The sequence below is a fragment of the Gossypium raimondii genome, chromosome 9 (assembly GCF_025698545.1).
Source record: "Gossypium raimondii isolate GPD5lz chromosome 9, ASM2569854v1, whole genome shotgun sequence".
NCBI classification, from domain to species: Eukaryota; Viridiplantae; Streptophyta; class Magnoliopsida; order Malvales; family Malvaceae; genus Gossypium; species Gossypium raimondii.
Window position 1 is genome coordinate 45,616,978 of NC_068573.1, and position 68,760 is coordinate 45,685,737.

At 32.4% G+C, this 68,760-nt stretch overlaps 10 protein-coding genes across 13 annotated transcripts; 5 read left to right on the forward strand and 5 right to left on the reverse strand.

Moving 5' to 3' along the window:
* The first annotated feature begins 1,198 nt into the window (after positions 1-1,198).
* LOC105800274 (uncharacterized) lies at positions 1,199-11,905 on the forward strand. 4 transcript variants are annotated; one of them, XR_008188486.1, is made up of 19 exons: positions 1,199-1,365; positions 1,457-1,640; positions 1,800-1,851; positions 1,945-1,984; positions 2,199-2,252; positions 2,414-2,526; positions 2,630-2,695; positions 2,794-2,936; positions 3,125-3,185; positions 3,289-3,344; positions 3,808-3,912; positions 4,036-4,111; positions 4,205-4,317; positions 4,408-4,467; positions 4,548-4,665; positions 5,385-5,452; positions 10,990-11,020; positions 11,167-11,224; positions 11,352-11,905. XR_008188486.1 is itself a non-coding variant. In XM_012631296.2 (15 exons), exons 1-15 carry the CDS (start codon positions 1,278-1,280, stop codon positions 4,651-4,653), a joined length of 1,317 nt encoding a protein of 438 aa, XP_012486750.1. In that variant the 5' UTR covers positions 1,199-1,277; the 3' UTR covers positions 4,654-4,829. The 4 variants fall into 4 exon arrangements, 1 of the variants encoding a protein (XP_012486750.1); XR_008188487.1 differs by having other exon boundaries at positions 11,167-11,209; XR_008188488.1 differs by lacking the exons at positions 10,990-11,020; positions 11,167-11,224; positions 11,352-11,905 and adding an exon at positions 5,543-6,033.
* A 1,450-nt stretch (positions 11,906-13,355) lies between these two features.
* On the forward strand, positions 13,356-14,762 carry LOC105800276 (uncharacterized). Its single transcript, XM_052620404.1, has 3 exons — positions 13,356-13,922; positions 14,021-14,246; positions 14,337-14,762. Exons 1-3 carry the CDS (start codon positions 13,395-13,397, stop codon positions 14,402-14,404), a joined length of 822 nt encoding a protein of 273 aa, XP_052476364.1. The 5' UTR covers positions 13,356-13,394; the 3' UTR covers positions 14,405-14,762.
* A 2,897-nt stretch (positions 14,763-17,659) lies between these two features.
* Positions 17,660-20,317, reverse strand: LOC105800279 (vesicle-associated protein 1-2). Its single transcript, XM_012631305.2, has 8 exons — positions 20,048-20,317; positions 19,863-19,933; positions 19,629-19,710; positions 19,418-19,533; positions 19,073-19,216; positions 18,915-18,965; positions 18,462-18,539; positions 17,660-18,107 (listed from the first exon to the last, which is right to left on the reverse strand). Exons 1-8 carry the CDS (start codon positions 20,097-20,099, stop codon positions 17,997-17,999), a joined length of 705 nt encoding a protein of 234 aa, XP_012486759.1. The 5' UTR covers positions 20,100-20,317; the 3' UTR covers positions 17,660-17,996.
* Positions 20,318-20,660: 343 nt separating this feature from the next.
* LOC105800278 (asparagine--tRNA ligase, chloroplastic/mitochondrial) lies at positions 20,661-25,752 on the forward strand. Its single transcript, XM_012631303.2, has 15 exons — positions 20,661-21,134; positions 21,219-21,287; positions 21,481-21,591; positions 22,047-22,151; positions 22,407-22,544; positions 22,930-23,010; positions 23,341-23,418; positions 23,500-23,568; positions 23,704-23,778; positions 23,919-24,002; positions 24,171-24,257; positions 24,438-24,533; positions 24,628-24,702; positions 24,909-25,035; positions 25,333-25,752. The coding sequence occupies exons 1-15, from the start codon at positions 20,730-20,732 to the stop codon at positions 25,446-25,448; spliced, it is 1,716 nt and encodes a 571-aa protein (XP_012486757.1). The 5' UTR covers positions 20,661-20,729; the 3' UTR covers positions 25,449-25,752.
* A 586-nt stretch (positions 25,753-26,338) lies between these two features.
* Positions 26,339-26,991, reverse strand: LOC105800280 (uncharacterized). The gene has a single exon (XM_012631306.2). The coding sequence runs from the start codon at positions 26,865-26,867 to the stop codon at positions 26,547-26,549; it is 321 nt and encodes a 106-aa protein (XP_012486760.1). The 5' UTR covers positions 26,868-26,991; the 3' UTR covers positions 26,339-26,546.
* A 1,175-nt stretch (positions 26,992-28,166) lies between these two features.
* Positions 28,167-36,784, reverse strand: LOC105800281 (WAT1-related protein At5g47470). Its single transcript, XM_012631307.2, has 7 exons — positions 36,480-36,784; positions 36,293-36,358; positions 36,025-36,141; positions 28,995-29,235; positions 28,755-28,916; positions 28,526-28,677; positions 28,167-28,440 (listed from the first exon to the last, which is right to left on the reverse strand). The coding sequence occupies exons 1-7, from the start codon at positions 36,665-36,667 to the stop codon at positions 28,323-28,325; spliced, it is 1,044 nt and encodes a 347-aa protein (XP_012486761.1). The 5' UTR covers positions 36,668-36,784; the 3' UTR covers positions 28,167-28,322.
* Positions 36,785-40,213: 3,429 nt separating this feature from the next.
* LOC105800282 (peroxisomal acyl-coenzyme A oxidase 1) lies at positions 40,214-46,904 on the reverse strand. Its single transcript, XM_052621384.1, has 15 exons — positions 46,865-46,904; positions 46,596-46,742; positions 45,574-45,682; positions 45,431-45,492; positions 44,986-45,195; positions 44,621-44,708; positions 44,385-44,547; positions 43,761-43,959; positions 43,302-43,499; positions 42,935-43,066; positions 42,283-42,403; positions 41,886-41,996; positions 41,137-41,206; positions 40,780-40,963; positions 40,214-40,688 (listed from the first exon to the last, which is right to left on the reverse strand). Exons 2-15 carry the CDS (start codon positions 46,731-46,733, stop codon positions 40,479-40,481), a joined length of 1,995 nt encoding a protein of 664 aa, XP_052477344.1. The 5' UTR covers positions 46,734-46,742; positions 46,865-46,904; the 3' UTR covers positions 40,214-40,478.
* A 2,250-nt stretch (positions 46,905-49,154) lies between these two features.
* LOC105800283 (O-fucosyltransferase 30) lies at positions 49,155-51,919 on the reverse strand. Its single transcript, XM_012631309.2, has 2 exons — positions 51,359-51,919; positions 49,155-50,992 (listed from the first exon to the last, which is right to left on the reverse strand). The coding sequence occupies exons 1-2, from the start codon at positions 51,823-51,825 to the stop codon at positions 49,909-49,911; spliced, it is 1,551 nt and encodes a 516-aa protein (XP_012486763.1). The 5' UTR covers positions 51,826-51,919; the 3' UTR covers positions 49,155-49,908.
* A 9,196-nt stretch (positions 51,920-61,115) lies between these two features.
* Positions 61,116-62,249, forward strand: LOC105800285 (ethylene-responsive transcription factor 2). Its single transcript, XM_012631311.2, has one exon. It carries the CDS (start codon positions 61,233-61,235, stop codon positions 62,043-62,045), a length of 813 nt encoding a protein of 270 aa, XP_012486765.1. The 5' UTR covers positions 61,116-61,232; the 3' UTR covers positions 62,046-62,249.
* Positions 62,250-64,604: 2,355 nt separating this feature from the next.
* LOC105800284 (RGG repeats nuclear RNA binding protein A) lies at positions 64,605-68,200 on the forward strand. Its single transcript, XM_012631310.2, has 7 exons — positions 64,605-65,021; positions 65,597-65,900; positions 65,987-66,052; positions 66,180-66,312; positions 66,785-66,940; positions 67,030-67,083; positions 67,663-68,200. The coding sequence occupies exons 1-7, from the start codon at positions 64,838-64,840 to the stop codon at positions 67,837-67,839; spliced, it is 1,074 nt and encodes a 357-aa protein (XP_012486764.1). The 5' UTR covers positions 64,605-64,837; the 3' UTR covers positions 67,840-68,200.
* The last annotated feature ends 560 nt before the right edge of the window (positions 68,201-68,760 follow it).

The window sequence follows — 68,760 nt, forward strand, 5'->3', positions numbered from 1 at the left end:
GGATTTTTTTTACAGAATTGTTGTATTATTTTTTCTGATTTGACACGTGTATGCAATATGTTCGATAAATCGTTAGAACGTAAGTAATATAATTAAGATAATAACAATATTTCTTTAATATGACAATTAATTAGTTTAGCTTAGTTGGTTAAGATGCTTGCTCTTTTCCCTTAGTACCTTGGTTCAAATTTTGTTGGTAACAATTTTGAATCTTTTTTGTACTTGTTGCTATTGATGTAATATTGAAGAGTTAATTGATTAAAAAAATAAATACAAGTACAAAAAGATTCAAAATTTATTTTTTTAAAATACCAAAAAAGGCCTATATTTTTAAAATTTATCGAAATAGGCCCGGTATTTTATTTTTTTGACCGTTGGGTACTGTTCACGCGCGGGCTGAAATCGCGTCCACGTCAGAAGGAAATTGCGCTCTCAAGGACGCGATTTCCTTCCATGTCAGCATCTCGCGCTGACGTGGATGCGATTTCCTGACGCGTACCCTGACATCGCGCTGACGTGGACGCGATTTCCCGGAAAAAAGACCATTCCGGTAAATAATTAAAAAATGAGCCCATTTCGATAATTTAAAAAAAAAAGAGCTTTTATTGGTAAATTGCCCTTAATTGGGTGCAAATTTAGTAGAGGAACTTAATTGATTTTTTATTTTTTCTTAAGGGTTTTTTCTTGACATATTAGCCTTTTTCAAAATACCTCACAATTTTGTTTGATTTAGAAAAACTTAAAACTTCAAAATCATTTTGATTTAATTATAATATATATTTTAAAATTTATATTATTAAAACTATTTATAATGTGTTACAAATATAACGTTATTCATATTGGATTTTTTATATTATTTATTTTAAATATAATTATTATTCTTTTATAATTCTTTTATAATTTATAAATTTTCAATAACCTATTATTAAATCAATTATTTATCCAAACGAAACAATTACAAATTTTAGTATTTGAATGGATAAATTTTAAAATACTAACACTTTAAAAAATTAAAATAAAATTCCTCTTACAAACACAATTTTAAAAGTTAAAATTGAAGTGTGCATTAAGCAAATTGGACCCCGCCGTTAATAACAAGGTCCATAGTCTTGGGCATTGATCTCGTTCTGTAAATAGTCAAAACGCGGGAAATCCAGCCGTTTTTGTGATAATCAAACGACTTCGTTTGGTATCTCTGTGCTGGGCTGCCGCCATCCCTATTGTTTAAGCTCTATCTCTCTCTAAGAATCGAAAACCTTGGCGGAAAAAAGAGGAAAATGGGAACGAGATCGAATTTCTACAAGAATCCTTCCCTCTCTTACAAGAAAGATTTAAGTCTCTCATCTGCTCTCCAAAACCTAAAAGGTTAATTTTTCATTTCTTCTTTTTTTCTCCATTTTCTTACTTACCAAACACGTTTTTAAAATTTAAATCTTTCCCTTCCTCCAATTCACAGCTTATAATATCGCCACCGGCAATGCTCCTCCTCTGGTCGAAGAAAAATCTCAAGTCGACGATAAAAGCGCGTGCAGGAAACGCTCGAGAGAGCGTGAGCCATTGTCACAGCTGCCTCATCGTAGCCGTGAAATTGAAGACAATGATGGACCTATGTCTCATCATGATTACATTCTAAAAAGAAGGCGAGTTTTCTGTTCTTTTAATGTGTTTATTACATTCTAAAAAGAAGGCGAGTTTTCTGTTCTTTTAATGTGTTTTCACACTTTTAAAGTGTAATCATTTTCATATATTGCGAAACTGCTTTACAATTTTTGTTCAATATCCGGTTTTTGATTGAGCAGGAGAGAAGTTAGTTCATCTCAGGGTTACGACGAACTGAGTGCCGATATTTTGGTAATTTGGCCATTGCTTTTGGGTTTTTTTTTTACATGAATTTTAATTGTCTCCTTTTAGTTCTTAATTTTTCTTTTTCTGTTTTTGTTGCAGCAAGCTTCGAATTCGAGTGTAAATTTGGTAGACTATGAAAGTAAGTTAAATTCATGTTAAGTTAAATTCATGTTTCTTTTGATAGCAAAAGTCAATATTAATGGATTCCATTATAATTAACATTGAACAAATTGTCGGTTCGGTCAATAAAGAATTGATTTTCATCATTCAGTTTATAAACTTTGATGACTTGCAACTCTATTTTCCATTGAATGTGTGTGCAATTACTGAATATTATGTTCCTAAAAATTCAGGTGATGGAAGTGCTTCTTCCAACGATAAAGAAACTCAGGATCCTCCAGATTCTGGTTTGTTTTAGTATCTTCTTCAACTATCATCAATCTTTTGCTTAGTTAAAGACCACTCGGATCATTTTTCTGTTATTGATTGCTTATGATCGGCAAAGCTTTAAATTATATTTGTTGCAGATGTGGCCTTTACACTAGTTTTTTTACTATGTTTATTGTAGGCGATGCAAATGAAGTAGATCGGGTTAAGAGCAGAAGTGAGCAACGATTTCCTCTTCCAGGTGAACCTGTATGTGTAGTTTGTGGTAGATATGGAGAATATATATGTGATAAGGTGGGATAAATGAACACTGTAATTCAAGATTCACCACATCATTTCCTTAGTTGTTTCTATTAATCTCTCTAACTTTGTATATGATGCTTGCCTGTGGTTGTAGACTGATGATGACATTTGCAGCATGGAGTGCAAATCTGCTCTTCTGCAAAGCCTTCAAATAACTGAGGTTCTCATTCTCGCTGACTTTGTTCACAGTAAAAAAAGAATGTCTCTGGTCTTACTGTTTTCATTATATTAAGCCAGTATTATTTGTTGCATGTCCAGAAATCTATGAGCAATCGGAATCCATCTCACTCGTCATCTGATCTTACATCTATTTCTCATTTGCCTGAGCTTGCGGAGGACACTTGGGATTACAACAACCATCGCTGGTCCCAAAGGGGATCTAGTCTTTGTAGTTACAAATGGTAAAGTTTCTTCCAAAGCATTGTATTCCCAAATAACATTTGTAAATTGAGATAGCATAGCACCATAGGTTCCATGTGTTTTGAAAATAGTTTCCAGCACTTCGTCAAAATAAAGAAAGAAGAGAAAATAGTTTCCAGTATTTAGTTATGATTACCTTTGAGTCTAATATGAATGATTCTGGTTTTAGTTGGAAATGCAAGAGGCCTGGACACCTTGCTGATGATTGCTTGGTCACCACACCCGAGCAGGTTTTATCATTACTTATTTTCTGCTAAAGGAAGCACTTTGGTCCTTTACAATTATGGACTGTGAAAACACATTTTTCCTTGACAAACATTTCTCTATTTGTAGGCGGTGTCGAAGCAGAGCAAGCCTGTAGCGAGAGATCTTCTTGAACTGTACAGAAGGTTTATATAACTCAATTTCATGTATTTATCCTAAATTATTTTCGAAAAAGAAAAACCTTTAAAAGTTAATTACTATGCATGTGATTATTCCATATTGTTTTCTTATTTTCTTGAAATTAAGGCAAACTTGGGTATAACAGCTAGACTCCTGCATGGAGGATTTGGCAAAGACTTCCTTTTTCCCTTTATTTATTTGTTTAGTTTTTGCGGTATTGTTCATGCTCATCCTTTGTTTTCACAAGTAGCCTTGTAGATTTTAAGCCTGTATGTTAATCTGGGATTGTTGAGTTTACTAAATGAGTTGCACCATTTCTTAGTTTCTTTGATTAGATTGCGATTGATTTCTTGCTATATGTTACTGCATGACACACACACACACAAAAAGACCCTTGCTTTGTTAGAGGTCACAATAACTCGTATCTTGGGGAGCTTAGTTATTCTCTTTGCTTCTTTCTTTCTGCAGATGCCATCGCATAGGTGAAAACTTATCTCATGCAAGCTGTAATGCATGCCGTGGCTCAATTGGCCTAGCAACATGCCTTGATTGCAGCACTGTTGTCTGTGACAAGTAAGCTGTATAACCTGTATCTTTTTGTTTTCACATTCAATTATGACATGTTTGTCTTCGGCATGTATTGTAAAACAAAAAGGGCAACTTATGATCTTTCCTCTTGGATATTTTGATATACAGTGAAGGTCATTTGAATGAACATATCCATACCCATCCATCCCATAAACAGTACTACTCACATAAACTCAAGCGACTGGTGAGAATTTTCTTTTCCATTCTCTGTACTTTAGATACTGTATCACTTAGACCTCATGGCATGAAACTAACGTCTAAACATTTATCAAAATAGGTGAAATGCTGTAAGTCAACATGCGAGGTGACTGACATTAATGATCTTTTGATTTGCCACTACTGCTTCGATAAAGCATTTGACAAATTCTACGATATGTATACGGCAACTTGGTATATTATCATTACAACTTCAATAATTTTTTTAACTTTTAATTTGACTCTGTAACGATTAAATATGCTGTACGTTGTTGCTGACTGCAGGAAAGGGGCTGGACTTTCAATGATTGGGGGTTCCATTTGTTGTGAAGATCACTTTGCTTGGTATGTGTTGTAACATCATTGACATCATTTTGTGTCTCCCAATGTGTAAAGAACTTACTGACTTGTCGGTGATGCCGCAGGCATAGGATGAACTGCTTAAATGCTGATATCGAGGACCGAGCATATATAATTGGCAGAAATACAGGGAAAGGGAAACATGTACAGCTCAGTGACTTCATTTTCTAACAGTGTTGAGAGGTAAATAGCCTCTTATTGGCATATTCCTCCAAAATATTTATGGCAAAAGAGCTTTGGTTTTAAATTTATGGTTAGCTTGCCTGCAAAAATGTACATAAATTTTGTATGATTCAGCCTTTTAAAGCAGTTGATGATTTTGTCATCTGATTTATTTATTTATTTTATTTTTTGGGATCTTGATTGCGATTTGTTTGAAGCCCAATTTAGGCTGGCCTGGGCTCGGGCCAGTCCAGATAGAAGCAATTTAGTTCTTTTTAAGGGCAATTTACAGAAAAAAGTCTTTTTTTTTTAAATTACCGAAATGGGCCCATTATTTAATTATTTACCGGAATGATCTATTTTCCGGAAAATCGCGTCCACGTCAGCGCGATGTCAGGGAACGCGCCAGGAAATGGACGCGATTTGCTGCCACGTCAGCAAAGCGCGCTGACGTGGCCGCGATTTGCCCCGCGCGTGAACAGTGCTCCAACGGTCAAAAATTTGACCGTTGCCCCCCCCAACGGTAAAAAAAAAACTATAAATACCCCCACCCATTATTTTTTTTTTCACAAACTAATTCTCTCTCAAATTTCCTCTCAATTTCCTTCAAAAATTCTTTTAAATCTATATTTAATTTCAATTTTCTCTCAAGTTCCTTTTAAGTTTCTCTTAACTCTTTTTTTAAAAATAATTTTAAAAATATATTTTTAAATTTTTTTAAACTGTAAAAATTTTTACAGTTTCAGTAATGGCCGGAGAATTGACTCGTCTTGATAAACATCACATATCAGTGGAACAAATGAAAATGGTAAGTATTAAATTTAATTTTTAAATATTATTTAAGAATTTTTATTTATGCATTTTTAGATAATTATTAATTTTTTATTTGTTATAAAAGTCTGTAGATCGGGTATTGGAATGCAATATCCGGAATATGCATGCTTCTCCATCACCATTGGTAGAAAACTATCTGCGGAAAGCGGGTTTTTGACATGTGGCGACGGTAGGCTGGGGATGCCTAATTAAATTAAAAACCCTAACCCTTAACTTAAAAACCCTAACCTAATTAAATTAAAAACTCTAACCTAATTAAATTTAAAAACCCTAATCTAATTAAATTAAAAGCCCTCACCTAATTAAATTAAAAACCCTAACCCTTAACTTAAAAACCCTAACCTAATTAAATTAAAAACACTAACCTAATTAAATTTAAAAACCCTAATCTAATTAAATTAAAAGCCCTCACCTAATTAAATTAAAAACCCTAACCCTTAACTTAAAAACCCTAACTTAATTAAATTAAAAACCCTAACCTAATTAAATTAAAAACCCTAACCCTTAACTTAAAAACCCTAACCTAATTAAATTTAAAAACCCTAATCTAATTAACTTAAAAACCCTAACTTAAATTAAATTAAAAATACTAACCAATCATTTGGCTCCAACCTGCCAGTTTCGGGTCCACCTTGCATCCTCGGCTTACCGTCGCCACATGTCAAAAGGTGGACCCGAAACTGGCGGGTTGGAGCCAAATGATTGGTTAGTATTTTTAATTTAATTAGGTTAGGGTTTTAAGTTAATTAGGTTAGGGTTTTTAAATTTAATTAGGTTAGGGTTTTTAAGTTAAGGGTTAGGGTTTTTAATTTAATTAGGTTAGGTTTTAAGTTAATTAGGTTAGGGTTTTAAATTTAATTAGGTTAGGTTTTTAAGATTAAGGTTAGGGTTTTAATTTAATTAGGTTAGGTTTTTAAGTTAAGGGTTAGGTTTTTATTTAATTAGGTGAGGTTTTAATTTAATTAGATTAGGGTTTTAAATTTAATTAGGTTAGGTTTTAAGATTAAGGGTTAAGGTTTTAATTTAATTAGGTTAGGTTTTAATTTAATTAGGTTAGGTTTTAATTAAATTAGGTTAGGGTTTTTAAGTTAAGTGTTAGGATTTTTAATTTAATTAGGTTAGGGTTTTTAATTTAATTAGGTTGGGGTTTTTAAGTTAAGGGTTGGGGTTTTAATTTAATTAGGTTGGGGTTTTAATTTAATTGGTTACGGTTTTAAATTTAATTAAGTTAGGGTTTTTAAGTTAATTAGGTTAGAGTTTTTAATTTAATTAGGTTAGAGTTTTTAAGTTAATTAGGTTAGGGTTTTGATTTAATTAGGTTAGGATTTTTAAATTTAATTAGGTTAGGGTGTTTAAGTTAAGGGTTAGGGTTTTAATTTAATTAGGTTAGGGTTTTAAATTTAATTAGGTTAGGGTTTTTAAGTTAAGGATTAGAGTTTTTAATTTAATTAGGTTAGGGTTTTTAAGTTAAGGGTTAGGGTTGTTACTTTAATTAGGTTAGGGTTTTTAATTTAATTAGGTTAGAGTTTTTAAATTAATTAGGTTAGGGTTTTAATTTAATTAGGTTAGGGTTTTAAATTTAATTAGGTTAGAGTTTTTAAGTTAAGGTTAGGATTTTTAATTTAATTAGGTTAGAGTTTTAATTTAATTAGGTTAGAGTTTTTAAATTTAATAATGTTAGGGTTTTTAAGTTAATGGTTGGGGTTTTAATTTAATTAAGTTAAATTAAAACCCTAACCCAATTAAATTAAATTAAAATCCTAACCTAATTAAATTAAAACCCTAACCTAATTAACTTAAAAATCCTAACCTAATTAAATTTAAAAACCTAACCTAATTAACTTAAAAGCCCTAACTTAATTAAATTAAAACCCTAACCTAATTAAATTAAAACCCTAACCTAATTAAATTTTAAAACCCTAACCTAACCTAATTAAATTTAAAAATCCTAACCTAATTAAATTAAAACCCTAACCTAATTAAATTAAAACCCTAACCCTTAACTTAAAAACCCTAACCTAATTAAATTAAAACCCTAATCTAATTAAATTAAAACCCTAACCTAATTAAATTAAAAACCCTAACACTTAACTTAAAAATCCTAACCTAATTAAATTAAAACCCTAACCCTTAACTTAAAAACCCTAACCTAATTAAATTTAAAACCCTAACCTAATTAAATTAAAACTCTAACCCAATTAAATTAAAACCCTAACCCTTAACTTAAAAACTCTAACCTAATTAAATTAAAAACCTAACCTAATTAACTTAAAACCCTAACCTAATTAAGCTAAAACCCTAACCTAATTAAATTAAAACCCTAACCCTTAACTTAAAAACCCTAACCTAATTTTACATTCACATAATGTTAGATTTGGAAAATGTTTTGATTGGTACTAACAATTAATAATTTTATGTAATTTGAAATTTTTACTAACCATTAATACAATTTATCAATTAATAATTTTACATTCACATAATGTTAGATTTGGAAAAATGTTTTGACTGGTACTAACAATTAATAATTTTATATAGTTTGAAATTTTTACTAACAATTAATACAATTTATCAATTAATAATTTCACAAACTTAATTTTTTTACAATTATATTCAACTATTGCGATTACGGCATGATCGACTTGTATGGCCTGGATTCCTATACTATTCGCACAACTTCGTTTGACTGACTGTATACCCTGCCAATATAAGATCATAGCGAATAATTTATACAATTTCTACCAATAAAACTAATTCAAATTGACAAACAAAATAACACAGATATAGACTAAATACCCATGTTGGTCACTTGTCGTCGTTCGCTCTTAGATGGATATTGCCTGTAGTAGTTCGAAGCAACGTGTCTTAGGCAAAATCTATGGTGTGTGCGCTGCCATAAGTTTCCCTATCGATCAAATGCAGTTAGTATACCAGCGTCTCGATCTAAAATAACACAGATATCAGGTTTGGGGCACACATGCCTCCTTAAACTAGAGAGAAAGAAATTTCAGTCATCAGACGACTCCCCCGGTGTTATTGCAAATGCAATTGGAAGAATTCTCCCATCGCCATCCTGTGCCACTGCAAGCAATAGTCGATGAGTATACCTACCGAACATAAATGTACCGTCAATTTGTACCAACGGCTTGCAGTATGGAAATGCATCTCGACATTACTTAGTCCAAAACAGGCGTTTGAACACTTGGCATTCACGTAGCAATCAGTCGTTGTAGTACGCATGTTTCGTTTCAAGGTCTGTGATGGCACCTGGGACGTATCTCTCTAGCACCTGACACCACTGCCATATTTCATTATATGAGGCATCTCACTCACTATGCATCTTCTTCAACGCATTTTGCTTAGCTATCCAAGTCTTGCGGTAAGAGGGCGTGTACCCCATTTGGCTACGAATATTGGCAATTAACACTGGCACTGAAGTCCTGGGATCTGTTTTTACCGTGGGCAGTATCAAGTTAACTAACATAGCTGAATCCATCTTAGGATGATCTTGTGAAACACCTATAAACTGAGTACATTAAATAATGCAATATTGCATAATAAAAAGTATTATTCAGAAACCGTCAATATTATACCTGCAGCACATGTATGTGGACCTTTATACTTTTTAATCTCTCACAACCCTGTTCTTTTCCTTAACGAGGTTTAGATTTTCCATGAACATGTGCCGTCTTGGACCGCTCACTTCGCCTCAAACTTATCAGATTTGGATTTAACGACGTGGTAGTTAACGCCGTTTTTGATGCTATGTTGTTTTAAAGCACAAATAAAACTATCCTTATTGGTAAACTGATTACCAACTTCAAATTCACCGGAATCTACCCCCGAACTTGTACGATCACACAACCGGTGTGGTAGATCTAGAAACTCTAACGCATCATCTGTAAACAGATCGACATTATGCATGTGGGTTGGAGGTGAGTATGCTCTGAATCGTGGATTTTCTTATTCATCTGAACTCCTTTCAGCATCTTCAGGTTCTATTAGAATAGGCTCCGGTTTAGAAAATAAGTCAACTTCTGCACCATCCGGCCCGGGCTCTCGAGGTGGATCCACATCGGAGTCATCTTCTAACCCACAATCATTTGCAGAGTACGAGGTCCCCTCACCGGTTAGCAGGTTACAAAATACGGAACAACCCATGTTCAGTAGCGGTGTCGAATGCATATCCCCTGCAAGACACTCTGTCGGTGGATGGGACATGTACGTCGGTGGCTCGACGTTTGATGCTGGAAATACGTACTGGGGAACGACATCAAGTTCTAGTGGGTGGCCCAAACATGCTACTGTAGCAAAAGCTCGTCCACGAGGGCGCGATTTTCACAAATTCTTCTCAAATAGCATCCTGCTAGAAGCGATTTTATACTATTTGCTCAGAAACGTCAAAAAAATTATTTCTTCCATGACCTACTGTAGCAAAAACGCGTCCACGAGGGCGCGATTTCACAAATTCTTCTCAAATAGCATCTTGCTAGAAGCGGTTTTATAGTATTTGATTAGAAACGTCAACTCGAAATTATTTCTTCCAGGACCTAAAAACCCTAAAAAGCCTGAATTCTAAGCTCTAAAAGCCGAAAAAATCTAACGTGGGAAAAACGGCAAAATCGCGTCCCCCGGACCGCACCATGTGGCATGAACTCGTGTCCACGTCAGCACGATTTGCTGATGTGGCTGCGATTTCTTGGCGCGTCTCCTGACATCGCGCTGACGTGGGCTCAATTTTCCGAAAAATGGACTATTCCGATAAATAATTAAAGAATTGGCCCATTTCGGTAATTTTTAAAAAAAATGGTTTTTTTATAAAATGCCATCTTTTTAAAATAAACGGAGCAATTTAGTTTATTTATTATTCAAAAGTAAAGATACTTGATTAAATTATTTTCATGCAATTCTCAAAATTAAGTAAACAACGATAATGAAAAGCAATGTTAATAGTCGTGAAAATCAATGTTAATAGTCATGAAAAGCATGGATACAAGTAAACTCAAGAAATAAATATAAAAATTTATATAATATTCAAAAGATTTTAAAAAATCATATTTTTCAAAATTTCAAAAAGTATAATATTCATGAAATTTTAAAAATATATGAACATTCAAAATTAATAGAAAAAGTTAAAAAATCCAAAACTTTATTAAATTTTGATTAAAAAAGTGCCAATTTAAATTTAAATTTTAATATATTTTAAAAAAAATATTTTCATTTTTTCACTAAAAATGTTTTTTCACTAAAAATGCATTATAAATTTGATAATAATGAAAATAAGGGTTTTTAACTTTAATAGCGCGTTTGGTTGGGGGGAATGCATGCGTATTCCACCTATGCAGCAAGCCCACTGCTAAACGGCCGTTTGGTTCGCTGTAATCCCAATCCGCGTGTAATCGGTTACCCCCTATGCAGTTATTGCGCGTAATAACTATTACGCTCCCTCATCCCCGATTTCCTAATCCGTGTTTTCCCCTTCTCTGCTTTTCCGTTTTTTGCCCTCGTCCTCAGCCTTCAGATTCTCCGACGCCTCCTTGCACAGGTAATTTCTTTTCCCTTCCACTCAATCCGTCATTGATTTGAGTTTGTTTCTTTGATTTTCTTCATTTTATCAAGAAGGAGGAACTGATTTGCTGTTTTATTTTAACTGTTCACTAACCCAAATTGATTTCCCTTTTCTTATTTCAGACACCTTCTTCATCGCAATCTTGCCCGATTTTGCATTCACCCAGTTAGTTTTCCAGAGGTTTTTCCAAAGTTTGTTTTGCATGTTCGATTGAAAGACATAATTTTAGGGCTAAATAGTTTGTTTTGGTTCTTGCCTGTATTGCATTATTTGTTTGAGTTAATCGATTTCCCTTTTCTCATTACAGGTTGTTGTTCATCGAACTTTTCCCCGATTTCCCTGGTTACAGGTTAGTTTTCCTCCCCAAGTAAAACTCCTCTGCGATTTGTGAAGAGAAACTTGAGGGGACGAATCTGCTCTCCCTTGCTATTCCTACTTAACTGCTTTCGATCTGTTGTTTTTGTTCTTTGGCATGCTAATGAGCTTTATGATTGTTTAGTTGTTGTTTGGCATACTTAATCTGCTCAAATTCCAAACAATGGAGAATTTGCGTAATTTTAGTTGTTGTTGCGTCTTGGTCTGTTTATATTTTGTTGTTAGTAATGCTCTGCTCTTTTGGCTAGATTTTGTTCCAGTTTGCTTAGCTTAGGTGGAATGGTGTTGGGTTTGATAGATATCTTACATCTGATACATGGAAGATTGTTGTCTTTTTCCCTTTGTTATGTAATCCAAAGACTTTTAAGGCATGCAAGTATGTTAATTGAAGTTGTTTAAGCTATGTTTATTATTTCATAGGTAGTAGTACAGAACCATTAGGTTCATTTTGGTTGCAATCAAAGTTAATAAGCTTAACTGCAGACTTGAGGCGTTGAGCAATTATGGCTTCATTTTCTAAGTTAGCTTAATGGTGATCCGGACTTGTGAATTGCCATTTAAATTCGACGCTTTTGTGATACTCTGTTGTTGTTTGAAAGAGTTTACGAGTGGAAAATGTTGTTAGTCTGTTTTTCAATTCGAAATTGTTTAGTTGTTGTTAGTGACTAGAAGATGAAACCGGAAATTGTTGCGTCTGCTTTTGATATTATTTTATAGGTTCGGTTCCGCTTGTTTTGGGGATTATTAATTGCAAGTTTGGTATGATATAGTTTCATTATTCTTTAGATTTTGAAATGAAATCTTGTAAAAGAGTTACTTGAGGTAGAGGTAGATATTCGATTAAGGGTTAATTATGTTGTTATTATTAAAGAGTCAAATAATTATTGAATTAATTTACAAGGCTTTCTTTTATATAATAAGCTCTCTATTTTTAATTATTGAATTAATTATTAAAGACTCAAACAATCAATCAAGTTCCAATTTCGATTCTTATATAATGTCCAAATTTAAGATTAAATCTTCATATTTTAATTAAAATATAATTCGTACATCAACCGATTAAAATGCTAACGCAAGTTTTTATACTTGATAATAATATTCAAATTTCTTATTTAATTGAATTGATTATAATATTATTTTCAAATAAATTATCAAATTATAAAATGACACTCAATTGACATAATTATTCATAAAGAGTTCATTCCTTTTCAAATGCGTATAATGTTAATTAGTCATGTTTTTGTTACAAAGAACGAACAAAATGTTCTCAAATTTAAAATTGATAAAATCTTCTGAAGATTAACAATATCTCAACAAAATTGAATGAATTAGCTATTTTATTAATTGAAAAAGATATTTTATACGATATTTATTTTAATAATTTTGCATCTCTAAAGTCTAAAATAAATTTTAAATAAACATTTATAATGTTGATTTAATAGTTAGTTAACTAATTTGAAGGTCTATTTTACAGTTTCTCTTTTAAGTTTTTAGAAATGTTGAGACACATTAGCTAAATATATTAACAATTTAATTACCTTAGGTGCAATTTACCTTAAATTTAATAATTAGTAATAAATTTGATAAAAAATTTGATTAATAATTATTAAGCCTTGTATAGTATTACTTCTTAAATTGCTTCTCAAAAGTGTTAGCGCAGTATGTAATACCAAACAAACAACTTTCTAAATCGAATTATTTTTGAAAATTATTTTTGAACTCAAAAGCAAAAGCTACAAATTTGAACATGCTTTATGATTTATTAAATCATAATGAGTTTAGTTATAATCTAACAAATACCAACAATTAATTTTAGTTCAATTATACATATACCTACAAATTTTAATTCCGAAGACGAAAAATTTATGCAAATTGCTATAGACGAAAAATTTTTATAATTTATAAATATATTGATAATGTGTAATTGCAACTTCAGGGGATTGATACTGAGTTCTAATTTTAATATGTTGCAGTAATGGCTCGTCTGCCTTTAATTGCACAAAATGTGAGGCGTAAAAGAATTGGTGCTGCATTGACAATATGGTTGGAAATCTGTAGAATTGCGATTTGGTTCTTATTTAGAATGGGTGCCAGCCTTAGCCTACATACTTATAGACCAATGATTAGGTCCTACACCTTAGATTTTTATGCAAAACGGGATTATGTGAAAAGGCTTGTATATGCTAGTGACGAGACCAGTATTGAACAAGTTAGGATGAATATAACTGCCTTTTTTAAACTATGTGAGATGTTAGAATCGTTAGGGGGATTGAAGCCGTCCAGAAACATGCTTGTTGATGAGCAAGTGGCAATGTTTTTACATATAATCTCCCATCACCTGAAAAATCGAGTTATCAAGCATCACTTTAGAAGGTCCGGGGAAACTGTTAGCAGAGCATTTCATAGTGTTTTAAATGCTGTCATACGCTTACAAGATGTGTTATTTAAAAAGGCGGAGCCAATTACAGCTGATTCTTCTGACACAAGGTGGAAATGGTTTAAGGTATTGAACTGTGAGTTTTATATATAGTTTGTACAACATTTGGTTGATTTAGATTTAAATTAGTATTCTAACTCAAGGTTTTATATCATCTGATATAGAATTGCTTAGGTGCTCTTGATGGAACCCACATCAAGATTAGGGTTCCAACAGTTGATAAACCTAGATATCGAACGCGAAAAGGTGACATAGCAACAAATATGATAGGTGTTTGTACACATGATATGCAATTTGTTTACGTTCTTCCTGGTTTGGAAGGTTCAGTTGCTGATGGACGGGTTCTTCGAGATGCCATTAGTAGGACACATGGACTAAAAGTTCCTCATGGTAAAGTAGATAGTTAGAGGACTTTGAATTATTCATTAAGATCAAATTTTTTTGTGCTGAATTAATCATTTAAAAAAAATTATTTTTTAGGTTGTTATTATCTAGTTGATGCTGGATACACAAATTGTGAGGGATTTCTTGCACCTTTTAGAGGATAATGATATCATTTGAACAAGTGGCGTCAGGGTTATCAGCCAAGTTCTCCGCAAGAGTTTTTTAATATGAAACATGCCTCAGCACGTAATGTTATTGAAAGATGCTTTGGGTTATTAAAAGTTAGATGGGGAATACTTAAGAGTCCATCATTCTATCCTGTAAGGGTGCACAATAGAATTATTATTGCATGTTGTTTGCTCCATAATTTTATTCGAACCCATATGAGTATTGATCCTATTGAAGCGGATGTGGAAGACGGATTACCTAGTAATGTGGTGGATGACGATGAACCGAATATCGTAAATATTCATCCATCGGATGCTTGGGCTACTTGGAGGATGGAACTTGTCAACTAAATGTTCAATGAATGGCAAGCATCTAGAAATTAGTTAGGTTTAGAGCTAAAATGAGTTTGACTTAATTTGTTGATGTTATTTTATGTATTAAATAATTGTGAAACTTTGGTGGTGTTTGAATTGATTTCTGTATTGTACTAAACTTGTTGATATTGAACTAATGATATAATTTTATAAAGTATTCACCTTTTGATTCATGATATTAAAAATAGTAATTAATATAATTTGTTTTTTTTCCTTAAGATTAAAATGTCAGGTGTTCCACAATCAAATGCTTCTTCTCAAGCTTCTCGAGGAACCAAAAGAAAATGGGTTCCAGAAGAAGATGTAGCATTAGTTTCTTGCATGATGGACTTGCACAACGTTGGAACATTTAATGCTGATACCGGGTTCAAAGCCGATTATTTAAACGAGTTGGAGAAAAGCTAGAAAAGGCTTTACCAAATGCAATGTTGAAGGCGAAACCAAATATTGAATCGAGGATTAGGTTACTGAAAAGGGAATGGTCAATCGTCTATGACATGCTTAATGGCCAAAAAAATAGCGGTTTTGGTTGGGACGAGTATAGGCAGCTCGTTGTTGCTGAAGATGCAGTTTGGGACTCCTATTTAAAGGTAAAATGTATTTCAAGTCTTTATTTGTTTTTTTTTTACCAAACTTATAACTAATATGATTTCTTCATTTTTTTTAGAGTCATAGAGAAGCCGCTCAATTCAGACATCGTACTTTCCATTACTACGACCAGCTTACTGCCATATACGCAAGAGATCGAGCGACTGGGAAAGATGCTCAAACAGCTGCTGATGTTCTTGAAGAAATATATGCTGAGGATGTACCTACTACAGATATGAATGAAGAGAGAAACACATTCTATGACTGCGAAGCTAACGTCTCTTTAGACGACATGGATGTTTCTGGTCCGGAGCCGCGAGGAGATAGAGACCAAGGGGGTTCCTCATCTTCAAACAAGAGAAAGAAGAAATCTGATGCTCGTGCTAATATGTATTCTTCATTTGATGAGGCTGCCACTTTATTGGCCGAAAACCTCAAGGCCGTTGGCGATCAAATCAGTAGGAGTATTGCCTCCGAGGTGGTAGTTTAGCAGAAGTCAGAAGAATATCAAAAGATGGAAGAGAAAGCTTCAATTTTATATTCAACCTTATGGGAAATTGAAGGTTTAACCGACGATCAGCGGTATGAAGCTTTGAGTAAAATTCCAGATCATCCAACTCAAATGATCGTTTTCTTTAGTTTACCTTCTGTTGCGCGATTGGAATGAGTCAGAATATTTCTTTCTCACCATTAAAAATCAATGTTCAAACTTTTTGATGTTGTAAAACTATATAACATATGGATTATGATGTAGAATTTCATTTTCATCTAATCTTTTCTTAATATAAGTTAATTATGTTTGTGCAGAATATAATTATCAAGTTATATTTTGATTTTAGTAAATTCATATAAGAACATTTTATTATTAAGAATTTTATGAAATTATATATCATTATTAAATTATATTTAATATTAATTATTTTAAATTGTATAAATTCATATAAGAAAATTTATTATCAAGAATTTTATGAAATTATATATTATTATTAAATTATATGTAATAATAATTATTTTAAATTATACAAATTCATATAAGAAAATTTATTAGTTATAATTATTTTAAATTTTATTAAATAATATATTTTAATTAAAATATATTTAATATTAATTATTTCAAATTATCTTTTATAGTATCAAATATTATGATTTGAGTAAATTCATATAAGAATATTAATTATTAAGAATTTTATTAAATTATATATTTTAATTAAAATATATTTAATATTAATTATTTCAAATTATCTTTTATAGTATCATATATTATGATTTGAGTAAATTCATATAAGAATATTAATTATTAAGAATTTTGTTAAATTATATATTTTAATTAAAATATATTTAATAATAATTATGTTAAATTATCTTTTATAGTATCATATATTATGATTTGAGTAAATTCATATAAGAATATTAATTATTAAGAAATTTATTAAATTATATATTTTAATTATAATATATTTAATAATAATTATGTTAATTTATATTTTATAGTATCATATATTATGATTTGAGTAAATTCATATAAGAATATTAATTATTAAGAAATTTATTAAATTATATATTTCAATTATATTATATTTAATAATAATTATGTTTAAATATGATTAAATTATTTATTATTGATATTAATAATCTTATTAAAATTTAAATAACAATAACAATAATCATTTACCCAAACAAATTTATGCTAAGGGTATTCTAGTCATTTTAGTTTTTTCCATTATGCTATTACACCTCTATTCCATTCAACCAAACACAAGATTATTATTACGCCTCTATTCCATTATATTCAACCAAACAATTGATTTGCTATTACGCCTTTATTCCATTACGCCTCTATTCCAATACAGCGAACCAAACGTGCTGTAAATGAATTGGCATTGGCAAGGATCTATAAACACAAAAGTAATTTTTTTAATATTAAATTTGGTAATGTATAAATTTTTAGTTTATTTATAATATTTCACTTACAAAAAATTAGATAACAAACAAGTATTTATTTTTATTTATCATATGTGTTTTTCAATTTTCAAAAATGAGAATTTTTTTTCAAAAATGAGAATTTTTTTATTTTTAAAAATCTTTTTGAATATTGAATAATTCTTATTTTTAATTTTTTAAATTTTCGAAGCTGTAGTTTGTTCACTTTTAAATAGTTACCCTGATATATGTGAAACGCGCCAAAACAAATCTGAAGAAGGTTTTCCTGTGCAAAAGCTGAGCCAAAAAACACAATATTTGCTGCAGCCACATCTGTAACTCCAAATATCTACTTTGAAAAAGACCAAATTGTTCTTAACTTAATATTTTATTAACAGAAATAGTTAATACCATCTTTTATCTTTATTTATTCACTTTAGAATAATACAGAGATTAAATTGCCCCGTTTCCGTTTATTTTTAACGGGACTAAATTGCTCATGACCCTATAGTACGTATTTATTCCTAAATTAACTCTTTCCAAGTTACAGAAAGATTGCAACAAAGTTAATGGCAATGCAATGCAGGCCAGCCACCAACTGCAGTGCAGAGCCATATGACCTTAACCCTTTTCCTGCAGTTTACTTCTCCATTGAAGGAAAGTAGAGAAAAATTATGCATATAAGCTTGACTAGATCGGTAGCGGTTTACGACCTCTTCATGATATATCCCATAATTAACCCAATCAAGCCGATCAAGGCGACAAACATGAAAGACAGATTGCCCCCACTTTTGCTGCTTTCGCGCTTCAACAGTTCCTAAACATTCAAATTTTTTATATGTGAGAAGTTTCCATGGCTCAATAGATCAAGAGAACATAATAAACCAATAAGAGACAAGTAAGAAGGCACAATTCTATCGGGGATGGAAACTTTTAACTGCAGGTCGTAAGCAACTATCGACAAGATGCAGCGGTTTTAAAGGAAAGATGACTAGGGATCATGTGCAAGTCTGAGAAGAAGAAGGAAAACATATTCATACAAGATTATGACCAAAATATGGATTCATTGTAAAAAGAGAGATTGATGTCAACTCGAAATTTGCAGTAACTATGAGTAATTATCAGAGACGATAAGTGCAGGGGAACACAGAAAAGACCAAATTCCGCTCACCAGCTCTTGGCGAAGCTTGTTATTTTGTTGAATTGCTTTATTTTTTTCATCAGTCAGCTTCGTTATAAGAGCTTTTGCCTGCAATTATAGAAAGTATTATTGAGGATTATTAGACCTTCGATATATCGACATCATATAGAATGAAAGAGTTTCAGGCCCCAACCCAGAAGCATTGAAAGGAATGCAAATATCTGACTGGAAACATATGGACCTTACTATATCCAGAACTATGTTACTCTAACTCAGGCATAAGTTCCGGATACGGGTATGTTCTCAATGCAAATATGTTCAATTTTTTGAAGTTCTTTATTGTATTTGGGGGCTGGTAGAGGATTATATTTTCATACCAGTGTTCTGTCATGCATTGGGTATTGGTGTTGGACATGACTACTTCATAAGAAAAATGAAGAGTCGAAGCAACATAGATCTGGAATGCCAGAATTCAAATTTTACCTCAGGAGATTTGTCTTGCGTGTCAAGCTGATCCATAAATGTTCTTGCAGCCTGCATTCACCAACGAAATGCGAACTATTAGCATTCTAGAAAACAGAGTGCAAACAACACACAAAAGCGATAATGTAAATACATGCAGCAGGATCTCAGCCTCGTACCATAACAAACTCAGAATTGTCTGAAATAGAGCCTCTAGGCACTAATTCAGACCCTTCTTGAGAAGGTGAAGTTTGTTGATGCGAAAAAACATAAACCACTCTCAACTTGCATTCCTCAACCACATTCCCAGCTTCTCTGTTGAACTAGAAAAATGAAGATTTCCAATAATCAATCAACACTATACATCCCAGTCCACAAAAGTATTAAATAACTACATTACTCAGATTCAAGTCTAAAGTTGGAAATAGGTATGTATCTGATATGAATATGCCCACACTTATATCCAAATATGTGTCGAAAACGAATATTTTAAAGCAAAATGAAGAGCCGGAATTATACTATACCATTTCTGCAGTTATATCCTTTGCGGTAACACCATCAGGGGCTTTTACACTTTGAAGGAGGAATTTGTCCTTGCATTGCATATCAGCAGGGGCCTCCTTTTGTGCTTGCATGGTAACTAAATCCACAAAAACCATTGATTCTTTTGAAGTTTGATCGAATATAATAATGATAAAATTTGGAAAAATGTAATTGATTCATTGTATTTTGTACCTATAACTTCGCATGTAGATCGAGGCAAGACGATCCCCGTATTGGGACGAACACAGTACTTTTTTGGATTTGTTGTTTTCACCTGAAAACAAAATCCAAAATGAAGTATTGATTTCTTTTTCAGGTTTCAAACTCGTTGTTATTTTTCCATTCCTGATCTTTTTTTTTTCTCGGCTACCAAACAGATCATTAAAACATTGAATGCGGGAAATTCGACATTGATGAAGGATATACCTTGAAAGCTACATGATTATCAGTTTTATTCGACAATTGAAGAGAACATGAGATCTGTTTCCTCAGCTCAACTAATCAAATGCCGAAACAACAACAATGAAATCAAAATTAAAAACCCAGAAAAACAGAAATTGAAGGTCGGCGAAAAAAGGGAAAGGGAACCCAAAAAAGGAATATCAACTTACAAGGAAACTTGAGCTCTAAAGGATCGATGTTAAGAAGGTCGCCCGTGCTCATTTCGGAGCAATGGGATTTAATCGAGGAATCGCTTAATCTCTAAAAGGAAGGGAAATGATTATGAAAACGAAGAAGGAATCAAATCTCTCTCTTTATTATTGGAATCGGGAACTGCTCCTACTCGATTCCCCATTTTTGGTTTTTACTAATTAAAATTGCTTAATTTTTTTTCTTCTTCTTCTTCTTATTATTAGTTAATATCACTTGAATCGACCAAATTATTGGATTGGTCGGTTTTATATCTCCATCGTTAATTTGGGTCAATTTTATATTTAGATTAACGAAAAAAAATGGATAAATTCATGAGGTCAAGCTGTTAAAACTAAACTTCAACTTGGAGTGATACTCGAAACTGGAGGCTTTATTTGATAATAATATCAATGGCTTCCACGTTTGATCCAAAGATCAGAACAGTGTAAGTAATAAAAGAGTGGCCACTTGAAAACCCAATACTGAAGTGTTTTGGACCATAATATGGCAATGGGTTGGGTTGGGTTTGTTTCACTAACAACATCATCTGTTTAATGATACGAAAAGATAATATAAAAATTGGAAATTTATGCACCAGAGGTCGAAATCACAGCTGTAAACCAAAAAAAGAGCCCAATCCAAGCAAAGAGTGGCGCAAAAATGGCGGCTACCGCTGCTGCTGCTTTAACACCCGCCACTCCTCTCCGATTCAAACCCTACTCTACTCTTCGTTTCCTTTCGTTCTATTCCAAAAACCCAATAAGCCCTCGGCTTTTCCCGCCGCTTCCTCGCCGGCCGGTCTCGTTCCACTCAACCATTCCTCGGAAACGATGCTTCTGCTCCGTTATTTCCGCCGCGCTGCAGTCTGGAGAGATGAAAAAAACGGAATTCCCAGAAAAGAAAGTTGGCGAAATGGGGAATACAGTTGGCGAGTTCAGGAAAAAGTTGAAAATTGCTGACATAAAAGGAGGGCCTGATGAAGGTTTGAATCGGGTCGGACAGACTGTGGTGGTTATGGGGTGGGTTCGGACTCTCCGGGTTCAAAGCAGCGTTACATTCCTAGAGGTAAATAATAAACCTTTTCCCTTTCCTTTTTTTTTTATTTTTTTAAACTTCAGTTAATGTATTTTGTTGATGTTATATTTTTAGGTAAATGATGGTTCTTCGCTTTCAAACATGCAATGTGTTATGAATTCGGATGCTGAAGGTTATGATCAGGTATCCCCTGGCCTAAAAAAGATATATGTTTAACCTTTCTTAACCATGAAATTGAATATATGAAAACTCTTGTTTCATTTGTTTTGTGAAAGTGGAACATTAGCAAATTTCAATTTATATTTGTTCCTGGAATTTCCTTATTTTAATTTTTTTTATTGTAGTTGCAAATCATTTATATGTTTCAAGCTTGTAGGTGGAATCTGGCTTGATTGCTACTAGTGCATCTATATGGGTGCAAGGGACTTTGGTGGCTAGCCAAGGATCAAAGCAGAAAGTGGAACTGAAGGTTGAAAAAGTTGTCGTGGTATGTTAGATTCCCCCCCACCCCCCTGTCTTGTTGACGTTTATTATTGTCAAATGTAGGAGTTTATTCATCCATTTTGCCTTGAGAATTGACTCAAGTGGTCTGCATCTGTTAACAGTCGAAGTTGATTATGGAATAGGAAATTCATTTTTCCTTTTGGACTTAAATTAGGAATAGATAAGACGGTTGCTAAGTTTATAATTTTAAAACCTATCATACTGCTTTATGCATTGCTATGTTGTGATCCTAAATCGGTTTACAACTTTTTGTTGCTGTTCTTTTTTCATGACAATACTTTGGAAAATGGACAATCACTGTATTATAATACATGAATGTTACTGCATGTTCCTCTGTTGGGCAATGAAAGGAAAGTTCTTCACTAAATTAAAGGACAAAATTTAAACTTCGAGTTGAATGTTTATACTAATTATATGGACTCTTTTTCTTTTTGGCAGGTTGGAAAGAGTGATCCTTCCTATCCCATTCAAAAGAAAAGGGTCAGCCGAGAATTTTTGAGAACCAAAGCTCATCTTCGTCCTCGAACAAACACATTTGGTGCAGTATGGTTCTGTTGCTTGTTCACTATCACCACTAGTTGCTATTATATTTATTTATTTTTACTGTTACCATAATTTGTGCAAGACATTATCTATTATATTAGTTGTAACTTTTACTTGCTATTTGCCCAGCATGGTTCTTTTTCAGTCTTTTTTTTTTTTTAATGTTTTGCCTTTCAAATCAGACCATCGTGATTTTATTTGCTTGTTTGTTTATCTGTGTAAGTGTTCTCTTTTAATGGTACAACTTCTCTTTAGGTTGCACGAGTGAGGAATGCTTTGGCCTATGCAACTCATAAATTTTTTCAAGAAAATGGTTTTGTATGGATCTCAAGTCCTATCATCACAGCTTCAGATTGTGAAGGAGCTGGTGAACAGTTCTGCGTTACTACTTTGGTATGAACAATATCTATCAAGAATTTTTTTTTTAAATTTTTTCTAATAGCTATACTGTATTTTAGGTTTTTAGTTAAAAGTTAATCTAAGATTATATTTTAAACAACTTTGTGTAAAGGTAAGCTATTATTGTCCACCCGCAAACATGAAGCCTCTAGACTTAAGGGAATTATTATGTTTTCAATCAATTTCTAGCATCCTTATTCCATTGTTAAATTTGTTTCTCCTTGGGATGGTTTGGACAATATATGTGCTTGTTGATTTAAATGTATGATCCCACTGCGCATGAAATGGTTTCAGTAAGAACTGATAAGCAACTATGATACAATTATGTTACAACACTTCATTTAGCATTTTGACTTATAAAGCTTTTTGTAATTAATAGATTCCAAGCTCCAGAGAAGCTGCTGATTCGCCTGTGGATGCCATTCCAAATACAAAGAATGGGTTAATTGATTGGTCACAGGTGAGTTAGTCTAACTCGCCCACTTCCAGTACTACTATGAGTTGCATCCCTATTTAAATGTTTGAATTTTTATAAAATAAAAGCGTTCTCTTTGCATTTCAAGGTCTTCAACTGCAGAGAGGCAGCCAACTGTATGTGGTTTTATAACTTTGCTCCATGCATCATCTGTGCAATTATCTGGAAACTACTTCTAAACTTTTCTGCTGCAAATTTTATTATTGTCTATCACTACATGTCTGAAATCATAGTGGACGTAGTTTGCAACTCTCAGGAACTAGTATGTTTTTGGATTCCACTAATGTAATTCTTTGTCCTTTTTTTTTGTGTCAGGATTTTTTTGGCAAACCTGCATTCTTGACAGTTTCAGGCCAACTTAATGCTGAAACATATGCTACTGCTCTTTCAGATGTATGCCTCCTTTTGTGCTCATAGTAATCCAAAATGCTAAGGTAATCAATCAAGAAATAATGCATGCTTATACTTTGGCAGGTGTATACATTTGGACCCACCTTTCGAGCGGAAAATTCGAACACATCCCGGCACTTGGCTGAATTTTGGGTAAGCATTCTTGGTTTAGTATTTTAATTTTTAACTTTCTATTCAACTTCACATCCATGTCCTTCCTACTTTTATGCATTTATTCTGACCTTACCTAAACCTTGTCTTCAAGAACTTATTCCCTCTTTTATATAGATGATTGAACCAGAGCTGGCTTTTGCTGATCTGGATGATGACATGGCCTGTGCTACTGCATATCTCCAGTATGTAGTATGTTACTCTTCACATCTATTATAAATTCATCTTTGTTGGTAATGCTAGAGTAAGAAGCTAGTAGGCAGATCCATTGAAATTCTTTAGTTGTGTCTTTCCAAGTGAATTTGCTGTAACAGTGCTCTTTTCCTTGGAAGGTGAGGCACGTGCTTGATAATTGCAAGGAAGACATGGAATTTTTCAACACTTGGATCGAGAAAGGGGTCATTGATCGGCTGAATGTACGAGCTCAATTTGTATCTTAACCTTACATTTCTTCTGAACTGAATTGGGAGGGGTTATTAAACATTATTTCATCTTCTAGATTTTGATCACCTCTTCTTTTGAGCTTGACACAGTTACTGGCAATGTTATTACTGATATATGGATGAATTTTATGTGATTAACAGGATGTGGCTGAGAAAGATTTTGTGCAGCTGACTTATACCGATGCAATTGGACTTCTTCTAAAAGCAAAGAAGAAATTTGAATTTCCGGTATTGCTTGTTTATTTTCTGTTCAAACCTACTTAGTTGAAAAGATAGCCATTTCCTGTTCATGAATGTGCCATGCTTAAATTTGTGATTGTTAGCCATGCCTCAGAGATAGTCCCATCACGGGATTGTATGGAAACTCATTTCTATAGAAGATTTCTGATTCTTGGTTCCCTTTTGCAGGTGAAATGGGGATGTGATTTGCAAAGTGAGCATGAACGTTACATAACTGAAGAAGCATTTAAAGGATGCCCTGTTATAATCAGGGACTACCCAAAGGCATGCGAATTGTCTCTGATCACTCTTCTCTATGTTGGGATTTTATCTGCTTTTGGTGTTTAATGCCTAGAGTTATTTAATGTAATACTCTCAGGAGATCAAGGCATTCTATATGCGGCAAAACGATGATGGGAAGACTGTAGCAGCAATGGATATGTTGGTACCTCGGGTAAATATTAAAATTTCTTCATCTATGGTTGCCAGCAGATTTGTTATAACAAACATAATCTTTTTATTGGATAAGTTTAGACACTGTGATGCTCCTTTTATAACAAACATATTTGTTGCACTTAGATAAGAATATTATTCTTGTTATATGCTTTTCCTTGGTTGTCGAGTTCATTACAGTTCCTTTTCTTGTTTACGTTTGGTTAGGTTGGTGAGCTCATTGGTGGAAGCCAAAGAGAAGAACGGCTTGATTATCTGGAAAATCGTTTAGATGAGTTGAAGCTTAGTAAGGAGAGCTACTGGTGGTATCTTGATTTGCGTCGATATGGTTCAGGTTAGAGATACTTCTCTCAAACTTTAACAATAGCTGCTGAGCCTGAGAATAGTTCAGTTTCTAGCACTCAGATGAGTTCTGAGTAACATAGCTATCTAGGTTCAGGCACATGCAACGGCAATGTCATCTCAAAAGAGATGGTTAACCAACTGAACCCTTTAGACTTTTTATATTATGGTGTGTCATCGAGGTGAACTGCAAGGGGCAGTTGTGCAGGAAAGTTATTATCATGGTTTCTATGTGATGACCATCTTATTGCATTTACCATTGTAAAATCTCTTTGATTGTCTTTGCCAGTTCCTCATGCGGGTTTCGGACTCGGCTTCGAAAGACTGGTTCAGTTCGCCACCGGAATCGAGAATATAAGAGATGCAATACCTTTCCCAAGAGCACCTGGTTCTGCTGAATTTTAGTGGTGCAAACATCAACGAGTTTTCCATATTTTCTTTAAGCAGTTTTTTAGCTTCGTTCTTTTTCTTTTTCCTTCCTCAAATTCATGTTTTATACTAAGATATCCCATCTATTCTTTTTAGGGCACTGAAGACTTTAGCTACCTTTTGCCTTTTGTATTTTTTTTTTTTAAAAAGAAGGTATATTGAAGTTTATAATATTTAAAAACTGAAATTAGTGCTGTTGTAAAATGAATTTACATATTATAGAAAAAGAAAAGAAATAATGAAGTTACAAATGTTATTTCCTAGAAGGAAGTATAACAAATTAGCTTTTGTTGCTTTATCTACCTTATATGTTAAAATATGTTTTTTTAATTACATTCTTTTCAAGAATTTATAAAAATTTAGTGATATTAAAATTGAACTTTTAAATGAGGATTAATTTTTTTTGAAATAAAAGCATATTTTATGGATATTAATCAGGGTAAAGGACGTATGTATTTTTAATCATTTATAATATTACCTACTCTGTTTTCTTACTAACGTTAAAATACCAAGTAATTATAGATATGCATTGAAAAAGTCATTGGTTGCTAAATTCATCATATTGGGATTAGGAACTGGACCAATTCTGCATGACTTAATCACCAAATGCAGAATATAAATAATATTTTATTGGATTAAAATATACTAATATTACACCCATTTGCCTGTTTTTGTTTAACTCTTCTGTTGTCCCAGTATTTGTAGCCTTTGCCTTTATTGCAACATGTTTATTATTATGTCGTTTTTACATGTGATCACATGATCCACTGCCTCATATTTTGTTTTTTCTTTTTGAAAATCAAGAAATATGTTATGATATAAACCAAAAATTGAAAGCATTGAATTATTATTGATCAAATACTATATTTTAAAGTTGTAAACAATCAATTCATTAATCATGCAAAAGCATTAATAATTCTCAGATTTGAAAGCAACCATTTTCTACTTATTACAAGGAAAAATATATAATTAGCAGAGAAAAGAGTATATACAGTGCCTCTAATGAACATTTTGATTGCCAATTAAAAACAATACATAATGTTTTATGATGTAAGAAAGAGACATGGATAGTACCTAGCAACCGGTTACGCATGAAAACATCCTGTGGCTCCTAAACCTCGTGAGTTTTGCCACCGCCGGAGTTGTAGATTCGCCGGTTTCCATTCCATCCATCCCGGAGATATCTCCCGTTGACATACGCCGGCGGTGACCTTGACCACCGATATTCTTCTCAGCCATGGATGTATTATTGGGTTTCATATACTGACTCGGACTCTGAACGTAAAACTCACTAATGTCGTAGCTTTTAGCTGCGCCGGAGGAAAGACACTCGTATTGTCGACGAGTTTTGGCCTTCTTCAATCTTCGATATACCAAAGGGATAAGACCCTCCATTTTTTTCCTGGGATTTTCTGGTAATGAATCACTAAACAGAGACGATGGAGAGAGAGAGAGAGAGACTATACGGAAGACTTTTGGAGTTTTGGTATATTGGGTTTGGTGGTGATGAACTGATCACTCATGACTATATATAATATATTTAGTTGTTCTTATTCTTATTATTATTATTGTGGTAATGAAATGGCAAGTCCAGCACGTCATTTAAATCTTTTTTGACTTTATTTTATCTGATTAAGAATTGTTGAATACTTCATATATGTATCCTGGAAGTTAATTAAATTTGATGATTGGGTTGAGAAATATGAGTGAATTTGATATTTATGTTTATAAATAACAATATATATATATATATACATGCATACACTACAATGCAGCCGACTGACAGGTGTGTATTATCTATATATAGATATGGTTCTGATATTAAACAATTTCCTTATATAATATTTGATGTGGAATTCGATTAGGGTACATGAGAGTAAGCTTATTGAAATCTCTACTAGGACTTGGCAACAAAGGTCTTTTTTCTTTAATCACAAATTGTCAGTGTCAACCTCCAATTTCTTAGACAATATCTCATGTTTATGTGATTAATATTGTATCGTTTTGAGTCAAGTTTGTTTGAAACAAATTAAGTTTTAAGTTAGAATTTTATTTTATATTTTTCTTTTTTTGCAATTTAGTATTTTCTTTAAGTAATTAAATTAGAAAATGCATTCATTTGCCAAAAGCTTTTATATCATTTTCTTAAAAGAAAAATTCATGACATTTTGTTAAATTTTCTTTCAATTTATATCTTAATGTCTGATATGAGTTGACTTTTATTTATAAAATTGGACAAATCTTGGTTTTTATAGAAAATTAGTCCGCACTACTTACCCTAAAAACAAACCAGCTGTAAAATCCAAAACCCACACCGAAAGGTATGAAGCATCATCCACACCATCAGGAACAAAGCCCAGAATTTTATATTGAGACTGAAATAAAATTATAAGATTAAATTTTAGATCATAATTTTGGATTAAATAACTTAGATTAAATTATTAAATTTTAAGAGAGTCAAAATTGTAATATATATATATATATATATATATTTAACTAAAGGTTACATGCTTTAAATTAAATTATTAATTTTTGAAGGGATTAAAAGTGCATTTTATCCGTTTAACCAAGAGTTGTCAAAATTTGGGTGTACATGATAAATTCAAATAGATATGTTACAATTTTTCCAAATTTTTAGTATACTTGACAAATTGCATTTTCATCCTTACATCAAAAATATATAGAACATGGATGTTTGATAAGAATACTGGAGACAATTCGTATAAATTTACTTTGACAAGATTAATTAGACATTTCAAGTTTACAGGCTGCTAGTATATCAAGTTTCTACAACAGTTGAAGTATAGGAAAAATTTACATTCTGTATAGCAAGTAAATATGAACAACATATTAATTTAATAATGGCTTCTCTGCATCCACCCCCTCTTCAATATCACAATAAAGTTCTTTTCTTTTAGCCCATAAGACGACGTAGAGACCAGTGAACATAAGCAACATTCCTGCAAAACTGCATTAAACACACATTTATCCAATACTGTTCAGCTTACATCCAAATTGTTGAATAATAATATATATGTATGTTCAATGTTTACCTTCCTAATGAAATTGTCTCCCCTAAGGTAATAAAAGAGAAAACCACTGCAATGACTGTTCCAATGGGGCTGAACATTGAGACAAAAACTGGTCCCCTTTTCTTCATTGCCCATCCACTGAAGCTTACACTTGCCCCGCCCATTGCACCTGCCTATGCATATCCCATTTTGAATTAAACAAATATATCACTATGTCGAACATGAATACTTCAAGAAATTTGAAGCATACCATTAGAGAAAAGATAATGAGGTCCTTAAAGCTAACAAAGGGTGAAGCCCATTGCAAAGCATGATCTTCAACTAACTGAACAATTGCAGTAATAATCATTCCAATGAACGATGTTAGGGCACATAGTGACATTGGCGCAGGCAAGTCACCCAAAGTTATCGCCTGCAAGAACACCAAAATCTTAGCAAAGAAAAAGAAAGAGCTGCGTCGTGTTTTGTTTTTTGATGAATATATCATTACTTGCAAGACTATATTGCTTGATAGAACAAAGACAGCTGCAACGAGATACAAGCAGCCGGAGATCTTATCTTTGTCGAAAATCATATCAGTATCAACGTCAGTTAGGGGAGGCATGGCTGTTGCATCTTTGGAGGAGACAGTGCTTTGCATAAGGCTCATTGTAAGGGCACCTAAGACGCATAAGATTGTGCCGGCAATCTTCACTTTACTGTACAAGCAACTTAGAGCTACTTTTTCTAACCTGCAACAACAATCATCCACCATTTTAAGGGAGCTCCCATCACTCAAGATAAGTGAAAATCTTAGAACCTGGCTGGTTAAGATCCAACCCTTTATTTTTTCATTCATTAATATCTAATACATTGATTGTCCCCGTTCAAATGTGAAAGGTCTAAAAAGAAAATCAAACACAAGGAAAAAATATGAGTTCTCTCTACGAAAACACTGACTTTGAAAAATCCATTACTGAGGAGTTGAATCCTAAGAAAGTTTGATTCAGAGGAGGAGATGATGATACAAATAATAACATATTGATTGACCCATCTCCAGAAAAGCCTATCTCGTGGAGGGATATGCTCGTCGGCCAATCGTCAAAGGATACTTTCAATGATTCGGAAGGAAAAGATGATCTTGATATCTTGGACGGGGACATTTAGAAATCAATTGTGAATGGCGTGCCCTCTATTTCTTTCTCGGATAGGATTCACAAAATCCTTATTCAAGGTATGGAGAACACGGTGATTTTAAAACTTCTTGGTCGTAACATTGGTTTTTCGGTTTTGCAGAATAAATTGTACAATCTGTGGAGACCATCAGCGCCTTTACATATGATGGATATAGAAAATGGTTACTTCCTGGTAAAATTTCAGAATAAGTTGGACTGTGAAAGGGCACTTTCTGAAGGTCCTTGGATCATATTTGGTCAATATTTGACGGTTCAACCTTGGACGTTAGCCTTTGACCCTACACAAGCTTACCCAAGTGTTGTGATGGCAAGGATTAAATTTCCTGGTTTACCTGGCTATTTATACAATCATAAAATCATCACTGAGATAGGGGAAATGGTTGGAAAAGTGGTTAAATTGGATATGAACACGGATAGCAGGACTAGGGGGCGATTTGCTAGAATGGATGTTTACGTTGACTTGGAAAAGCCGTTGGTGTCCCATATTTTGATTAATGGTCGTAAGCAGAATTTTAAATATGAATCTTTATCTACAATTTGTTTTCACTGTGGGAGATATGGGCATGTGAAAAGCTCTTGTCCTTTTAGAAATTCTGAAATCTCTAGCGAAAAGGAGAATGCCCCGTCGGAAATGTCATCGGAGATTCAAAACACGGCCAAGGCTGGCTCGAAGAAAGAAGACGAAAATTTCAGACCATGGATGATCGTTGAAAGGAAATCAAGGCGGAAAATTAGAGAAAATGTGCAAATTTCCTTAGATAACCAACAGAATGAAAAAAAAGGATATCGATATAGAGTCTTTAATAGTAAGGACATGCACAAAGAGGATTTTGAGGGATTTTTGCCAGATATTAGGCATTAAAAAGGAAAAGAAATTTTGCATGGCAATTTTATTGGAAAAGATTCTGCTATTCTTTATAACGGTCGAATAGAAGGGAAATAAAACAATAATAATAAAAGCAATTTAAAGGAGGTACGCTTGATGGAGGATTGTGGCCCTATTATTAAAGAGAAAGGTAGGCTAATTTCGGAGCCCAGCATGTCCATTAATAGTCTGAAGGAAAACTTACATAGCATTAAGAAGCCTGTTAATAGCTTGGGCTTTAGGGTCACATTAGCTGGTCAAGCCCGGGGAGTTTTGGATCATTCTGATCCGGACTTGGCAGCCCAACACTTCCCTGTTACTACTGGAAGAGGCAGTCGGTCTAATGCAGCGGCTGAATTGCAAACAGTCCCAGGTGATGGTATGGGTCTCCGATTCGAAGGTGAAGGCTCAATAAATTGGCTAGATTTAGAGGATACAAGGCAGGATAGAAGTGCAGTTTCACTGGATGTTGGAAACCTTGACTCCGGTAGACACTCGGCAGTTGTCTTCCATGAAAGCACCCAAACAAAGGAAAATAACAATGCTCATTCCCTAAATAATTTTGGTTTTTCTCCGGTGATTTCCTCTGGTTCGGGTAAAGCTATTAAAAACAGAGGTAGAGGATATACCAAAAAACAGGCCAAATTGCTTCATGGCAGCAATGCCCACTTCAAAATCTCGGGAGCCCAACGAATGCCCTTGAAGGAATCGATGGAGTATCTCACCGAGAGCATTTCAAACTTTGCAAATTCTAATCTTGGGGCTGAAATAAGTGTCGAAACTAATGTGCAATAAGAGGGAGTTAACGTCCCTAGACAGTAAGGATTTTTCTTATAGTCCTTATTTGTTTTTTGTTTTTTTGATAATGTTTTTATCTTAAAATTGGGGGTTTGGTTTACTTTATTTTTATATTGTATTTATCTTATTATGGCTTTAAATCTAAAAAAAAATCATGGAATTGTCAAGGGTACGCTAGCAGGAATTTTTTACGAGCCTTTCAGGAATACAACACGGAGCACATGCCTGATGTTGTTTTTTGGTGGAACCAAGAGTGAGTGGTAAAAAGGCTAATCTTATTATTGAAAAATTGGGGTTTAACTATTCACATCGAGTTGAAGCTATGGTTTTTCAAGAGGTATATAGGTTGGATGGAAGGAGTTTATCCAAATACATATTGTTCAAAACCATCTGCAATTTATTTTCTTACGTGTTGATAATCTTAATCCTAATAATACTTTCTTTATTTCCTTTGTTTATGGCAGTTCAGATAGGTGTAAACGAAAACTTCTTTGGGAAGGCTTAAGATCTGCTAACCCTAACATTTCTTTTCCTTGGTTAATTATGGGGGATTTTAATGCTATCTTATCTTTTTCAGATAAAAAGAGTCTTGTTTTCGTTGGTAAGCGTTGCGTTTTATTTGGTAATTTTTTTACTATTATGAGTTGCAGGATTTGGGGTTTAATAGACCTACTTTCACTTGGCAAAGAGGTGGTACTTTTATCAGACTTGATCGGGCCTTAGCTAATGATGCTTGGGTGTCTGTTTTTCCACAGTACTTTGTCCATCATCTCACTCGTATTAAGTCTGATCATAGGCCCCTCTTGCTATCTATTAGACAGGACCTTAGCATACCTCAAGGCAGACCTTTCAGGTTTTTAGCGGGATGGACGAAGCATAGTGATTTCTCCAACCTTGTTAAAGAAAAGTGGAATTTTGCAGGTAATATGGTTGAATCTTTAAATAATTTTACCTTTTTTGCTAAAGATTGGAGCAGGAATATTTATGGCTTTCTAGGTACTCGTAAGAGAAATCTTATGAGATCGCTCAACAATATTCAAAAAGCCTTGGAGCATTCTTCCTCTACGTATTTAGCAGGAAAAGAATTGGAAATTAGGGATGAGCTGGAAAATGTTCTTGACCATGAAGATTTACTTTGGAGACAAAATGCTCGCTGCGATTGGCTTCAATTGGGGGACCGAAATACAAATTTTTTTCATAGCCGTACGTTGAGGAGAAGAAAATTCAACCGTATCACAACCTTACGTATTGATAATGGGGAATGGTGTTCAGATCATGACATCCTGCAAGCTAAGGCGGTGGATTTCTTTGAAGAACTTTATGGAGAGGCTCCCCCTGTCTTGAGGGATATTCCAAATGTTGGTTTTCCTAGCTTTAATTCTTCAAAGATCATTTTTTTAGAGGCTACTATCATTAATGAGGAGATTAAAAGGGCATTGTTTGACATGGCTCCTTTGAAAGCTCCTAGAAGTGATAGTTTCCATGCTCATTTTTTTCAAAACCAGTGGGATATAATAATGTGTGCCAGTGGGTTCAAGATGTTTTTGCTGACGTATGATTGAGCCAGAATTGAATAATACGTTGATTGTGTTGATTCCTAAAAAAGAGAGTCCTGAGGACTTTAGTCACTTTAGGCCCATTAGTTTATGTTATGTTCTCTACAAGTTGGTGATAAAAGTAATTGCAAATCTGTTCAAGGTGATCTTTCCTAAGCTTATCTCCCAAGAACAAGCTGGGTTCATAGCTGGGCGTAACATTTCTGATAACATTATTTTAGCTCAAGAAGTCATCCATTCTATGCGATGCAATTGGAAAGGAAGGAAGTTGATGGCTATTAAGTTAGATTTAGAGAAAGCCTATGAAAGAGTTAGTTGGGAATTTATAAGTGTTTCTTTGATTGCAGCTGGAATCCCTGTCTTCTTACGGAATGTAATTATGCCAGCTATTTCTTCCTCTTCTATGCAAATTCTATGGAATGGAGTGCCTACTCAGAAGTTCAAACCTAAGAGAGAAATTCACCAAGGTTGTCCTTTATCGCCTTATCTATTTGTACTTTGCATGGAATGGTTAAGGCATTTTATTCGAACAGAAATAGGATCTGAAAAATGGGCCCCAATTCATCTTTCTCGCATAGGTCCTTCAGTTTCTCATTTTTTCTTTGCGGATGACTTGGTGATCTTCTGTAAAGCTCAGCTTGACCAAGCTCGATTACTGGATAGCATCCTAACTCAGTTCTGTGAGATTTTGGGTCACCAAATCAGTGTTAGAAAAAGTAACATATTCTTTTCCAAAGATACTGAAGTTGATGTTCGTAATCAAATTAACCAGCTTTTTAGTTTTTAAGAAGTCTGAAATCTTGGAACCTATTTGGGTGTTCCTCTTTTGCATGACAGGATTACCAAGAGTACTCTGAGCTTTATTGTGGATAAGGTGAGAAAGAAATTGCAAAGTTGGGATGCCAGGAATTTATCTATTGTAGGAAGAATCACTTTGGCTCAATCGGTACTCCTTTCCATACCTAATTACTTCATGCAGTCTTTAATGATTCCGAAAGGTGTTAATGTTGACATTGAAATATTGGTTAGATTGTTTATTTGGGGCAGTACTGATGGGCATCTTAAAATGTCTTTAGTAGGTTGGAATTATATTTGTAAACCGAGGGCTCAGGTAGGTCTTGGCTTCAGACATTTGGAAGATCAAAATTCATCTTTCCTTATGAAGATTGGCTTTAATCTAGTGTCTAAAAGTAATGCGCTTTGGGTTCGTGTTCTTCGTGCCAAGTATGGTTGGAAAGATCAGTTCCCAGATTCTATCAGTAGAAGCCAATGTTCTCATTTATGGAGGGCATTCTCTAAGATATGACCGCTTCTTCGAGAAAATCTTGCATAATCTATTGGAAATGGTGCTAGTACTCGATGTTGGAAAGATCCTTAGATTCTAGGTATGGGCCCTTTAATCTCAAAAATTTCTTATTCTGCTAACTTTGATTTGGATTGTTGTGTTAGGGAGATGATCAATTCTAATGGTAGCTGGAATTTGGATTTGTTTCGTGTCTAGGTGACTGAAGATATAATCAATAGAATCATTAGCATTCCTCCTCCACACCCTGACTCTAGTTCGGATAAAGTTATATGGGCTCGATCAGTGTCTAGTGTCCTCTTAGTTCGCAATGCCTATTGGTCTTTGAAAGAGGATTCTTGGAATTCTCAGGAGGAATATTGGAAGGTTCTTTAGAAATATCTGGGTCCTTAGAGAGGTAGAGTCTTTCTTTGGCTTGTTTTCAAACAAAGACTTCTTACAAATTTGGAACGAGCTAGACAGGGAATCAGTCATGTACTATATGTGGTCATGACCTTGAGGATTTGGCGCGTGTTCTTAGAGATTGTCCTCCTGCGAAAGATGTGTGGAGGCTTGTGATTCCAAATCAGTTAAAAAAAAAAAGGTTTTTCCCTGTCTCTTTTCAGGACTGGCTTACTCTTAACCTTTGTTTTCATGAAAGATTGCAAGATTGTCGTCTTATTTGGTCCTACCTATTTGGATTAGTAGCTTGGCGTATATGGAAGAATAGGAACCTATTTATCTTCCAACACATATCATGGATAGCATCTGAAGTGGTGAAAGTCTCTAGTTGCTGGGGTCGTCACTACGACTCTCATGTTGGAGATCACATTAATAACAAGCAGGGATCTATTTGACGGTCAATTTAGATGATACTTGGGTGTATTTATCCATTGATGGGGCTGTGGCCAAAGATTCTGGTTATGCTGCAACAGGAAGCGTAGCTCGTGATCGAGATGGAAATTGGATAATGGGATTTAACCAATTCTTAGGCATGTGCTCTCCATTTGAGGTTGAAGTCTGGGGCATTCTAAATGGGACCCTTATTTTATTTAATAAGGGCTATAGACGGATCATTATTATGACAGATAATCTTGAAATTGCCCAGATCTTGACTGATATGGATTTGAAAGACTCAGGGATTATTGTGCTTCGAAGAACTCATCGCATCTTGTAGTCAGAAGGGGAGTGGAGGATTAAGCATATCCCAAGAAATCAAAATTTGGTAGCGGATCGTCTTGCTAAACTCAGTTTGAGTTGGAAATCAAGCTTACAAGTTATTGATGAGCTAAGGATATTCTAGATTTACTGCAAGTGGATAAAATAAATGGTTGTTTTATGTAATTGATGTTTTTTCATTTCACCAAAAAAAAAATGTGAAAGGTCTATCTACTAAATATGAAAGTCAACTTAAGAATGATGATTGAATATGTATTAAATAATAATAGGTAAAAAGGTAATGGAGAGGAGTCAAACCCGAAGAATGAAGTGAATTCAAAGACCTAACATAATTTTTTAATTCTTAAAATATAGTATTAGAGATTATTAATATATATATACACATGCATATATATATATAGTATTAGAACTCAAAAAATTGTTTTGATTTGTTTGGAGAAGTGGTTGTTAAAACTCTTATCTAACACTTAGATGACCGGGTTTAAACCATATATATCCTCTCGTTTTCAATATTATATAAAAATTTAAACATTGATAAAACAAAAGGAATATAAGATAAATATAACATTTAATATAATAAATTTATGTGGGATAATCCAATTTTTAATAATAAAACTACTTTGGGAAAGAAAAAAAAAGAAAAAAAAAAGAAATAAATACAATACCTGCAAGTCCAAGCAATTATAAAGATGAGGGCTGGAGTAAGGTTTGGCATGGCTGTTGCCATTGCAGGTGAGGATAGATTTATCCCTTTTAGAAATAGGAACTGGAATAGACTTACCCTGAAACAAATATTAATCATAACATCATTGGGGGAGACATATTATCTTTCTTTGGAATATATTAAGCTTGCATATGTAATCTATTAAACATATAAATTATTTATATTTGATTTATTGTACCAAATAATGTCGAAAGAGCAATCATGTTTACCCTGAAAAGGAGATGGAAACCAGCTGAATTATCAACTTCAATGTCAATTGTTTGGGCCATTTGCTCCTGCAAAATTAACGTCAAACTCTCACCAAATTCACTCCCAACCCATAGAAAATCTTAGCGCTAAAATTAAGCATATACACCTCAAACATACAATTTCGATAAACCCAAAAGAAAAATTTACCTTTCAAAGTGAACAGCAAAAGGAGAGACAACGAGGAAGGTTGAAAAGGAGAAGAAAATAACAATGGTGAAAGGTTTAAGGCCTAGGGACATTAGGTATCCAAGTAAAACTGAATTCCCTGCGAAAAAGAATTGCACCCCTATCAATCCTGCAACTATCACCACATCCTTTTTCATGTATTCCACCATCTTTAATTATTTTCCCTCACTTTCCTTCCTTCCTTCCAACACAAAACCTTCTTTCTTCACCTCCGAAACAAACCCTCTGCTTTTTTTTTCTTATGTTTGTTTCTACTTAATAATAATTAAATAGAGTGAGAATGGAGATTATATATGATGTAACCGAATTAAGTTAATTATACTTAGCTAACGTTAAAGATGTTTCAGCTACCAGTCTTCTTCTGGTTATTCGGAAGAGGTTGGCAAGGACCTTGTTTTTTTATGGCTTTATTTTATTTTCTGGATTTATATATTTATATTTATAGTTAAAATTTATCTCACGTCTCTCCACTTAATAAAATAATTTTTAGTTTGAAATGCTTAAGAATAATTAAGGGAAATTAATAACAACAAATGAGTATACTTAAAATCCAGGGATATTTTATGTAGTACCTTTTTCCATCTCTCTAAATTAATAATTTTTAAAAGAAAGTAATGACATATATAGTAGTTTTTAAATGAAGTAATGTTTTTGGAGGTGGTTTTCAAAACATAAAATTAGTCTTAAAATATTTTTTTTTAAATTGAGATGATTATTAATTAAATCTACCAATTTGATGAATAATTTTATAATGGTAAAAATATATCTGTATACAGCAGTCAATTAGAAGTTTGAAAGTGGGTTGGCATGCATACCTGCCACACGCAACCCACCCTTGGGACCAACTCCCCTAACGCAACAATAGTCCAAGCCTGTCCTTGTGGGCGTCGTTCTCGCCCTGCAAATATTTAACAGCTCGGCGGCCCACCACTTGGACCAAAATGTGAATCGCCTCCAAGTCTCTTATACACTATTTTGACAAGTCCTTTTATTGTAGGATAAAAGGTAAATTATGTTGAAGTTGCTGCTGCTCAGTGCTCGTTTCATGTACTGTAATAATCAATTTGTTTTTTACTTGGGTCATCGTTTTTAATCTTTTACATGAGTTTGATCCATTTAAATATGACATATTTGACAAAATATGGTAGAGGTCGACTAAATGTTTTAGTCTCCCTATCGACTTTCTTGAAGTGATTTGATTAGTATGAAAATTTTAATTAAAGAGCTATTTTTAAAAATAGTTATCAGATTTATTTAAAGGAGTTTTTCAAAGACTTATCAATTGTTTTAGAAGAGAATATTTTATTGCTCTCTGAGCCTATATATAGGGGGGATTCTCCCTTGAAAAATCAAGTTTTAAGAGTTGATTTTTACAAAAAGGGCACCCACGTTGTGTTTTGATTAGCTTGTTTGTCTCTTTTTGAGTATTTGTTTAGTTAATTAAGGTGTATGTAACACTTAGGGTGGGTTTGGATGGGCGATTGGGTGCGGTGCGGTGCATTTAGCTTACTTTTTGTCTCACGCTACAATATCTAATTTCACCGCCACCGCTGTTTTTACACTAACCGCAGGTAAACGCATCGCCCATCCAAACTCACCCTTAGTTGAATCTCTGTTTAGTGACTATTGTAAGTTGTGGGATCATTAATTCTTTATCGAGGTTGCATATACTTGCTTGGAGAAGAGGTTGTCAGCTTTAATAAATAGGGAAAGAAGCACACTCTTGAAATATTTGGTGATTGAATAAAAAATTTACCATGAACGAGGCTTCGAAGACGTAAGATCGTTGTACCTGAACTGTGTAAACAAAGATTGGTTGTATTGTTTCTTTTCTGTACTCATTTTACTTACGCTGTTTATTTTTGTTCTAACTATTGTTACAATGAACGTTAAACAAAGTTGATTAATCATATCTACAGATAAACTTACTCATAAGTTGGGCCACCTGCCCTGGTCAAAAAGCCTACCCAAAAAATGGGAGGGTTTGAATAAAAATACAAGGCTTAAAAATTGGGATTGAGTAAAATTTAAGGGTCATTTTCTATAGGGCCTGAGCATTGGGAAAGATTTTTTTGCTCTAGCTTGGCTCAAATATATTATGTTATAAAAAATAATTATATTAATTATATATGATAAACAATACTTATATATGTTTATATTTATATTAAATTACTAACTCAATAACAATTAAACCAATTACCCAAAACTTAAAAAAAAAATTACCAAACTAAATAACTCAACCCAAAATATAAAATTTTAAAAATTATATTTAATAAAATAAAACATTTATTATATTTATTTGTTTTTTTAATATAATAAAAAATTTAATATATTTATGTTAGAAATATTTATTTTAATATTTTTAGTGCACTTAGTGTATTATATATTTTTTTTAAAAACTTATTTTTAAATAAAAACTAATTTAAAAAATTCAAATATAAACGGGTTGGGTTGAGTTCGAGTCTATCTTTCTTAAATTGGGTTAGGTTTGGACAAAAAATAAGTTTGTTTTTCGGGTTGAGTTAGGCTCGAATTTGAAAAATTAGTCTAGATATCTTACATAAACTCGACTTGGCCTATAAGCACTTCTATTTGCAGACTAATTATTTTTCAAATTAAGTATAAAAATTAATTTTTGTATTCTTTTTAAGAAAGTTTTTTGTATATTTAATGTTGATGAAATCGACCCAAAAAAAAATGTTGATGAAAATAAATAGCATCATATTAATTTTTCATGTTTTATAACGTGAAAAAGTTAAAGTACTCATGAAAAGAGTCCATTTTAAAATTAGTATATTAATAATTTTAACCTTCAAATATTTATATATTGTGTGAATTTAGTTTTGATTATAAAAAATTATCTCTCAATATTTACATATTATATAATTTAATCTTTTTTTTAGTTTTGATTTTCTTTATGATCGTTTCACTCTTATGATAATATAGATATCTCTAAAAGGAAATTTAAAATTAAAGTTTCTTGAAATATATTATTTTAATATTTTATTATTTGTAATTATTAAATATTTATTAAAATAAAGTTTAACATAGAATTTTTAAAAGGTAAAAATTATTGTAAAGAAAAGAATAATGATATTAAAAAAATACATAATATAGACCTATTATGTACGATTAGTCAAATAGATAAATTTTGAGGCGTACTGAGATTTTTTTATGTATCAGTTGAACAATAAAATTCCATAATCTATACTTTTAATTTCCACGAGACAAAACTATAATAACGCTAAAAGATATAACCGTACTTCATGCACTGTTGGGCGCAATTTTCGATGAGGAGAATGATTTGGGTAGGATGATAAAATTCACACGGTTGCAGAGGCAATTCAACAATATCCCAATGTAGCTGAGTTTCAGACTATTCAACATGCACTGCTCGGAGGATTGCTAATACCAAACAAGTCACACCAATTTTGTTGATCGCATATATGTCCTACTTTTAACCAATTTCGAAGTTGCTAGAGCATATACTTTGGGTCAGCGATTTTGGCATTACTGTAAAGAGTGCTTTATAGAGCGTCTTAATGTATAATTGATTAAATAAATGGTTGTTGCTTACTTTTACAAACTGGGATGATATTGGCTGTACAAATATGGTTGGATTAATTTTATTTTAAAAAAGAAAACTATAAACATATTAAAATTAAACGATTCAAGCGAATAAAACTACAATCGAATAAATCAATGAACGAGCCAGACTTAATTAATTTCCATCTATTTATTACAGAATAGATATATAAAACACACATATATATATCATCTTTAACTTTTATCCCACTACGTAACTTAAGAATCGAAGGTACCCTACGACGACGTTTAATTCCGCAAATAACAACAAATCAGAGCCATAATCTGTAAGAGAAGATAAATAGTTGCGGAAGCCCAGTTTTAAGCTAACCTTCCTCATTCTAACATTCAACCAACTGCAAGGTACTTGAACTGTTAGAGTCTTGCAGTACGAAAATTTTGCTTCAAAAGTGGCCGAATGTACTCATCATAACCATCCGGCACAACCGTATCATTCAACGGACTCTTCCACGCTTCCTCATACAGTTTTTGATAAACATTTCCATCATAGCAACCGAGAACCGAGCCAAGGTAGTGGTCAGTGTGATTGAATGCATCAACAAGGGCAATCGCATTCGGGCGGACCTACAGTTTTAAATGAGATCAAAACTAGTGAGAATGCAGCAGCCTTTTGAGCTGATCACCGTATTAACGGAATCAAATACTTGAAACAAACCTGGGAGTAAAGTGATCTGAGCTGTTCGTTCGCTAGTGCACCTTGTTTTGGGGTAATGCAGCCAGTGGAGACGAAATCACCAAGATGTTTGTGTAAAAGAGACAATGCATATACGTTGCAGAGGTTCTCCAACTGTGTTTTCACTCCCTTTCCTGGTATGTCTTGCTGCAGTTTCTCAATGAACCTGAAAAACAAATCAAGCAGCCGACACTATGTTGATCCTATGATTTGGTGTTCAACTTTTGCAACCAATTTCTTAGAAATTGTGATGAAAGTTCGAGTTTTATGAATATTATAGTTTGGTTCCTTCCATACATAAGAAACCTCATCGACTATTAATTTCAAGGAGAAGCTTACTTGGAAACAATAATTAACTGACAATGAGCAACGGCAGCCTCAACCAGATCTGCTGAGATTTCACCAAAACCTGAAGATATATAAAAAAGGGAAAAGAGAACATGGAAGCCCAATTAATTTATCTACTTCAACAACTTAAAAGCAGAGAGGTCAGTCCAGAATCCAGATTATATATCATAACAAAATGATATTCATAATTGAGCTGAGCTGAACTCAAGCAGTAAGAAGCTCAATCTCGACTTGAAATTCAAGGCTCAAAGTATGAGTCGGACTCATTGAGTTTAACTTTTAAAGCTTGAAATTAATTCGGTTCAAGGGGTGAACTGCTTGAACTTGCTCAATTAGGCATGATTACCTAGTAAAAACTAAGCTCGATCTCCATGCTTAACCTCAAGCTTGATTATTTGTGCTCGACTTCTAGTTCATGCTAGAATTTTTCAATATTGGTGAAAAATAAATATATATTAAACTCGCCAGCTATATGAATAAAACATGAAAGTACACAAATTCAGTCCAACCAACAGCTTGAGCTACTCAAGTTAGAGCTCAACTCGAAAATGACTAAGCCAAATTTTATTTTTTTCTAGTCTAACTTGAGTAATTTGTGATCAAAGGTGTCTCATTTACGCCCCCAAACATGACCATCTACAAGAGGACCATGCAAGAGTGAACTTGGTTGAGTAACATGACAATAAAAATGACTGATAAAAGAGAATGCTTATTCACCCATCAACGTAGAGAGAAGATACCCTCTTCTGGAGTTGAAAATCTGCTAAGGCTTTCAGCACAGGCAACAGACATCCGAGCAGACCTCGCTTCAAATGCCTCCAATATAATACTATGTTTCAGCCAATCCTCAGCTGCAAGCCAACCGAAATAATGAAATAATTATATTGTTACTTACCCAGTCCAATGTTAATTTGTCAAGGAGTATGAAACCATGTCTAGAGTTGGCAATATTTTTGTAGATTAGAATTAAAATAAGCTTTAAATTGTTTAGAAATAAGGACCAGCAAACTTACTCCTAGGCATTGCGCAAATCATAATTAATATTGGTAAAAATGACAATTTTCAATTTTCCAAGAAGCAATAATTCAAAATACAAGTCGTAAACAAGCTCAAGAAAGAAAAACATGTAAGAGGTACCCCTTTGAACTTCACAATGGCATTGCATGAGATGTTCTACTCGTCCCAAATATGCCGCTGTCCCAACAGGCATCTTTCCAGACACCAGCCGGGAAATGGTCTTCATTAGAAACCTTGCAACCTACAGAAATATTTCCGCTTGCATTGTCAATAGATGGCACCCCATCATCATTATGAACACAACATCTAAGGATTTTAGATTGGTTCCCTATTTCAATTGTGATATTTCTTACATGTTCTTTGCTATAGATTCATCCTCTATGCTACTCGGACTCTTCACTCTTCTTTAGTGTCCGACACTCCTATCCGATTCATAGATATGGGGATATGACCTCTAAAGATCCTCTAAATACATAGAGACACTTACAAAATCTAACCATATCTGTGTCAGATATATACTCGTATTTAACACTCACATCCAAGCCCGAGTAACATAGTTCATCCTATCTACATAAAATACCAAGAAGCACCAGCAATACAGCTAATAAGATATTGAAATCAGAGATTCTCATAATAGATAGTAAAACCTACTACTAAGATTAAGCCTCCATTAGAAAATTGGAATTCATTCATTACCATCTAAAAGAACAAAATGAAGACAAAGAAAGGTTGACAAAAATAAAAGTTATATACTATTTCACATTTTTCACACCTGCAAAAGCATCACAATATTGTCTCCTTCATAAGTACAGTTAGGGATATAAACTGCAAATAATTCCGGAAGCCCACTGCAAGAAAGATAACCATGACCACCACACAACTTTCGGCATTCTTCGATGGCATCCTGCAAGCATATTATTTTAGCCAAGATAAAAACATAAATAAATAAACTGAGTTATTGACTGTGATTTCAAATGAATATCAAAACTTTTAAAAGTAAAGAGAGAGCATTTGTGCCATCAAATAGAAAATAAACTGGCCAACCAAATAGAAGGAAAACTAATCAAGATTTGACATAGTAGAAAACTAATCAATATAATTATAAGGAAGACCAGTGAAGGTTAGTAATAGTGACATACTGCAGTTGCAGAAGTGGTAATAGATTTTAACCCTGCAGCGCATGCATGAACCTCAGGTAACGTGGAGAAATCATTGACTTGCAATCTTTTGCTCACATCAGTGTATAGCCATTTCATCCATTCACCAACAAATCTGAAAGCATAGGCAGAGGCAAGCAAAGGAAAGAGTCTACTTTGCTGAGTTTTATAGTTAATCACCTGAAGCAAATTAAATAAATGTAAAAGCATTAGATGCATCAGCCTTTGGGACATGTAAAAATTAGTCTGAAACATCAACAGCAGTAGCAACCAATACTTTTCAACAAAAGTCTTTGGAAGTTTCTATGGGAAAGAACAAGCCATTAGAAGTGATTATAAAATAAAAGGTTGCTGTGTACAACAATCTGTACTGGAAATAATATGTATAGGTGTATCAGTGTATCAGTGTATCAGTGTATGCAGTCCAAAAGAAAGTAGTACCTGGGTCTCTGGACCACCATTCTCTGAACCAAATTGTCTACGAACAGCACTGTACCTTGTTGCAATACAAACTGCCCTTGACAAAGCACAGGAAGCTTCGGATACAATTATTTGTCGGACATAGACCATAGTACCATAAACCAGCTGGCGGGGAACATCAGATTGTACATATTTCCCTTCTCTTGTAACCTGGGAAAGACTGAAACATTTGGCGAGGAAATAAAGAAGCAAACATCAGAACAGTCATCTTGTTTTTGCATGAAAATCACACTATAGGAGCAGCACTTCAGCCTAGGTTATCACTTTTTTAGCTTCCTTGTTGGTCTTTTTCTTCAATTGACGAAAGATACTTTTATAAATTTTAGGTTTATAAGCACTCTAAAACCTCTCTATTGTTAACTGACGTTGCAGAAAATTTTGCAGCCTTGCAACTTCAGTCAAGAAAAAACTGCTCATTACAGGAACTATCCAGTAAAGACTTTTCAAAAGATACTTCCCACCATGGCTACACTTTTATTCCTCTATAAGGTGGGCAGACAGATAAACATCAAACGAGAGAAAAAATATTGGCCTTCAGAGAAAGCAGCAGACAAAGACAGAGAGAGGAATGGTTATAGAACAAACCGCATTAGCATTTGGTTCCTCGGGATGCGCACATGGTCAAATCTCAGAAGACCATTGTCCATGCTGTTATATGCCCCACTTCCAAATTTCATTCCAATATCACCAACTGTTATGCCTGGAAGAGGAGAGTGGTCATCCAGACTACGCAGCTGGACAATAAAACCTGAAAAAGAAAGTATCTGAATTAATATCTGCAATACCAGCTAAAGAAGTAAGTTCATGAATTAGGAACTTACCATGCACTCCATAATCTTGTCCATCTGTTCTAAGACGAGCATAAACCACAGCATGTGTGGATACTTTACCCAGTCCACCAGGCCACCACTATAAATAGCAAAAACCAAGCTAAGTGAATAAAATACAAGGAGATCACTATAAGATTACAACAAGTCATGAAGTATGCAAAGTACGCATAAGAAAACTACGCATTGTACACAAGAAAAAAGAGGAGAGAGGATACACTTGAGGATGTCTGAGCCAAAGAAGAAAAATACTGAGAATGATTATTGAAGCAGTTCTCAGGATATATTGCTTACTACAAAGTATAATTGATCAATATCAAAGACAAATTGATCAAAGGATTGTTAACTATTTTACTCACTTTGCTTGAAGTCAATGTGGGGCTATGAATGACAAATTCATCAGTCTGAGGATCAAATGTTGCTGTAGTTTCAAGCCCTTGGACATTGGAGCCATGACCAAGTTCAGTTTGTGCATAGCATCCAATGATTTGCATGTTATGTGCCATTGGCAGCCATTTCTGTTTCTGCTCCTCAGTTCCTTGTCCTTCAATAGCAGGTATAAACATTCCCTATCAAGAAAATATATATTAGTAGGTTAAAACTTAAAACTAGATTTAAATAATGCAAACTTCAAACCCAGAAATTACCCCAAAGAGACCATCATTTTATATTAGATTTAGCAAACGAGATTTGAATGCTGAAGTTGACCAAAGTTTCTTTTGTTTTCCAAATATATTGCTTAGCGTAGAAATAGCATACATGGTACTTAGAAGCTTATAACTGGAATCAAGAAATAGCACTTACCCAATGAAGGTTTGCATAAGCAGGCTGATCCACATAAAACCATAATGTATGTGTCTCTTCCTCTGTCATAAAAGATAACAATTTAATTAGGTATCCAAGGGAAAAATCAAATAACGCAATGAGAAGCTCAGATGAAAAGAAACCAGAGAGATTAAGCTCAATAGTCCGCTTCACTGCATGAGCAGTTTTTCTCAAAGTATCTTTAAACAACTCCTTCCTACTAAGCATAGTTCTGTTATCCTTTCGAAAGACCTAGAAAAAATAGAAGGAAGACTACTTAGATATGAAAGAATTTTCTTTAAAAATGCCAAATTGAGAAGTGACTCTAGTCGTTTAGGTTACTGGAGGGAAAGGTTAGGAATATTAAATATCAATCAGTGCAGAAACTAATAGAAAAGTACGACAACATCACTGGAAGAGAAAATCACATCTTTGCTTCATTTCACTTTTCCACTTATGCCAATTTTTCGAAACTAACAATACCAAAACTCAAATCCAAAATCTAGAACAACTGAAGGTAAATTATGGAACTGCCTCAATCTTTAAGACACTTAGTCTTCTATTCTTTAACGCATTTCAAGAGTTAAAAGACTCAAGTGGCAAAACATAGAGAAACTAAGCTGAAATTAAGAAACAGGTAAAAGTTGTCTCAAGTCCAAGGAAACTCTTTCCGGTAGCTGAAAAGCTTAAGAAGAACCTCAAATTTTATAATATTGCAATATCCCGAATGCTGGTGCACATTTAACAGGCAGAAACTGAATACTCAATTTACGCAACCAAACAAAAATTGGATTTCTTCCTACATTTTCGTGAGAAACATACAGTAAAAAGCATATTCTGATAAGGGATTATAGGAAACAATATATTTAAATTTTAAACCCTAAAAGCAACTAACAACTAGAGGCCAAAATCCAAACTTCAGCTTCACTTTTTTTTCCCGCGTGTTCTCGGGAACCAAAGAGAAATGGAATTAATCTAGAAAAAAAAAAAGAAAAATTAATCGGAGCCATTCAGCAATAAAAGTGTAAGAAACTAACAATTTCAAGTTATGATTAACCAAAACTCTCAATCTTCTGAAACTTCTGTTTCATATATATTTCACAGCCATAATGTAGGAAACAAGAAATCAAATGACAAAAAAGAGAAAAAAAAAACACTAGATCACCGGATCACTAGCGACGAGACGAGCAGCTCTATCGGAGATCTCAAAGGCGTGACGAGAACCAGCCCAAACGATCTTCATCTCTTCTACATCGAACGACGCCTTGCTCCTCTCCTCAGCGTGGTAATCCAGTGGTTCCATTGTGTTTTTCTTTTTCGACAAAAATCGAAATTTCAAAAACCAACAAATTAACAATAGAGCACTTAAGCAAAAGAGCAAGTATCTAGCAGAATGAACTGAATATAAATACTTTAAAAAAAACAAAACAAAACCTTCGCCCTTATTTCGGCTTCGATTATTACAATAGAGTTGGTTGAGAATTTATTGACTCTATTTATCAAAAATAACGACTGTATAAAAATATATTAAAAAGTAGTTAATTCCCACGTTAAGACTTTTTACTGAAAGAAAGGTGGACAAAAGTTAAATCGAAAATGAATTTTAATTTGTAATAATTAAAAGTTAATTATTGATGTAACTACTAATAATTAAAAAGTTAATTATAGATTTAACTACTAATCTTATATTTTAGGATAAATATCAAAATTATAAATGAATTATGGTTTAATATGTAATTATATACATGAACTTTAATTTTGTGCAATTTTATACATAAAATTTTAATTTGATCCAATTCTTATAAATTTTAACACAATTATTGATATATCATTTTATGTTTATATATTACATACATAAATAATTATATTTATCCAATATAAAATAAATTGATGTATTTATTTCTTTAAATCTGTATAATTAAATCAAAATTAAATTTTCAATTATACATTTAAGTTACAATTAAAGTTTCACGTATATAATTATATCAAATTAAAATTCATATATACAATTATACATTAAATTAAAATTCATATATAATTTTCTAATAATACATTGAGAGACAAAGTTTAAATATGCTGGGTCCCAGCTGGATTAAATTCGAGTTTCTATTTTTCTTCCCGACAATATTCGAATTTCTAAATTTAGTTTTAATTCAAATTGTTAACTTAGTTTTCTTTTTCAAAATAAAGTATGCGTACTTAATCCATAACCATTCAGTTTATTTAAATTACATAAAGTTATTAAATTTCAATTTTAATTTATATATTATATTCGAATTATACTTTATTTTTTCAATAATTTATTATCTCAATATTTATAATTTTATTAATTATTTATAATTTTTCATTTCATGTCTTTTTTCCCTATAAGATAATGATAAAATTTTAGTATTGATTCTATTTTTCTATTAAAATTTATGATTAGTTTATATTAATTATTTTAATGCATATATATTAAAATTGTAATAAATATTTAATTAAATAATATAGTTAAAAATTAAACCCACCTCAAGTGAGCAAAACATTTTAGTTATTAATAATATTGAAAAATAAATTAATTAAAATTTTTAAACCGGATAAATCTTAAAACTATATATGAACTTTGGTCTAATGTGTAATTCTACACATAAACTTCGATTTTTACAATTGTATATATGAATTTTAATTTGAAGCAATTCTCATATATTATTAACACAATTATTGATATAATAAATATAAAAATAATTTGGTGTATTTATTTCTTTAAATATGTAAAATTGAATGAAAATGAAAGTTATATGTATGTATTTAAATCACAACCAAAATTTCATATATATAATTGTATTAAGTCAAAATTCATATATCAAATTACACGTTAAATCAAAATTCATGTATATATGATAAAAAACTAAATTTCTAACATAACCAAGTACAAAATGCAACGCCATGACATCTTTTACTATATATCACGGGAGAAAATATCAATTTGGGCAAATTAATTGATTTTTTTAGAAAATCAATTAAATTAATATTATTTTATATTTAAAATCTTATTTAAATAAACTGATTAAACCAAAATAGAAAAGCAAACCGGTTTAACCTAAAATTAAGTTTCCATTTCATTTCACAGAACATTTTTTTTCATTTTCTTTTCTTCTTCTTTTTCCTTTTCATAAAATTGATTTATTTTTTTATTTTTAAAGATTAAAAATACATTTGATGAATAGAATTAGAAATTCATTTTCATTAATAAAAACAGTGAAAACACATCTCAATAATAGAAACATGATAAATAAAATTAGAAAGTTTTACACTTATATAAGAACAAGAATAAGATTTAATATTTGAAAGTTGTTGACAAAAGAAAGAATATTTTTCATGGGTTTAAACCAAGATCAATTCATTTAAAGTTAAAAAAATTATTTTATCATTTTCACATTTTAAAGCATTTTAATGAAAATATTTTTTATTATTTTCTAATTTTATATATTTTTATTTTTTCTAAAATTATTTTTAAAATTTTCAACCAAACATGTTTTCTTAAATGTTTTCCATTTTCAAAAAACAAAACGAAAGTAACCCCATTTCTTGAAATCAAACAAAACTTAAGTAACTTTTCAATTTTCCGCTAGTCATTTAATAGCCGGTGATCAAAACAAAAAATTTGAATAATTAGATAACTATATTATAACTTTTCATAGGTAGATAAAAAACGAGTAATTAAAATATAGTTTACTCAATAATATATTAACTATGTTTTTCTTTTGTCCATTATATGTTAATAAACAGTGCAAGTGCACTCATTAATATTTTCAATGTATCAAAATGATATTTAAAAAAAAAACCTAAAATACTTCAATGATATTGATTTGGCCATTAACACAAGATTCTGGGATTGTGTTGACTTTATCAGGAAGCATGAGATGAGTGTCGGACCACATCACAATCCGAATTTTTTGATAACTCCTTGCCCGAGCTCCGATCTGGACCGAATTACAAATACCCTTATCGAGAGCCCAGCACGACCAGATGAATAATCCGACCCTTGAGCAAGTAGTCCCTTAAAGGAATGAAAATGTACTGAATAAACATTGGAAGTTAGCAACTTTACCATACATAAATAATATCATGTACCATCCATCTCCCAGTTCATATGTCATTAAATTTCATGAAAAACACTCGAAACAAACTTTGCTTTTGGGAGGTATAAAGATTTCCCTTTGACAAACAACCAACGTTGACTTAAATGCTCTGGTGCAGCTGTGAGTGAAATCGAACCGTCTGAGATCACGTGCTCGTTGGTCAAAAGCTCTTTAAATGACAATATGGCAAATCAGTTGGATCATATCGTGAATGAATATATGGTACAAGCTTGAACGTGAAAATAGTCCTTGTCTCTGATTGGAAGTTTCAAATTTGAAAGAACACAAATAGACATGCCTTCTGAGAACCAAACCGAACCACTGGAATTCTATCAAGTAAGTTATAATGAATCAATGTCATAATGCAAATGCAGTCCGAATTGGACTCGAACATAAACCGAATTTTCTCATGACCTCGATACTTTGAGCTATTGTTGAACCCGTGGTCCTGACAAAACCAAGCGAAGCACAACTGCAAATTGTTTCCTCTATATATAGGAGTACATCAGGTAATATATCAAGGGAGCAATGCTTCTCCACCTTAGCCACTGCATCCATACTGCCAGGAAAAGATTTGAATCTCAGGCCATGTCTGGCGAGTGCTAGTTTCTTTGCTGTATTCATCACCAAGAGATCATTTTCTCCAAGAAAATACAGCTTAAAATTCGCTGAATCCATAGCCAAATCACCCAAGTAACTTCCAGTCCAATTACCTTGGGGGAGATCGGTCATCACAAAAATATGTATAGGCTGAGAACCTGCCTGCCTTAACGAATCTAATTTTTGTCTCAAACCCAGAAAAGTAGCTTTCCAATGGTTCTTGAACTGCCCATCAAGCAACCTAAGCTGTGCACAGAGAAAAGGAGCCTTTATCGTCTGAGAGGCAAACTGCTTTCCCAAGTTTACAATTTCAGGGACAAATGGAAGGAATTCAATCTTGTTGATTAAAGCATTTATCCTTGGATCTGCTGGTGCATTTTGGATATCAATATAGAGCTCGGAACCTTTATATGGGGCCGTAAAAAGGCTTCCAAACGCCAGAACAGTAGCCGATTCAGCTTTGCTACCTGGTCCAAGAGTCTTATATACATCTCTACGTCGTCTAACATACGAAATTTTCTTCCTCTTCATGAGTTGTTCATCAGGTTGGAATGAATCTAACATCCCGTCCACCCCATTTTGGTATGTCCAAACTGTTGTTCTACAATCTTCATCGACAGCATATAAACATTGATTTATATTACCACCAATTCCGGAAAGCAGAGAGCCACATTGCTTTAAGCTTTCAACCAGAGACGGCGGCACATTCAATCCATTGGAGCAAACCAAATCAACATTCAAATCACACCACGATGACACGAAAACCCTGAAATCTATGGCTCGAACGAGTGAAGATGACAGTAATGAAGAAATATCAATGATATCGGCCATGGAAACGTACCTGCAAAAAGAGGTAAGCATAAGCTAGAAACTCCATGGAGTTAAAAACAATACTGAACTTACCTAGTGATTGAAACTTCATGCAATTAATCAGCAGAAGCATTGCCACCACAAAACCCCATGTTTTGAGTTTTACACAAATACTATGAACTTCAATTTGAGACAATATATTTGAACTTACATGTAGCTAAAAACAAGATCAGAACACCCATTATTTTCTCTTTTAACCACATTTTACCAATAATACAAAATTAATCTAAAGGATAAAAAAAATCCCATAATTCAAACATTAAAAAGTTAAAAAATTTACCAGAAAATTTAAGTGAAATTGAAATAGAAAACAAGAAAATGGGCAATACGCAGTTACCTCCTACTCCTAAGGAGCTCAATGATATGATCCCAAACGGAAATCCGGATCTCTTTAGGACTCTGAACCCTGAATTTAGGACAGCTACCAAGAGCTACGGCATGGTGATCAAGAATTGGAGAGACAATTAAGGTACGGTTCAAAATAGAGGCCATTAAAATGGCTTTTTTGAACTCAGAAAGCTGGTTACTAAACCCACTATGAGGCGCATACCACAAGAATTTCTCCCCATGAAATCGAGTTTCGCAATGTGGGTATTGGTGGGTTAGGGCTACGTTTACGGTTTTCAAAGAGGTTGAGAATATCATGTAATTGGGGATGGGAGTGTAAGTGAGGAAGAAGAAGAAGAAGAAGCAAAGAGAAATAAGAAAAATCGAGGGGAAAAACAATGGCGATCTGCGCGATTGTTGGGAGTTCCTTTTATTCCATAGTTTGGGATTGGCAATCGTTCTGTTGAGATTGAACATGTTTTTTGTTTTCGATTTTGCTTCGGGATTTTTATGGCGGTTGACGATGTGGTTTTTGTGATGTCGATTTGAAGGTGTTTGAGCCTGAAACTAATTTAAGTAGAATCGATATTTTATATTTTATTTTAATTCTCCCTATCAGGTTTTCATTTATAAGTAACATTATAGTTATAAAAAATATTTTTTATTAAATTAATTTTCTATAACAATAAATTATCTAAAACTTTTAGTAAAATTATAGGTATTTCTTATAAGTAAGCTTATTAATTATAATTTATTAAATAAAAATAATATTAATTAAAATACTTTTTCAATAAAATGTTTAAATTTCACATGAAAAAAATTATTCATCTTGTTTTATTAAATGAAATAATTTTCAATGAGTGAATTTAAAATATCAATTCAATAAACTATTAAGTTCCTTAATTAAATATTTTATTATGAATTAGGAACATTATAAACTTATAATTTGATTACTTGAATTTTAATAACTCGTGATAAATAAATTAATTTAATTTGATAACTAAAAGTGATTAATCAAACTTGTAAACTTATAAACTTCATATTTAGTCATGTAAATGGATGTAAAATAAAATATGCATAAAAGCAATAACGCATGCACCTGCTATATGCCTTTTAATTTTGTTGATTTGATTCTCGCTTTTTTCTTTTCTGAACATAATTATTACTTTCTTCATTTGATAGAAATTCACGATATGATTTCTATGTTAGGTGTATAATAGCAACCTTTCTATGATAAGCAAAATCTTAGTAGACAAATGAAGTTGTTGTAGACAGCGTTAACAGTAATATACATTACAAATAGGTTGAATTATAAAAAGAGTCCCCATATTTGTCAATTTGTGCGAATTTAGTCTCTCTATTTTTATTTGCTCAAAATTGATCTTTCTACTTTTTGAATTGGACATTTTTGGTCCTTCTGTTAACTTTCTCTGTTTATTTTAATATAATTATAAATAAATATGACTTTCTTTTTAATAGTAAATGACTAAATTTTAAAAATAAAAGTATAGGGATTAATTTCCAAAATTATGAAGAGTGCAAAACTTATGACATATTTTAAGTCATTTTCAACCATGCTTCCAATGTCTAAAAACTCCACAAGTTGTGTATCAAAAAATTATCCACTTATATAAACGATAAGTATCAATTAAAATAAAACTACCCACTTTTCCCTGTAAATGAACTACTCATATTTTATATTTATAGAAGAAATCAATTAAGTATTTCTTATTTTCACTCTAGTTTGTTGACGAAAAGTGTTCAATAAGGAGAAAAAAGATGGTGGTGACTGGAGGGTTGGTTCACCTATGACAAGCGAAGAGCCAAGGTAACAGAAAGTAGGAGAAGGGAAGAAGATAGAGATAATTAAGGAAAACACTTAGATTCTTATTGGGAAGAAAAAAAAAAGATCCCTTGTCTCTCGTATTTTGTTAATAATAATAGTAGGCTCGTATGTGTGGTCACCCAAGTGGCAGGCAGTTACATATCACTTGTCACCATGTACAATACTGTGTGATCCTACTTTGATATATTCTTTACTGAGGTTGTATAAGATTGTTGTACCTCCCTCACTGGTCCCGACATTCACTCTCTATGATGACTCCAAGATGGTTCAAGAGGGGTTCACAAAAGGGCCATTCGCAAATGGTTGTGGAAGGAAGGACGTCACAAAGGGTACCTGTAATACCCCGAAAATTACTACAGTAAGAAAGTAAGATATTATCATTGATATAGTAAAATAAGAAAATAAAGTGACAAAAAGGGAAATTTTGAGTTATGTCAACATTGGGAAGTATATTATGATATATTAATTCAAGAAAGGACTAAATCATAAAAGTGAGAAAAGTTTTGTTGCCAAGAGTAAATACTCAAATTTTGAGGGGTTGAAGTGTAATACTCAAAATTTGTGGGGTTAAAGTGTAAATATGAAAAGTAAAAAGACCAATAGTGCAAATATTTTAAGGGTGGAATGATCTAGAAACTAAGGAAAATGGATAAATTAGGACCAAATTGAATAGGTGAAGAATTATGAGGGACTAAATTACAAATTTACCAAATTAAGTGATGACTCAATGATAGAATTTTAAAAGATCATAAAGGGCAAAATGGTCAATTAAAAAGAGAGAGAACTCTAAAAGGAAATGATAATCTTGGTGATATTTTAGATTAATTAAATAAATATTAGTTTATTAATCTTTTATTTGATTTTAATTATATTTTATTATTATTTTATTTAGTATATAAGGAAAGAAAGATGAAGAATTCTCTTCATCTTTCCATGCACTAACTTGAGAATAGAAAAGAAGAAAGAAATTTTATTTTCTTTACAATTTGGTCCTTTTACCAAAAATTCACCATTTTCACTTAAAAATCAAAAGAATTTCCATAGCTACCAAGAGAAAAATAATAAGGAGACTATGGGGAGCTAGAATATCAAGTTAGGTTCAAGAAATAGAAACTGGAGGAGATAGAAAATCAAGTTAAAGATTGAAATCAATAGGACAAGGTAAGAACATCAATATTTCAATACATTTTAAGTTTGATATTATTAAAAATGCATGAAAATGATGTTAAAGTAGAGTTTTATTATATAAATTTCTATGTTCTTAATATGTTAGTGAAGGAAATAAGAGGAAGTGATGGAAAATATCGTAGAGAAAGGAAAAGAGGTGTTATAAACTTAGTTATCAACATTTTACACAAAAACAATTTTGGACAGAAGTAGTAGTCTGACTTTGAAAATTCACCAAAAGTTGTAGAAATTGAGTTATAGGTTAATTAAAGTATTAAATTAAATCATATTGAGTCTAGTTTTACATAGAAGAAACGGTGTAAGTAAAAGAATTTCATATTATGAGATATATGAATTTTTGTGAGAAAATGTCAGATTGATTTCGGGTTCCCCTGTTCTGACTTTGGAAAATCATCAAAAATTGTAAAAAAATAATCAGGGGTTTAAATTTATATGTATAAATTATTAATGAGTCTATTTTCAAGATAAAAAAACGTAAACATCATCCAAACCCCGTACTAAGAAATAAGTAATCTTTAGTAAAGAAAGGTCGAAGTTGTCAAACAGCAGAATAGGGATAAATTTGAAGATTTTACTGTACTTATTGGCTGAATTATAAATTCTGAAATTTTTATGGTAGAAATATATTTGAGTCTAGTTTCAAAAATAACGAGCAGATCTTAACTTAGAATTTTGTAGCTGAAGATATAAATAATTTAGTGACTATAACTCAAGTGGACAACTTTGATATGAACATACGAGTAAATAGTGGAATTATAAATAATATTACATATAAGCATGTTATATACATTAAGGATGTGGAATGGAGAGGAGGAGGAGGAAAATATATGAATATTCAGCTAGCATGGTTTACATTAAAAATGGCTAATTTGCATGTTTTTGGTTCAGTGGACTAAATTGAATAAAAGTACAATTTTAAAGGGTAATTTTGTAAAAATTTAAAATGACCAAATTGCATGAAATGAATTGTTTTATTGTCTAAATTAATATATTGGAAGAAATTATTAATATCAAGTGGGTTTAGAGCTTTAATTTTGTTGTATGATGATATTATAAAGTGATTTTGTTAAATATTGATGTTAGGATCAAATTGTGAAAATGGTTAAAATATTAGGTTCGGTATTAAGAGTTGTATGATAGCCTAGAATATTTGGATAAATTATTAATTGAGAAAAATTAGTTGATTTGATAGATTAACTAGTTAAGGGACTAAATTGAAAAAGTCATGTAATATTGGGTAATTATGTAAATTTGAAAAATTGAAGAGTATAAATTGTGAAATAAATTGAAACTGAAATATATGTTAATGAAATGAGTACTTTTATATTTTAGATCAATATTTTGTAGATACTCTTGAAAAAATGAAAAATAGCGGAATAGTCCCTAAACTCCCGCAATTATTACAATTTGATTCAGGTAAGTTCCTATGGTTTAAGTTTAATAATTATGTTGAAATGATGAACGATATTATGTATTTAGTATATTGTTGAAAAATAGAATATTGTTAAATTATTATGTATTTAGCATGTTGTTGAAAAATTGAATATTGTCAAATTATGAAATTGAATTGAATGTTCGAAACGAGTGGAACGCGGGATTGAGTACAATCATTCTGTGCAAAGGATGAATTGACGGTAAATTACCCAAGTAAATCGAGGTTCAGCATTTGTTGCGAACTTTCGTGTTTACGTTTCGTTTAGCTCTCACGAGCTTCTGTTAACTCATATGAGTTTCAGTTTAATCCTAATGGGTTTTCGTTCAGCTCTTTTGAGCTTCAATTTAACCCTAATGGGTTTCCGTTCAACTCTTTTAAGCTTCAGTTTAACCCTTATAGGCTTTCGTTCAACTCTTATGAGCTTCCGTTCAACCCTTACGGGTTTCTGTTTAGAACTTATGTGCTTCAGTTTAGCCTTCGGGCTTCTGAAAATGATTGTACTCATATTCGTAAGTTGTTCTTCAAATGGTAAGTTATCAAGAGTTGTCTTGGATGATATATGTATATGAAGAAACAATATAAGATGATATGTATCATGAAATGAATATATATATATATATATCAATATCTTGATATGTTGAAACATGAAAATTATGTAAGTTGAGACGAGTAATAAATTCAAGTGTGACATATTGAGATAATAAGGTTATTGATGTTGAAATTATATGAAATATGTTCAAGTACGCTAACAAGTGTTGTTGTTTGATACTTAGGCAAGTGCCAAACTACTGGTTGAATGGCAATATGTTTAATTATAAGATGCATTGAAATGGTAAGTGCTTGGATGAAAATATGATTTTGTTTATGAAAGAGTGGTAAAGTTTAAGTTATACAATTTCTTATGAAATGATTTATCATGTGATTAATTCAAAAAATGTCTATGTTTAAATGCAATAGCTTGTAGCTATGATGGAATGATATGCTTATAACTGGTGTGTTATGCGTACGGAATGAATGTGGAAAGTAAATAAACACAAATGAAAATAAAGAAATTTGGAAGAGTTAAAGTTGTTTAAAATTCTACTATGCTAGGAATAATATGTATAAGTGATACTATAGAGTTATTTGCTCGGTGAGTTGTTAAATATAACTTCATGAGTATTGTGGTATTATCTTGGATTATTCTTGATAAGTTTAAATTTCATATTTGAAAAGAAGTATTATGATTAAAGTTATACGAGTTTACCAATCATTCATTGCTTATGTACTTGTTTTCCTTTACTTTTTAGATTATCGGAAGCTCGATTTGGTTAGAAGCTTGTCGGAGTTGTATCAGACTATCCATTGGTTCTACCGGTACTTTCGAATGTTTTGATTTTGGTTATAATGACATGTATATATTAATATAGACTTGGGTGAGAAATATGGCTTGTAAAATGACATCTTTTCATCCACACGGATAGAGACATGAGCATGTGTCTCAACTGTGTGTGACACATGGCCGTGTGTCCCCTGTATTTTAAATTTTGCATAAAGCAGAATGCTCACACGGTCTAGCACAAGAGTGTGTGATTTGGCAGTGTGACCCAAGTTAGTATACTCACACGGGCACGGACACGAGCTAAGACACGGCCAGGTGACCCCTGCAATGTTGAAAATTTTAAATGTTTCACGAAAAATTCTCTAAGTTTTCAATTTAGTCCCGACTTATCTCTAGCACATATTTTGGGTCTTGTGGTCCCATTTAAGGGTCAACATGGTTGAATAGGTATGATTTCAAATATGAATAGTAGATGATACGATTTAATTATATTTGATCTATAAACTTTGATAATATTCCGTAACCCTGTTTTGGCGACGGATATGGGTTAAGAGTGTTACAATACCTAACAAAGAGTTACTTGCAAATTGTATTCAATGAGGGTTATTATCAATCTATCTCGTATCTTGTTACCTGTCATTATTAGAGAAAGAGTATATCATGATTAATTCTAATTATTATTATAATCGTTGAATTAAAAAAAATCATGTCGGGGAGGTTTAATTGGCGTACACTCGATTATTTTGTTCAATGAATTTAACTAAGAAAATGAAATATTAATTAAACAATTTTTTTTCAAGTTGCAATTGCTAAAGTTGGATTTGCCTCCAGATTTTGACCTTTTTTTTTGTAGTACTGTTGAAATATAAATATGAAAAGCATCTGTTAATGTCAATTCTCAAATTCGACAAAATTTCAATAACCAAACCCTCCCACTTGGTTTTGTGTTGAATTTTTTTTTTAAAGGGCTGGCATAACAAGTAACCAAATTATAATTCTCCTTTTTGAAGATTAAGCTGTGCAAGTTTTAATGTCAAAAAAGCAACTCTTTTTTAGTATATATTTTCAAATAGAAAATTGAAACGAAAGCCGCAAAAAGTTTAGAAGATAGTTTTAAGTCTTAATGAGTATATCCTCACCCACCCAATACCCATACACACGTGCTTTTTTTCTTTTAAATTATTATTATTCATGGTTGTGAAAGGTTATGTATTTGTTTAATTTTCAGTCAATCTTCAAAATTGACTGTTTATTAATTTCAAATATTACAGTCTATTTTAATAATATTTGTTTTTAATATGTAATAATTTCATTCAAACGTTCAACATTGTTATATTATTATACCGTAAATAATATTTGATAAATGTTTTAAAAAATACGTTAAAAGTCTAATATCATCTGAAAATTATTATTGGAATTCCATTAATTTCAACAACAAATTCTTCGTATTTAAAGAAAAAAATATAATTTCATGGGCAGGTCCCATTTCCCATGCAGCCTCGCCAGTTGCCATTACGCAAACTCCTTTCGTTTTTTAGACAACATTTTGAAGACTCAACCGCTACGGTCAAAACGCACACGCACACGTGCTGGCACGGTGTGACCAAGTTAACTGCTGTTGTACTTTGGTGCACAAAAATAGAAAGCAGACTTTTCATCGGTCAAAGTCTTATAATTGACCAACCTGTTCGTCAATTTCTTTAAATCAACGTTTCCACATTCGTTCGGTGTGGTAATTTCCGGGGATAATTTTTTTGCGAACAAATAATTGTTATAAAAAAATTATATCATTATATGTTTTAACATAAAATTATCTTATATGAATTCAAAAGGAGTAAATTAATTTGAGTTCAAGTTTGTAATATGAGTCAAATTACAACATATTTTTAAATGAAATCTAAATAATTTTAGATTAAATTTTTTTATGAATCAAGAGTCGTTTCTTAACTTTACAATGTATTTTAATATTTATAAATTAGAATTCGAAAACTTAAATTAAATTCGTTTTAGTGAATATTTGACAAATAAAAAAATAACTACGTAATATGAATTAATAAATTTGTCACAGAGATTATGACTACCCGCTTTCATTTCCAGCAATTGAAGTGCTTTCATGGAAGTTAAAAGCTTGTCATTGGATATAGTAGAAAACCAGTCTCTAAGATATGCATTAAAATGTGTACTTATCCAAAACAAATGCTTTTTAATATTCATATTTTAATGATAAATGTGAGATATTGTTCTAATGTTAATAAAACGATACAATAAATAATAAATAATTTTTTTGGTTTAATTTTTTAAATTCGTGATTTTGTATATTTTTTATAAACATATAAAAAATTGACCTCACACCTCTCAATATCTCATAATCACATTATATTTTAATTAAAGTTGAACTTGAATCAAGATAAACTCTTAAATAAAAATAAAGATTAAGCAAATCAATGTCAACACCTATTATCTTGCTCAATAGAAAGTTAAAAGACAGTTAAGTCCAACAATTTATTTTTTACATATAGTTTAATGACACACATAACCAAACGAAAGTACATAAGAGTTAAGCTTATCTACATATTGAGATCATTGTTAGTCGGCAATGCGAACTGCGAAGCACGTTGCACGTGTAGATAAAAAGTAATGCAAATATAAGACTCACCCTTATTTGCAAATAGAAGCCCCAAGTGATATATGTTGGTTAAAGAGGACTTGATTGAAACAATAAAATTTAGCTATTAAATTTTCAAATGCTTAAATTTGAGTTTTATTTATGTAAATTATATGGTGTAGCTTTACCTCCTCTAGAAATTAACATTTCAATTTAACCTCTTTAATCCTTTAATTAGATGAAAATTTTCATTTTTTCTCTCAAAATATTATAATTGCTTTTTCCTAATGTGTTTTATATACTTCTTGGGATTGGGGTAAGTAATATTTTCTATCTTTTTTCTCTTGTACTTTTCAGCTACCAAAAGTTTTTTCAAAAATTTTTCACTAATTTTTATTATTCACGCTCTTAGCATAAAAGTGAACCATTCTAAACATTTTTACTTTTTCTTCGTTGATTCATTCTTTATTTAGTGGTGGAACTAGAAAATTTTTTGAGGAGGCGGAATTAAATTTTGTATTTTTACAATAGTAAAAATATAATTTCACCATTTCAATAGTCTATATATTTATAGTTTTTAAAGAGTTAAATCAAAATTTTATTATTTTTGAGGGACCAAAATACAATCTTATTATTACTAATTTAAAATTTTATAAATTATGAAGAATTAAAACGAAATATTTTCCATTTTAAGAGACAAAGCCCTACCTGCTCCTTAACTTTACTAATCTCTCATCTTTTAACAATCTTAAAACATTTAATTTTATGTTTGCTCCCAAAACAAAATTTACGACTTCTCCTATTGTGTTTTTTAATATGCTTGTTTAAGCCACAAGATTAATTAAATTAAATTGATGTAAATTAAGATAAGATAAAAGAGGGAATATCCTTATAAAACACATCCTTAGGGTAAAAAGAAGAGGGTCCATTCCGTGCCATAATATTCTTTAATGGACTATTGACTTTATTCCGAACTTATCCAAAAGGTTGTTGGTTATATTAACTTTTATATAATACGTCTAGGGCCAATGTATGGAGAAAAATATGAAAAGGAAATTTAAATGAACAGGAAGGAAAATGATTGGCAAAAAGAAAATACAAATAAAAACCATATATAGAGCAAGTGGGCAACAAGGCATGCGAATAAGCAAAGCAACAAACAATTTGCTGTTGTCAATTGGATGACGTCATCCTGTATTAATTTAGTGGCATTCGACAAATCAGAAACATATTAATCACGAGGCTTAAATGAAGTTTCAATGAAATTCATGCATTGGAGAAAAAACAAAAAAGAAAAAGAAAAAAACTGAAAAATACCATTGCGTTGGTTCATGTATCTAATTTCCCTATATAAGCTCACTTACCCTTTGCCACGCAAAGTTCAGACTTTTGAAAGAAGAAAAAAAAAACATCCCCAAACACAAAATTTGAAAATTTTGAGATTAGATTTTTAGAGGAAAAAAAATAGGTTGACTGTTTTGTTTTGGCTATGGAGATGTATTCAAGTGCAAACGACTCCGATTTGGCTATGCTGGACTCAATTCGGCAATACTTACTCAGCGATTCATCGGACCTTCGACTCACTGCTTCCACTGATTTTACCTCGGCTCCCCCCATGTTTTGCAGGAGCTCAAGCTTTAGCCGTTTGAACCCTTGTTTCACTGAAACCTGGGGTGATCTCCCGCTCAAAGAAGACGATTCCGAGGACATGCTTGTTTACGGACTCTTACGAGATGCTCTAACTGTCGGTTGGGCACCGTCCGATAACTCTACGACGAATTTAACGCCGATCAAGCCGGAACCGCAAGAATTTTTACCGCAGACATCGTTGGAAAAAGTGGATATGGTGGCGGAGAGGACGGTTCCTGCGGTGGTGCCGGCCAAAGGGAAGCATTACAGAGGCGTTAGGCAAAGGCCGTGGGGGAAGTTCGCAGCTGAGATTAGGGACCCGGCTAAAAATGGCGCTCGGGTTTGGTTAGGTACTTTTGAGACGGCTGAGGATGCGGCTTTAGCTTATGATAGAGCAGCTTATAGGATGCGTGGCTCAAGAGCTTTGTTGAATTTTCCTCTGAGGGTGAACTCTGGGGAGCCTGATCCAGTCAGAGTAACGTCAAAGAGATCGTCGCCGGAGCCGTCTTCGTCTTCGTCTTCTGGCTCCGAAAATGCGTCACCAAAAAGGAGGAGAAAGGTGGCTGGCTCAGCTCCGGCAGTGGTTCACGCTGGGTTAGACATGGGTGCTGGAGGTGAAGTTAATTATAAAGTTAGTACGTGTACACATGGCGAGCAGGTATTAGTCAGTTAATGCTGACGTGTCAGTGGATTAATTTCAGCTGCAGTAAGCTTATCTTCTAATGTACATTCTTTCAATTTAAAAACATTAAGGTGAAATACACTTTTAAGAGTTGAGGGATTTTTGTTTTAGCTTTGTGAATACAAAGGATTTGTATTTTTTAATTGATTTTGTTATTTTATATTAATAATATTCAAATATATATAATTATTATTATTTATCAATTTTTTAATTATTCCAACCTTAAAATTTAAACTTAAACTTTAACCAAGTTTAAGTAACAAATTAAAATTTTAAGTAAAAATTAATTAATAGTAAAGAATTAAAGAATTTACGAAAAAAAACATGAAATCTCTAAAAGTTTTGCGAACACAATTTTTACATATGTTTTTATTAAACTTTCATTTTATATATTTAGCAATGAATGATCTTATTGTATTTTTTTACTTTTATTTATAATTCAAGTCATTTTATGTAATATTTATATTGAATATATAATTATTTTTATATTTGAATTTATCTAAAAATTAGAACATTACATATTTACTGATCATATTTTAATAATATTTAAAATATGGAGGATATGTTGAAATTAAATTTTACAAATAATTAATATTAATTACTTACAAATATTTAAAGTGTATATTTAACGTATCAAAATATTAATAATAAATTATAATAAATTACTTTTATACTATTATTAAAATATTATAATATTAATGAATTTAAATTTTGAGTTATAAATTTTGTTTCATATATATTTTATTATTTAAATATTTTATTGTAATATTAATGAAGGCCCAAATAAGCGAAGACAACTTCGTTTAATTTTAATGGTCCCAAAGCCTATATTTTTATGGGTTGTTGTATTTGGGTTTTTCTTTTTCTAACTTTACATGGAACACTTTATGTTTCAATTTTCATCATCTTCTTCTTCTTCTTATTATTATAAGAGGAGGACAAAGATTTAACAATAACTTAATTAGCGTGACTCGAACTAAGTTACACATGGGGTGGTGAATATCTTAACCATCAAACCAACACATAGAATTCAATTTTCATCCATCTTTATCATTTAACCAAATATCTTTTACAATTTGCATACTTATATTGTATTTTCTTCTTTAATTATCATTTTAAGCAAATTATTTAAAATATAAAACACTCATATAACATCATAAATACTAAAAATCTTAACAAACACATATTTTTATATTTTTCTAATATATATTGTATTGAATCTAAACTAATTTATTCATAATATATACATTTAGTTCTTACTATTTACATAATAAATAAAATCTAATTCCAAAATTTCAAATCCCTGTTTCTAAACGAAGCATTAACTTAGTTGTTGTTTAGTGAATTGAAAATATAGATGTTAAATTTTAGTACTATATTTTATAATTATTTATATTAGAAAATTGTTTAATATGTTAACAAAATTAATTACTAAATATAATTATATTTTTAAATTAACTATTAAATTTAATATCGGTTAATTCGGTTGGTTAATCGAAATTTATATGTTTTATTTTATTTTTGTTAAAACTAGTATAAAACATATCAAAAAATTTAATAATGTTCATTTGACTGAATTAACTGAATCAGTAATAGTCTAATACATATAATGTATAATATTATCTATTAAGTTCGGTTAATTCGGTTATTTATCCAATTTTGAACAGAATTAACCGTTAACCGAAATTTCAAAAAAAATTTAACCGACCTCCGACAGAGTTAGATCGATTAATTGATCGATTAACCGAATTAAATTGATTCGATTGGCTAATTCAATTTTAGCCAAAGTTTGAACACCCCTAATAATCGTTCCTCAACCAAAACATACCCTAAGCTGCTTTAACAACAAGAATAAATACTTTCACAATTATTGATCTAGCAACTTAAATTTAGCTCTGATACTATGTCAAAATATTTAAAAAATCACAACTAAAAACAACAAAAAACACAAAGAGATTAAGAAGAAATAGAGAAAAGGAATATACTTGTTTTATTAATAAAAGCTCTAATATCTCAAGTGAGATGAGCTTACCTTATATACAAAGATTGATAGCACTCATAGAGTGTATTTAGTTCTAATAGAAATGTTATACTAAATTCCTCAATAACCGTATCTAACAAACTGACAATAACAAACCTATTCTCTAATATACTCATACTTGTAATAAATTAGGTAGATCTTATGCCTTATTCGAATATATTTTAAAAATTAACTTAGTTATCATTCATATTAATTTTATTCTAATTATAATTACTCAAAATATATTTTTGTGATTGTATTGTATTCTTGTAAAACCTTGAAGGAAAACTATCAATTAAGATTTTTTCTCTAAAATAAATACCCACTCACTTAAAAAAGAACTATTTTTATTAAGAAGACTTTTCTTTTATCCACAGGTTTGATATGGATTTTAGTATTTATTAAATTTCTTATTTATTAAAGAAATCTCTTTCATCCTGTCTCAATTCATCAATCGAAATGCAGAAGTCCTAAAATGAAACCGCCCACACATTAACAAAACCAATAGGGTTTTTAAGATTAGGTTTAGCCTCACTCTCACTTCTCTGCCGCATTGGCTAGGGTTTTGTGATCTCTCTCGATTGTCTCTCCATTTTCTTACCTCTCAAACACCAAGCCTAGATCTTTTCCTTTGTCATTTATATTCACTTCCATGGCTTTAATCATACACTAGGGTTCTCCTGGTTGCTATTTCGTTTTCTTTTTTAAGTAAAAAAAGAAAGAAAAGCTAAGAGATTTTCAATAATCCAATTTTTTTTAACCAATGGCAACCACGAACCCTTTCGATCTCTTGGACGATGATACTGAAGACCCAAGTTTGGTTATTGCCGCTGCTGAGCAGCAGAAGCTTGAAAAGCCCAAGAAAGCTCCTGCTTCCGCCCCAGCTCAAGCTCAGCCGGCTAAGCCTGCTAAGTTCCCTTCCAAGCCATCTCCTCCTGCTCAAGCTGGTAACTTTTGTTTCCTTTCTTGTTGTCTGTTTGCCAGTTTTCTTTCGGTGGTAAATAAATGAGATTTATGGGTTTTTGGTTTTATGTATTGTTTCAATAGTTTGCATGAGTATCTTTGTTGCGATTGGTTCATGGATTTATATATGGTTGTTTGTCTGATTTGAAATTGAAGCAAAATAGAAGACTTATCTAAGAGGATTGGGAGATTTGTTAGTTTTTATCTGTCATTAGAACAATTCTTTTGGTTAGGTCATTCGCTAAGTTGCATGTGTTTTGGTATTGAAAATGAGGCAAAACATAAAAAATTAATAAAAAATTAGGGGAACTTTTGATTCTATTTATCTTGCTATAAAATTATTTTATCAATGCCATTCATTTCTTTTGTGTAGCTTGAAACTCATGTTGAACCTCATTCATGTTGTTTGTCTAGGTGATATGGTTTTATTGCTGAACTTTTTTCTTAGTTTTTGTTTACCCTTTTGTTGGTTTATTGATAAGCACATTTAATTATTGAAGTGTGGTGTGCTACTCATTTATCTTGCATACTTTTTCCCCATGTTTGCCTTTTGTTGTAGTGAGAGAGGCAAGGAATGATCCTGGACGAGGAGGTCGTGGTGCTGGACGTGGAGGAGGCCGGGGATATGGTGGAAGAGGGTTCAATCGTGATTCCAATGTCAATGATAACTCCAATGCATTTTCAGGAGGGTACAGACCTTCTGAAGAGGGAGAAGAAAGGAAGCAAACTGAAAGGCGTGGAGGATATGGTGGGCCTCGAGGTTCTTTCCGTGGAGGACGACGTGGTGGTTTTAATGATGGAGAATCTGGAGAGGGGGAGCGCCCTCGCAGGATGTATGATCGCCGTAGTGGGACTGGACGTGGGCAAGTATTTTTGCATTATTTTAATTTTCATGTCTGTTTTCTTTAACCATGCATAACATTGTTTATCAACCTTTATAAATAACCAGGAATGAGTTCAAACGTGATGGTTCTGGACGTGGTAATTGGGGTAGTCCTACTGATGGAATTGCTCCGTGAGTATCTGTTTTGCCAATCTACTAAGCATCATGTGCAACAAAGCTTCTGTTATTATGCTATATACATATTTTTGTGTGATGCAAGCTCATATGCTTATATATCTGTTATCTTGCCCAAAATAAGGGAGACCGAAGAAAATGTCCCTGAGAATGAAAAGAATGTTAGCATTGAGAAGCAGTCTGGAGAGGAAGATGCCATGGATGCTGGCAAGGAGAATGCTGCAAATGAAGCTGAGGAGAAAGAGCCTGAAAACAAGGTAGTTTTCAGTCACTGTTAGTGTCTTTGTTTTGTACCTCTGTAGGCAATAACAAAATTTTTTTCACTGTTTTCTTCAATTTGTTACTCCTTGATTAGTTAGTATCAAGCGAGTAAACAGAATGTATTATGATAACTTCCTTGAACTGAATTAATCATCTAGTTTGGACTTCACCTGGTTTAATAAGTCTTGCTTGATTATAATGTTGTAATCTGTGTTGTTCTGAGTCTTCCTTTTTCTTGAAGCATTTGTGGCCGGCACTTACGCCCCACACGTTTTTAGACATGGTATGGAGATATGGCCATCCAAGGACCTTCCTAGTACATGGAAAAAACTTTGAATGAATTGAACTAACTCGTTCGGCTGATATCCATATATGACAGTCACACTAGCATATCTATGTACAACACTGACTTGAGTATGAGTAAGACGAGTTGTAATTTTTAATGTATATTTCTTCCCTCTATTGTAGGAGATGACTCTGGAAGAATATGAGAAGATTGTTGAGGAGAAGAGGAAAGCTTTGCTTGCCCTTAAGACTGAAGAAAGGAAAGTTGATACCAAAGAGTTTGAGTCCATGCAACAACTTTCAAGTAAGAAGAGCAACGATGACATTTTTATCAAACTGGTAAGTTTTCTTAGCTTTCCTCTTTTGTTTTATATGGTTTTTATCTATTTAATTTATACCAGTGTATTGATTTAGCTTTTGATTTTTAGGGTTCTGAAAAGGACAAGCGCAAGGATGCTGATAAAGAAGAAAGAGTAAAAAAGGTGTGCATATTTTGTCACTTTATTTTTGATTAACTGCTTTTGGATGGATTTGGCATTATCTTTTTCTTTCTGGTTGCTATGTGCCTTTTTAATTTAATTGGGTTCAATTAAGTATAGTAAATTTTTTTGTTATAATGAAGCATGAATGCATCTCTGGATTTTGGTTCTGAATTTTGTAGCATATGCTTCTGACTTAAACAAATCTCAGGTTCCATTGTGTATGGAGTATGGTTGTTTTATCTTTATTGTCCTAGTCATCGTTTTATATTCCTCGGACACTAGAATGAGTTTAAACTAATTTAGACTTTAATAGTAACTGATTGAGACCTTGCCTAGTTCTCTGCTGTTTAACCGTGTAATGATTGATAAGCAACACTGAAAATGAATCTGTAAAATCATTTGAGTACATTTAATTTTCTTTTATTGTCATTTAGTTGCATGATCATGTGATTTTTTCAACCTTTTTCATTACTAGATGAATATGGGTGGTGTGATATCTCTGCATTAAGTTGTGCCTATTGGTGCTGGTGATGTATTTCTCATATTAAAACTTTGCATGACTGTTGTTTTGGTGTATAGTCTGTTAGCATCAATGAGTTTCTGAAGCCAGCTGAAGGGGAGAGGTACTACGGACCTGGGCGTGGTCGAGGCCGTGGCCGTGGTCCTAGAGGTGGATATGGAGGCAATACAGCTAGCAGTGTGTTAGCTCCCTCAATCGAAGATCCTGGGCACTTCCCTTCATTGGGTGGCAAGTGAGACCCCACCGCTGCAATCTGCACAATGGTTTTCATTTTCATGGGAATGCGTTGTGATCTATTCAATAGTCAGGAGTCTACAAGCTTTTCTGTTTTTGAGTGTAAATTTTAGATACTTTGCCCATTTCCTGACATGCATGCATGCATACTTTGTCTTTCTTATTAATTTCTTTTGTTTTACTGTTTTTGGTTAAAATTAGAACACAAGTTTCATTATTACAACCAAAAAGTAGCGGCATCAGTTTTGTTTCGGTTTAGGTTAAGATGGTTTAGAGGGTCGTGTCGGAGTTTGAGACATGGCATTCATGTTATCTTTTTAAACCTCTATTTACTGACGATTTCGAGTTTTCTCCTGGCTTCAAGGTAGGATTGTTTTATGTTCTGCAAATATAAGGGAAGCTTAAATTGCAGTCTGTTGCTATTATTTCATGCTTTTGCACTGCTTGCTTTGGCGGTGAAATGACCGGTGACGGGATGTCGAGCTTTTGAAATTTAGTTTCTAGTTTAAAGAATTTAATCAGAATGATCGCCTGAATTAAAAATTAAAGCTCAATATGTAACATTTTAATATTTAGTCTGATTTTAAAATTAAAATCCAATTATACGATGTATGTAATGAATAATGTTGTCATTTGGATTTTAATTTTTTTAACCGAGTCAAGTAGAAAGATCAAAGTTTTTAAGACTGGGAGCATAATTCGACCAATTTGGTTGGTTAATAATATTTTCTATGTAATCTAATTTTTAATGTTAATTTTCATAATTAAATATTTATACAATCTATATAATATCTTAAAATCGATAAAATATTCTGAAGAAAAGTTGAAATGCAGAAAAATCTATTAGCCTACAAAGAACAAGTTAAAATTAATAGCAGAAATAAAAGAATTTCAAAATATGATATCAAGGAAGTTATCATTTC

What these genes read in the sequence shown, in the direction of transcription:
- LOC105800285 (XM_012631311.2), top strand. Translation starts at nt 61,233, where the DNA reads ATGGAGATGTATTCAAGTGCAAACGACTCCGATTTGGCTATGCTGGAC.
- LOC105800283 (XM_012631309.2), bottom strand. Translation starts at nt 51,825, where the DNA reads ATGTTCAATCTCAACAGAACGATTGCCAATCCCAAACTATGGAATAAA. An exon ending in GAGCTCCTTAGGAGTAGGAG is followed by an intron (nt 50,993 to 51,358) that starts GTAACTGCGTAT and finishes CTCTTTTTGCAG; the next exon opens with GTACGTTTCCATGGCCGATA.
- LOC105800279 (XM_012631305.2), bottom strand. Translation starts at nt 20,099, where the DNA reads ATGAGCACGGGCGACCTTCTTAACATCGATCCTTTAGAGCTCAAGTTT. An exon ending in TTTAGAGCTCAAGTTTCCTT is followed by an intron (nt 19,934 to 20,047) that starts GTAAGTTGATAT and finishes GCATTTGATTAG; the next exon opens with TTGAGCTGAGGAAACAGATC. An exon ending in AGGATATAACTGCAGAAATG is followed by an intron (nt 19,217 to 19,417) that starts GTATAGTATAAT and finishes TCATTTTTCTAG; the next exon opens with TTCAACAGAGAAGCTGGGAA.
- LOC105800276 (XM_052620404.1), top strand. Translation starts at nt 13,395, where the DNA reads ATGGCTCGTCTGCCTTTAATTGCACAAAATGTGAGGCGTAAAAGAATT. An exon ending in CAAGGTGGAAATGGTTTAAG is followed by an intron (nt 13,923 to 14,020) that starts GTATTGAACTGT and finishes CATCTGATATAG; the next exon opens with AATTGCTTAGGTGCTCTTGA. An exon ending in TGGACTAAAAGTTCCTCATG is followed by an intron (nt 14,247 to 14,336) that starts GTAAAGTAGATA and finishes ATTATTTTTTAG; the next exon opens with GTTGTTATTATCTAGTTGAT.
- LOC105800274 (XM_012631296.2), top strand. Translation starts at nt 1,278, where the DNA reads ATGGGAACGAGATCGAATTTCTACAAGAATCCTTCCCTCTCTTACAAG. An exon ending in TCAGGATCCTCCAGATTCTG is followed by an intron (nt 2,253 to 2,413) that starts GTTTGTTTTAGT and finishes TGTTTATTGTAG; the next exon opens with GCGATGCAAATGAAGTAGAT. An exon ending in CTTCTTGAACTGTACAGAAG is followed by an intron (nt 3,345 to 3,807) that starts GTTTATATAACT and finishes TTCTTTCTGCAG; the next exon opens with ATGCCATCGCATAGGTGAAA.
- LOC105800284 (XM_012631310.2), top strand. Translation starts at nt 64,838, where the DNA reads ATGGCAACCACGAACCCTTTCGATCTCTTGGACGATGATACTGAAGAC. An exon ending in CGTAGTGGGACTGGACGTGG is followed by an intron (nt 65,901 to 65,986) that starts GCAAGTATTTTT and finishes ATAAATAACCAG; the next exon opens with GAATGAGTTCAAACGTGATG. An exon ending in ATGACATTTTTATCAAACTG is followed by an intron (nt 66,941 to 67,029) that starts GTAAGTTTTCTT and finishes TTTGATTTTTAG; the next exon opens with GGTTCTGAAAAGGACAAGCG.
- LOC105800278 (XM_012631303.2), top strand. Translation starts at nt 20,730, where the DNA reads ATGGCGGCTACCGCTGCTGCTGCTTTAACACCCGCCACTCCTCTCCGA. An exon ending in GGTTAATTGATTGGTCACAG is followed by an intron (nt 23,011 to 23,340) that starts GTGAGTTAGTCT and finishes TTTTTGTGTCAG; the next exon opens with GATTTTTTTGGCAAACCTGC. An exon ending in TAATCAGGGACTACCCAAAG is followed by an intron (nt 24,534 to 24,627) that starts GCATGCGAATTG and finishes TAATACTCTCAG; the next exon opens with GAGATCAAGGCATTCTATAT.
- LOC105800281 (XM_012631307.2), bottom strand. Translation starts at nt 36,667, where the DNA reads ATGGTGGAATACATGAAAAAGGATGTGGTGATAGTTGCAGGATTGATA. An exon ending in TTTGCTGTTCACTTTGAAAG is followed by an intron (nt 36,359 to 36,479) that starts GTAAATTTTTCT and finishes TTAATTTTGCAG; the next exon opens with GAGCAAATGGCCCAAACAAT. An exon ending in GTTTCCATCTCCTTTTCAGG is followed by an intron (nt 36,142 to 36,292) that starts GTAAACATGATT and finishes TATTTGTTTCAG; the next exon opens with GGTAAGTCTATTCCAGTTCC.
- LOC105800280 (XM_012631306.2), bottom strand. Translation starts at nt 26,867, where the DNA reads ATGGAGGGTCTTATCCCTTTGGTATATCGAAGATTGAAGAAGGCCAAA.
- LOC105800282 (XM_052621384.1), bottom strand. Translation starts at nt 46,733, where the DNA reads ATGGAACCACTGGATTACCACGCTGAGGAGAGGAGCAAGGCGTCGTTC. An exon ending in TTACCACTTCTGCAACTGCA is followed by an intron (nt 43,067 to 43,301) that starts GTATGTCACTAT and finishes ATATGCTTGCAG; the next exon opens with GATGCCATCGAAGAATGCCG. An exon ending in ATTTTCAACTCCAGAAGAGG is followed by an intron (nt 41,207 to 41,885) that starts GTATCTTCTCTC and finishes ATATATCTTCAG; the next exon opens with GTTTTGGTGAAATCTCAGCA.